Source organism: Glycine soja, chromosome 15, assembly GCF_004193775.1.
Source record: "Glycine soja cultivar W05 chromosome 15, ASM419377v2, whole genome shotgun sequence".
NCBI lineage: Eukaryota > Viridiplantae > Streptophyta > Magnoliopsida > Fabales > Fabaceae > Glycine > Glycine soja.
In genome coordinates, this window is record NC_041016.1 from 50,893,997 (window position 1) to 50,959,756 (window position 65,760).

Below are 65,760 nucleotides of genomic sequence, written 5' to 3' on the forward strand. Positions count from 1 at the left end.
AAACGTCTTGTACTTACAAACATTGTTTGCTTATGGTAATCATTATTTTAATTATATTATTAATTAAGTATTTAAAAAATAATTTGATTTAAAAGAAAACAATATTACTTCTATATAGCATCACATAACACTATCCCAATTTTGTTCATTAAAATGAACAGAACTGACTAGTTGTTGTCCAAAAGTGTGAAGTGAGGTATCTAATTTTTCTATTATCCCTTTGTAAGCTATTATTGTATTGTTTATTCAAAATGACATTGTATTAATATTTAGGATTGTATTTTAATTTTAAAAATTATAAAAATGATATCATTATTTCAAAAGAATATTATAAAAATAATGTAAAAAGAGACAACAGAGAAGTCAAATTGTCGAGAGTGGAAATGCAAGTATAAAGTTGCCAGCTGGAATCTGATCAAAACCTTGCTGTCAAAAGCTGCCACGTGGGGGAAAGCGACGTATCCAGCATTCCACATGGGATTTCATGGTCCTTCATTATGTGGGCTCCATGTTCTTTTTCCATGCTCCGAGGTAGATAGGACCAAAGTTTTTGAAAAGTATACATACACACGACACAACATAAAATAAGAATGTACCCAAGAGAAAACAGTAGAAAGCATAAAAGTAAATAAGTTGTAGTAAATAAATAACGGCACCTCGAATCTCAAAAAGAATTTTGATAACTAAAGGTACTTAAAATTCAAGTTTAAGTTCTGAAAAGGTACTAAATAAAGGCCGTTAGTTTAAGTTTTAAAAAAGAAAGTTTAAAATTGTGTATTTTTTATAATTTGAAAATTTATATAATTTAGAAATTATTTTATATTTAGGCTTAATGGCATGTTTTATCATCAATTATTATAATTTAAATTTTATCACCAATTTTTTTTCTATGTATCTTACCATCATATTTTTAAATTTATTTTATTTTATCAATCCATTAAATCTGTAACGAGTAGTTACGTATCTCTTAAAAATGATGTTTTGACATCATTTGGTGTAAAATGCATAGTATTTTAATGGTAAAATATGTAAAAATTAAGAATATCTTGATGATGATGAAATGCGCAAAAAAATTTGAATAATAAAATTTATGAAAATAAAAAAATATGGTAATATAATGTGAAAAAACTTTAATAATAAAATTCATAAAATAAGGATTACAAAGTGGTAAAATTTTCAATTAATTCTTTTAATTTATTATAAGTACTAAAAAATATTTATTATTCAAAGTGATTTTAAGTTGTTTGAATAGAATAACATTTTTTAGAACATTACAAAGAATATTAAAAATCACTTATATTTTGAAAGAACAAAAAATGAAATACTAGTTTTAACAAATAAAAAATGATATAAAAGTTCTTCGTCTTATCCATTCTTTACTCAGTACAAGTGATTATTTGGAAGAATTACTCCTATTATATTTAAAACAAAAAAAAATGTTTTTAATTTTTCAGAAAATGTTATCTAAACAATTTAAAAGATCTTAAAATTATTTTTTTTTTAATTTTTTGAAAAGTAATCTTTTTAAAGAAGTTGCGTGTTCATAACTCTACAAATCATCATTCTTCTTCTTTACAAATCTACTAATGATTATAATTTAAAAAACAAATTAATTAAAGATCAATTTTTATATTTGCAGTTAGTATAATTTATTATAAAAAACAATTAGAATACGTGTAATTTTTATTAAAAGGCAAACGTGTAATCAATTGCAATCAATAATATAAACTTCAATTAATGGATTGATTGATAGCAAACGTTTGATATCAATAAAAAGAAATAATAAAATGCTTTATAAAGTTCGGTAACATAAAAAATTTGACATGAGTTAATAATTAACGTGTAAATCAATTTTAAAAATCATTTGTTTAGAGTTCTGAAAAAGTGATACGTGTAAAATTTCCTTATAGAAATTACTTTGGTATGTATATATTTTAAACTATAGACTATAGGCTATAAATAAGGTGAAGATTAATTTGGACACACATCTCAATCACACTCAGATTTAAAAATAATTCTACGTACTATAAATTAAAATAAACATCACTATTCTTCTTTCCAACCCATATACTTGCTCATATAGTTTAGAAGCAAAATCAATTTTGCATACCATAATATACGTTTGATGCAACATAAACTAAGATTAATTTAGATACATAATGAATCATATTCAATATTTCAAAATGAATTAAACTAAAACTTAAAATAAATTAGCACTATTACTCATACTCACTTTCACATTACATGATTTATTAAGAAATTTTAATTTAATTAGTTGAGTAGTGTACGTAGATTTGTTATAAAATTTTGATACCGGATCAATTCGTATGGATATAAAGAAAGAACATTGCATGATTTAATGTTAATTAATTATTAGGTATGATCTTTAATTGACAATTTTACTACCAATTAGTTTTAAAATTATGAGTCAACTATTGTTGGCTCAATTAGTAAGGAAAACCATATCAATTATGTTGATCCAAATTTAAATTTTATTAGTTTCAATAGTGGTGAGCCATTCCAGGGATTGGTTGAATGAAGTTTTAGGATTTAGAATCAAGACTTTTGATGTTTTTTTTTTTACAATCACAACCTTAAAAGTTAAATAAAATATTTATATCATTATTTGATTAAATAGAATTATTATCCTTTACATTCTTAATTATCAATTTATTATCACATATATATTATACTAATCCAAAATAATAATAACTCAGTAATTAATTGATCGTGATGTTACTCACGAGAGAAGAGAAGAAGTAGAAAATGATTTAAAGTGGGGATGTGAGAATAATAAGAATGATTAATTATTAAGGGATCGAAGTGAACAAAGCATAGCCAAATGAAGAGGAAGTTCAAGCCAATGAAACAAGGACATCATATTCCAATCTTTGTTACTTGTTAGTGGCTTCGAAAGTGGAAAAATCATAATGACACTGATAAAGACCCCTATGTTTCTTTCTTTCTTCCTTTCAATTTTGTATTGCTTCTATCCAATACCGTCTCATTTACGATACACTCAATCAAACACACTGTGCTGACACACCCCAGCTGTAGAAAGTTCGGCCATTTTCGTTTTCGTGTGGATTTGGATCCAGAGAAATAGAATCAACATTTTGATGGTTCTTATTTTAATGTGTAAAAGAAGGGTAATTTCCTTAGTTGCTTTTCATTCTCCTTGGATGATAAATATATATACAAAAATGAAATATATCAATAATCTTAAATACGGGAAACTATACACATAAAATTTTTTAAGAGAATATTTACATATAATAAATCAATATTTGCCTAGCAAAACTTATGCCAAGAATCAAGGATTGTCAACCAAAATAAGAAAAGAAATCATGTCTACAATCTCAATCTTCAATACCCCCCTCAAGGTGAAGCATGAGGATCCTGAATGCCCAACTTGCAAAGGAGAAAGTCAAATTGTTGTGTTCCCAAAGCCTTTGTAAAGATGTCTGCAAGCTACATAGAAGTATGAACATACTTGGCCTGGATTTCACCATTTTGGATTGCATCACGTACAAAGTGGTAGTCTACTTCAATATGCTTTGTTCGTTCATGAAAAACTGGATTAACAACAATATGCAAAGCTGCTTGACTATCACAATGCAGAAGCACAGGTCCCGAATGCATCACACCAAGAGTAGACAATAAGCCTTTCAACCATTTCAACTCACATGTGGTGCTTGCCATGGACCTATATTCCGCCTCAGCCGAAGACCGAGATACTATTTGTTGCTTCTTGGTCTTCCAAGAGATTGGCGAAGAGCCTAAAAGAACAAAATAACCAGTTAAGGATCGTCGTGTTAAAGGACAACTTCCCAATCGGAGTCATAGTAAGCATACAGTTTCAGGTCGCAATCAGCACGCAACAAAATACCTTGTCCTGGATTTCCCTTCAAATATCGAATGACCCTCAAAGCTGGCTCCCAATGTTCTTATTTCGACTGTTGCATGAACTGTGCAAGTATATGCACACAATAAGACAGTTTGGGCTGAGTAAGCGTCAAGTAAATCAGGCTCCCTACCAAGCATCTATACTGTCCAAGATCATCCCAATCAGTAGTCATAACAAGTGCTAATTTATGATTCTGTTTCAAGAGGAGTCCCAGGTGGCTTAGCTCGTAACAGTCCAGTCTTAGAAATAATGTCCAACGCATATTTACGTTGACACAAGAAGTTACCTTCGAGTTTTGTGCCACTTCAATCCCCAAGAAGTATTTTAGTTTTCCTAAATCCTTCATATGAAAACATTGACTCAAATAATCTTTGAACCTTTGCACAGCCACCCCATCATTGCCAGATATAATCAGATCATCAACATAGACAAGAACGTGGAGTTGAAGATGCCGATTTTTATAAGTAAACAGTGAGTAATCAGAATACGATTGTTGAAATCCATACTTGTTCAGCGCTGCTGCCAACTTGGCAAACCAACATCTGGGTGCCTGTCGCAAACCATATAATGACTTTCGTAATCTGCATACCTTACCTGGTGTTGGGGAAGCAAAACCAGGTGGCAACTTCATATACACCTCTTCATCCAACTCACCATGTAGGAAGGCATTATGCACATCCATTTGATGCAACTCCCATCTTTCTGCAATTACAACAGCAAGAAATGTTCGTACAATGACCATCTTTGTTGTTGGCGCGAAGGTATCATTATAATCTATACCTTCAACTTGTTTGTTTCCAAGAATTACCAAGCGCACCTTGCATCTCTCGATGCTTCCATCAGAATTATATTTAATCTTGTATGCCCATTTGCTTCTGATTGCTTTCTTCCCGAGAGGCAAGTCTTCTATTGTCCATGTTCCATTGTCCTCAAGGGCTTGTATCTCCTTGCACATCGCCTCTCTCCAACATTCATCTTTTACAGCCTCAACATACGTGTTAGGTTCATACCCTATGGTAACAGCTGCTAGAAAAGACTGGTGTTGTACAAAAAATTTATCATAATTCACATAATGTGCTATAGGATAGGGTGTACCTGAGGATTTTGACTGGAACGATGAACTTGCTGAGGGGCTTATTCGAATGGTACGAGTCACAAAGTCCTTCAAATGAACAGAAGGTTGTTTAACCCTTTTTCCTCTACCAAGTAGTTCCTCAGACACCATGGGTCCTTCTATGTTGGTACCCCCTTGTCTACTGCTCTAGTGTTTACATCAATAGGCAGCTCCACATCATTACCAATCTTAACATTCACTTCGTGCTCCACACCTGAGGTTGGAACTTGCTGCTCCTCCATTTCATTTTGTACATATGAGTTCTCATCGTCTGCGGAGTAATCCGTAACCCCATTCTTGGTTACGAAAGAGCTTGCAATATTGGTAGAATATGGAAACTTTGTTTCAATGAAGACAACATCTCTTGAAACAAAATATTCTTCCTTTTCCAAATCATACAACCTCTAGCCTTTCCTTCCAAATGGATACCCAATAAAAATGCACTTTCGACTCCGACTAGCAAATTTATCTTTATCCTGATTATGATCATGGGCATAGCACAAGCACCCAAAAGTTTGAATATGTTTATAGGTAGGCACCTGTCCCTATAGCATCTCATACGGTGTTCTTTCATCCAAAATAACGGATGGTGTTCTGTTAATCAAATATCCTGCTGTAAGAACACACTCACCCCAAAACTCAATAGGTAAGTGTGCTTGAAAGCGCAAGGCTCTTGCTACATTGAGAATATGACGATGTTTTCTTTCGACACACCCGTTCTGTTGGGGTGTCCTGACACAAAAAGTTTGATGCAAAATTCCATGTTCATCAAAATAATCTTTCAAACACATGAACTCAATACTATTATCACTCCTAACAACTTTCACATCCTTTTCAAATTGTCGTTTAACCATTACGATGAAATTTTTAAGAGCACAAGCAACCTCATCTTTTCTAATCAACAAATATATCCACAGTGCACGAGAATAGTCATCAACGATAGTCAAGAAATAAACAACTCCACAAGAAGCAGGAACTCTATAAGCTCCCTACAAATCATAGTGGATCAAGGCAAAACATTCTGCAACTTTATTATCACTAGAAATGAATTCTTCTTTGGTTTTCTTAGCTCTAAAACAAATGTCACAAAACTTATTCTTGACACTATCACTTCTACCAACATTACTAATTTCAGAAATTAAATCTACTATCCTAGAAGAAGGATGTCCCATTCTTCTATGCCAAAGCTCAGAAGATGCAATATTGGTTGTCTTGTAAACACGAGAAGGAGCCATTTCTTTGAGAAAATAAGGCCCCTCGAGCTATTCACCCGCTCCAATCATCATCCTCGATGTACGGTCTTGTATAACACAAATTTTATTAGTGAATTGCACAACAAAATTGGAATCATCAAGCAACTATGACATAGAAATCAGATTGCACTTCAATTTAGGTACAAAAAGAACACGCTGCAATTTCAATTTCTCTCCAAGAGTCACGGTTCCTTCTTTCAAAGCTGTGGTCTCTGCCCCATTTGGCAACCCAATCGGACATGGTGTAATATCGTGCACTTCACTGAAACATTCATATGTACTGGTCATGTGATGCGAGGCCCCTGTGTCAATAATCCATGGCAAAAAATTTTGTTTACCTGTCAACCTCTCATTAACACCTCCCTTGTGTAAGTTTAACATGTTGAGCAGTGTGGCCCATTGTTCGTCATTTAAACTGGTAATTCCTGTTCTATCAAAATTAGACACAACATTTTTCCCACCACCAGCTCCTTGCGCTTGAACTGCGTTGGCACAAGCAGTCCCTCCGCGCCCTTGTCCTTTACTAGTACCCTGCTAGACCCCACGTCCACGTCCACCACTGTGTCCAACTATGGTTGTGCGTGGCCTGTCGCCCCACCATTATGGATAACCAATCCGTTGAAAGCAACTATCAACATTGTGTCATTTCCGCTTGCAATTTGAGCAAACGACATTCTTGTCCTTTCCATCCCCCCTTAAGTTTCGACCACCAACTTGCACCGCAAAACTAATAGGGTTCCCTCTTTCTTCCTTTGTTCGTGTCATGGTCCGTACTCGTTCTTGTTGCACGACCATAGCATATACTCGATTCAGATTTGGCAAAGGGTCAGTGCTCAGGATATTGGAACGTACTGTCCCATATCCATCTTCATCTAATCCCATCAAGAATTGATGAACTCTCTCTTCTTCTCGCTTCTTCTCCAATTGAGTGGTAATGTTACAACTACACCTAATACAACTACATACTGGGATCAAGTCATAATTTTTCAGTTCATCCCAAAGAGACTTGAGTCTACCATAATAGACGACAATGGCCTGCCCTTCCTGCTAGTAGTTTGCAAGGTCTAACCTCAATTGTTGTACACGTGGACCATTCCCAATGGAAAACCGCTATTTGATATCTTTCCAGAGATCCTTCAGGTTCTCCATATAAGATATGGTTGATCGAAGTGCAGGTTCAATGGTGTTAAACACCCGTGAGACAAGCATTGAATTGACATTCCACCAATCTTCAAGCTCTGGTGAATCGTCCCCTGGTTGTTTAATGGATCCATCGACGAAGCCATATTTCTTCTTGGCTCGTAATGCAGTACGCATAACACGCACCCATTCATCATAGTTCTCACCTTTCAACTGAACTTGGGTAATTATATTACCCGGATTGTCATTCGAAGTCAATGCATAGGGGGTCAGTATTTGCTTGTCAGATCTAGAAGTTTTCGGGTTAGAACCGGAACCCCCTCATCTCCTTTCTTCTCATCATCTTCAGCCATGATGGTGCCTGGCTCTTGATACCATGTAAAAGAAGGTTAATTCCCTTCGTTGCTTTTCATTCTCCTGGATGATAAATATATATACAGAGAAGAAATACATCAAGAATCTTAAATACGGGAAACTATACACATAAAATCCTCCAAGAGAATATTTACAGATAATAAATCAATATTTGTCTAGCAAAACTTAAGCCTAGAATCAAGAATTGCCAACCAAAATAAGAAAAGAAATCATGTCTACAATCTCAATCTCCAATATAAAGTCAAAATATTAATCAATACTACTTAAGAATTGCCCTAGAATCCACAGTCCACACCATGCACATTTAATTCCACATGTTGACTAGTCATGTTTGTTTTTGGGTATAAGGTGTTTCATTCAATTGGTTAAATAAAATATTTGAATTATTATAAATCACAAAATCTTTGATTTCTAAATATAAAAACAAAATAAAATTAATTTTATTATAAATTACCTTTCATTATAAATTTCATATTAAAATGTGTAACTATAAAAAGTTAATTTTTATTACAAAACAGATGAAACCTTAGATTTTGCATGCCTTCAAATAGAATTTGGGCGCACGTGAAAGTTTTTCCTTTATATAATTGTTTCGAAAACTGTAATTTTTTTTAACTCAATATTTGGTAAAATTTAAATGAAACATAATATTGGTGACTGCCTTTATATTGAAATTTTTTAATCAACTAACATGATAGAATTGGAAAAGGAATATGCCTGCTTCAAGCTCAGAAATGGTAATTCCTAGGAATGGTTTCCAGACCAACGACATGCATTCTTTCATAATTTGGCTTCGAATGTTCTTGTCGGATAAAAATCTCCCTACAAGACAAAGAGAGAGATCAACTTTGAGTTCTTCAGGTGGTTTAAAGTTTATTTCCAGACTTGCATCTTCATCCATGTGTAGGTTTTCCATATTTTGTGTTTCCATGAAAGGGAAAGGGTTGGACGTGTGCAGAGAAGGTTGAGGGATAAAATCACTCAAGTTAAGGGATAAGATCACTTAGAAAAGATAAAGGATCAATAGCTCACAGGGAAGAGGGCAAAACTCTCATTGGAGAGAAAATAGTATCAGGAAGATTATAAATGTTGGATTTTTAAATAGTGGAAATCAAATTAAAGAAATAGGCTAGTTTTTTTTTTTTTTTTTTTAAATTAAAAATTTGTAAAATGAAATAAGAAGAAAAATAAATAAGAGAAAAGATGAAGAAAAAAAAGAAAAAAAAAATGTGTACCTGGTTCCAATTCTTAGCTTTAGTGTGAATGTGTTAAGATTGACTAATCAGACATCTAAGCACACTATTAAACAACAAAGACAAAAAGAAAAGAAGAAGAATGACAAATTTGAATCATGAGAAAGAAAAGACAAAAAAAAAGAGAAAAGAAGAAAAAATAATATAACCAAAGATAATTATTTGTATATATGTTAATGCTCTTCCTCTCTGATCATCCTGACTCAAATGAAATATTGAGAAAAAATTTCAGAAAAAGTATTACATCACCGCACTTGATCAAACATAACAAAAGCATAATAAAACAAAATCCATTAATAAAGCCAATATTGAACGCAATTTGAATTCAAAAAACAAATACAAAATATGTGAAATAAAAAAATGAAGACATAGATGATATGAGAAGAGAGAATGAAGTCAGGGAAAAATTGTAGCAATGAGTATTGGAAGAGAATGAGGGTACCTTTGTGGAAGAAGAAAAGATTGGAGAGAGACTTCATCATCATGGAGAATTTGCAGTCAATGAGATTGTAAGTGGACAATTACGAATAGAACCAAGTTTTTTTTAAAATAAAATAAAAGGATGAGTCGTTACAATTTGAAAGTAAGTGTAATTTTATTTTGATTCAATTACGATTTAAAAAAAGAAGAGTAAGAAGAAGTCACATGTCAAAAGTAGAATGAGACAAATGATATTTTTTCAAAATTAATTCACAAATTTATAGTATATTAATTGATTGATATTGATAAAACAAATTTTATGATAAAGTTTCAAAATTAATAATAAATTTGTATAACATATTATTTCATTTTTTAAAATCTTAAAATCGATAATAAAATAATTTAAAGTCGATGCTGATGACACTTAAAACTATCAAAATAAGAACTTGTGATATTTGTTTATAATTGCTAGAAAGTTAGCAAAATAGCTTCTATACAGCATTTAGCATTTTCATCACACATAATAGTCCTATTGCCAATCATACATCACAGCCAGGTATCCACTAATGACTAAACCACTGTCTAACATATTTTACATTTGTATTTGTAATTTTGATTGATATAGTAAAAATAAGGAACTTAAGGATTAGGACACATTAAGTATTCAAAAATCACTCTCAAACATTAAAAATATGATTCAAATTTAGACATTCAAGTCAGGTCATGTTTAATTCCCTAGCTTGTGTTTGACTCAAATTTAATTTCTCGACCGATTCTCAACTATTGGTTATTTCTGTTTTTTAAAGACAACACTATTAGCTTTTGACTTTAAACTTTAAATTAGTTAGGTTTCAAATAAATGTGAACTGATTTTTTCATGTTAAAAAGACTTAAAATTTCATTTTATTAGAAATTATATTATATTAGAATTACAATGTTTTTTAAGGAATTTTACAATTACTATTAACACAAAGATTTGCTATGTTCTTTCGAAAGATTATAAACAATCAAACATACATCTTGTGTCTGTATCCTACGAGTAGATGAGTAGTATACTATCATACCTTGGATCATACCTATTATACTATATATACTGAAACCTAAATTATATATTTTAATCCAAAAATAAACTTCAAATAACTTTTGAGTTTGATTAATTGAGTCTGCGCGTATTTCTAAACATTACGTAAGCATTTTGTCCCTATTAATTTCTTATTGTTTTTTTGCATTCATATTTTCTTTAATTTTAAGACGTCATGAGCGTGACAACAGGTTCTGTCGATGTTTTTTTTTTTTTTGGAATTTCAACTTAAATGTTAAAGAATTCAATTAGTCATTATTTTATAGTATCATTCTATAGTAGTTTATAAAATACAAATACAATGTAAATCGATTACTAGAGTAGTTTTGATTAAAAATTGTTTAAATATATACTTTTATTAAAAAAATACCATTTTAATCTCATAAGAAAACATAAAATACGATAATGTTAAGAAATACTTGGAGTAATGTGTACTTTACAAGAATCTTGAGCCTGTGACACTTGCTTCACTCCCTTTACGATATTACAAGACTTCATGACTTATTTACATATTATTTACGTTTTCATTCAATAAAAATAATATTTTACCTACACTAATTGCCGTTTCAATATAAAGAAATCACATGCATATTTATGCATAAAATTTGATTTCAATTATCAAATGCGTGAACAAGCTAGATAGTTGACATGGAAGCATGTGACAACATCTATCATATATATCTTACTCCTAAAATTTTAAAAATATTATAGCACTATATATATCACCACCATATCACATTGATCTCATTAAGCTTGTAACAATCATTAATTAACGGTCACAAACATTTGTTTATTTTATCCCAAGAAACCCAGCCTTATTTTATTGAGACCTGAATCTTCTTAAACTGCATTTACTTTAATCATTTCATTATCAATACTCCCTCCAATTTTTTTATTATAAGGTTGAAATTAAAAATGTGATTTGATCATTTTTATAAGGTTTAATGTAAAATATCTTATATATTAAGTATTTTTTTTATTAAAATGTCCTTTATTAAAATCAGTTTTAGAACTACGCAATAGGAAGAAAAATATAACTCATTAATGTTTGTTAATTTTATTTATAAGAATAATTTTTTTAAAAAAAATAATAATTTAAAATAAATTTAATATTCTCGACTAAATTAATCAATTTTTTATAATTTTAATAAATTAGTTAATTAGACCTTATAATAAACAATAAAGAGAATAGTTGAGATTAGTTAACGTATTTAATTAGTACATATATAAGTACAACATTATCAAAATATGAAATTCATGAAGTTTAATTTCTAGGCTATCAATTTAGTTTTCGATTATGCTAACTTGCTATAACATTAATTTAACAGTTCTACAAAATAGGGGGAAAAAAAGTTTGTCACACTTTTCTTTCTTTTTTCTTGTTACTCCAGTTTTTCCACATTTTCCCCCTGGTTAGCAACTTCTTTGACACGTTCAAATTATAATCCAAGTGATATCGTTTTGTCAAAGAAGTTTCTTTCATGAAAATTTTCTAGCTCATCAAATTAATTATTATACAAGCTAGAAATGTCCAAAAATGTGTAAAAAATTTGAAAATCAAGAATTGATTGTCACTGCTTAACTACAGCAATTGGACTAATGGTTTGGACCTCAAGAATGAGATTATTATATTAGTGACTTATTTGTTTGATTATATGTGATTATTGGCTGGTTGTTCATCGCTTCTAACCACTTAACATTAATAATATTGTCATACTTAGTCGAAAGTGGGTGTATTATTAGTTGTCTATATGTTCACAACTTTATACTTTTGGTTGATGGTTCTAACTACCAGCGCGACGCACATTATATATACCAGTGGAAACATAGGCGTTTGCATATGTATCCGCATTTTTATCGCGCTATCATATTTTATCGTACTAAAATTTATATATTAAAATAATATCTCTTATTATATGTAAATTGATGTGTATATTAATTTTTGTTTAATATATTTTGTAATATATAGATAATATTACTTGTGTCTATTTGTTTATGATAACATGATATTAATATATTATATTTGTAAATACATATCTATTTATACATAATTGATCAAATCATTTGTGATATATATTTAGATATATGTCACTTGTTGAATTTTCTTCTTTTTATTTTGATCTTTAATTATCTTTGTTCTCAGGGTGTATGTATTTTAATTCTAGGAATTTTTTTTTATATATTTCCAAGTAAGATATGTGGTGAAAAGAAAAATAAAAGAAATAGATAAATATATAAAGTAAATATAAAATGTGTAGAAAGTAAAGATTATCCCAACAATTTTTCTAATTGTAATTTCAAAACAAAAAAAAAATCATTGAAGTCATGTTCCCTTTGAGAGTGTTTTTAAGTTTGTTATCATTTTTTAAACATTTATATTCAAAATTAACAAATTATAGAAATATACAATGATATTTATTTTTTTGCTAGCATTTGATAAATAAGAAATTTCTTGGACAGTGAAAATAGTTAATTAATCTTTTTTATTTACTTTTTTAGAAGGAAAAAAATAATTAAGGATAATATCATTTTGAAATCATTATAGGAACACATTAGTTTAAAGATATTAAAATTCATGTTTTTTTTTTGTATCAAAACATTTATGTTTCAATGACTTATATAAATTTATTTTAAATATCTTACAAAAATTCAACAAAACTATTTCCTAACATTATCAACTATTGATTAAACCATTTCTTTATAATTTGATGTTCATGATTCAAATATAAAATTCAGCAAATTTTTTTTATCCAAGTACAAATCCAAAAATCAAATTCAATATAAATTTGTACGACTAAATATTATAAGCATGTCATGATCATAGACAGAAAAGATATATATATATATATATATATATATATATATATATATATATATATATATCATCATATGCTTCACAATTACGTTCCTTTCTTCTTTTTCCTTTTCTATAGGCTCATGACATGTAGACTTCAAATCTTTCAACTATACACAAAAATGAGAGAAAGAAAACCAGAGGAATAAAATACAAAAGGAAATTAATAAAAGAAAAAATTAATTAGAAATGTAAATAAAGTTAACACATAAGACAAATAAAAAATCTATAAAATGTAAAGAGATTTCTAACTTTATCTATCCTATTTCTTCTCTATTCTCTCTTTGTCACATATCAAAAACTTTGTCAACACAGTATCATACATGTTTTTACCATCCTTAAATATTAAAAAATTATTTATTTCCATGACTTCCTGTTCCTAAAGGCATATTCATATTGAGATTTCATTCTTCGACCAAGATATGAAGATTCCATGCATTTAATCCGAACAGAATTTGAAGGAATTGACGGAGTAAACATGCACAATCTTCCACAAACTTCTTCCCTAAACTCTCACAATTTGTTAGTTAGTTTGACCAATCCCAAATAAAACAAATTTTTTTGAAAGTAAAAGACAATAAATAAACAAAGAAAAACATATGCAACATCATGCATATACGGAAGAGAAATAATCATAATGCAGATGCCAAGTATAAGAAAGGAACTAAAAAATGGTGCAAATTCTGAAATCGTCATTATTTCTGCACCATATAACTGCGACCCATTATGGATGAGAATGATTGAATGTTGAGAACAAAAAAATAGTGACAATATGAATGAGACATAAAATTATGACATAATTAAAAAGAGAAAACGATGAAGAAACAAGAATATTTGGAAAGTTGAATGGAAAAATGTTTCCATTAATCTATTTGGGGGAATGGTAAAAAAAGAAAAAAAGCCGGCATTACATTTGTAGTATCAATTTAATATTCTACAACATGATTTTAAAAAGAGTGGACATTCAGTTATAATTTAAAAAATAATAATGTAACTTACTTAAATTTGTGAATAAAAAGTACGTATTGTTGATGCAGTTTAATTACTCCAGCGAAAAACTCTTCATCCTTTAGTCGTCCAAGTGGAAAAACAACTCTGTAGTTTGATAATTAATTGGTGAGTAAATACTTTTTCACAATAGCGTGCGTGAAATAAAGTGTTTCATTTAGCTTATAGACGAAGAAATTTTATAGTGGACCTGACTTTTGGAATATGCTAGAAACTTGCATAATCAAAATCAAATGCCAGAGAAGAGAGTCGTTTAGTTAATCGTCATTATTATAGTTATCTTCATTTTGAAGTTGGAAGATATATATTAGGTTATATGGTTTTTTTTTATATTTATTTTGGGAAAATTTAAAAAATAATTGAAGCAAAAAATGGGTTGAATATACGAAGAGGTAGTTAACTGGTCAAAATCATAAGAGCAATTCATTTAGGAACTATATCAATGAAAAGGGGAATGATTCTATTTTAATAATAGCAATAATTGGGATACTGAAGTTGTGGTTGAAGATTAGTTCACGATCAAATTTGCTTAGGTAGGAAGGGTTAGAGGACATGGTTGAAATACGGCATAACAACTCAAGTTCTTGAAACTTAGCAATTTTTTTATCATTAAAAAAGAAAAGTCACACAAGCAACCGATTGAGCAAGTTTGGATTGAAATATATGTAATGGTTATAGCACTATGGTAAAAATATTTACCCTTCTCTCAAGATAACATAATATGCATGTCGTTGGCTTTGAACTAATATGCTGTACATTATTGTCATAATATTTTCTTTAAGTATAATTCAAGAAAATAATGTGTCATATGTTCTGCAGGAGAACGCACAAACTTCAACCCCTCCAAAACCGATAATAGCAAAAGGAAAAAATAAAATATATTGCACTTGCTCACATGGTCTGCAAATTATAATAAAGAGGTAAAGTAAGAGGATTTTCTTTCCACAGAGATCTACGTGAATTTGTTGAAAATGTTGGGAAGTCAGCCATGTGAATGGATTAGTCCGTTATGTTCTTGATCAGAATAATCTTGCAAAGGTTTGTACCTTTCGAGATTCCCTTGGAAATTAGGTTAAATTAAATAATGTTCATTTGGGTAGGGATAGAATCATGGGAATCCAAGGCACTCTAAATTAATGTGAGGAAAATATGTCGTGTTGGTTTCATTCTATATCATTTAATAGGATATTTGGGTATTACATCATCAAGAAGTTAAACTTATCCAAAACAAAACCATGTGTGATTGTGTGCCCAGCTTGGAGGACAAACAATCAATTGCAAGCTCCTGATCGTACAATTGAAGTTGTGTTCATGAGGAAATGCTAATCATGGAGTTGCCTGTATTATAGGGATAGCTAGAGAAACAACAAAGTGGGTCACGGACCAAGCACTTTTCTACAACATATAAGCCCACTATGTGTGAAATTACTAAGTAACCCATGTGAGTTTGAGCAACTATAAGGAATAAATGATTATTTTAGTCTTGAATGTGTAAGTCTCTAAAAATTTAATTCTTAGAAAATGAAAATGTTGATTTTAGTCCTTGAAGGTGTAAAATGTAACATCATGTTTTTGGTAAAATAAATAAAAATTAATATAATTTTTAGAAATTAAATAAATGAGAGGAAATAATTTTTGTTAATTAAAATAAGGATTTCATAATATTAGAAAATAAATAGAATAAAATGATGTTTTAGAAAATAAAGAAATATTTTAATTGGTTATTTATTTAATAAAAGAGTAAAATATAGTTTCTTTTTATAAAAAATAAAATAAAAAAATAGAGGAAATAATAGTCTCAGAGTTCACTACCTTAGCTATAAATATAGACATATTAGGTCAGCTTTTACCATTACGATACATCTCTATACTCTTTCTTCTTCCCAAATTCATTCTCCCTTTTTCCTCTCCCAAAACTTTTTTTTTCCTCGTATACACCCAAACTTGTTCTAGTAAAACTATAATTTAGGATTCGTTAACCGTTGGATCTTTTTGGAATTTTGTCATCACAATCAAAAATCCGTTTTGCACATTTTCACCGTTGAGATTTTTGAAATAATGTATATAGAGATAGAAATATCCCTTGCATGGAGACAATGAAATTGAAGCTTCAATTCATTTTCCTTCTCTCTAACGCTTAGAAATCCTAGCTAAACAAACAAAGAAAAAGCTTAAAGAATCTTAGGATGAGTTATGGATGAGTTTGCTTAGAAGTAATGGATGAGTTATTCACAGTTGGAAAGTAGTGAGAACATGTGTAGGGATCCTTAAAGAATCAATTGAAATGGGTTTTCGGGTGTTTCTAAAATTTTGATTTTATCTTTACAACTATAATTGTGAATTATATATGTTTGACAGACCAATTGATGTCTCCATGTGAAATTGTAGTGAAATTGATGTGTTCTTGTATTGAGTGTGAACCCTAGAAATTGAGTTTTTTTTCTTCTAATTAGCGTGAATTGATGAAACTGAATGATTAATATGATGTCTTTACTAGTTAATCTGGATTATGAGTGTGTGAGTGTGTGTGTGTGTGAGCATTGAGTTGTAAGCTATGAACTGTACAATCATACAATTGTAAGATCTTTTAAGGGTGACGAGTTAATGCACGACGAGTATTATGACAGGATCCACTGTGGGAACCCGGCGAGTTTAATCACTTTGAGGCTTGACGAGTTAAAATTATTTTGAGAACAATTGAGGAGTTATGTGTTTTGTATAGTTTACAGATAGAGTCTACGTGTTAAAATATTTTCTGGGTTAGACTCGAATCAGGGGGGAGAGGCCGTGACAGACTCTTCAAAGTCTAGGCCTTGGGGGTAAATACACTTGATTTTGGTGCTCCTTTAAGTCCGTGTCGATCCCACATGATTGGAGTATTCTCGCAAAATAGCATGACCTTGATTAGTCTCCCTATGATTTTACCTAGTGAGAATGTCTTGACTTACCAGTGTGTGGTCTGTTTTGTCATGTACTCCTAAGTACCCGATGACATTTTTTACTAACATGGTATCACATTGCATATAGGATTGAGTCTTAGTGTATCTGTTGTATAACGCCTGTGTAATGATCATTATGACTTGTTACATGATGGTGGATAATGAATTATGTGAGTGCGAGATGTTATGTGGTACTTGAAATGTATTGTTCTAAACACGTGATTAACGAGAAGGTGTGGAATATGATGAAATCATTGAGACAAGTGATGTTACGCAATAAGTGGTAACGTGAAGAAAATTGTGCTAAGTTAAGCTTGTTAAACTTATATGTGTGTGTGTGTATGTGATTTCGTTTATCTCTACCTATTTAGGAATGTGATAACTCGCTCTCTATGTGTTGTTTGTGTTTGGATCCTATGATGATCTCGAACCTTATGTTCGTGGGAGTAGATGGTTAGGTGGATGACTTTAAATAATCTCATATTAGAGGACGCTGAGACACAATGCTCTAATAGGATGTGACATTGGAACATGAGTTTCTGTATTCATTGCATAAAGTTCTAAACATGTAGTTTTTATTATTTTTGTTTCACATGCTGAGTCTTTAGTTCATTCTCTAGAGTTTTGAACAACCTTGTTTTGAGTCGAAAATGTTTTCATACCCTTAATTGATAAGTTTTTAATTTGATGATAAACGCGAATGTGTGCATGGACCTTTTATCCATGTGAGCTCCTTTATGTTTATTGAATAAAATCATTTTATGTAATTTTGTATTTTCATGTATTTTATTATATAAATATGTATATCGGGATAGAGAGTGTCACATAAAAGATGCAACAACTATGTTCAGTTATACAACTTAATGGCTCTACAAAAAATTGATGTCAAATTAATCATTGAACATTACAATTTAATAACAAAATAGTTTCACGAAATTTAATGACAAAATATAATTATCGTACTTTTATACATTTAGGGATTAAATCAAAATTTTTATTCTTTCAAAAATTAAATTGTAATCTATTTATACACTTTAGATACTAAAATGATCATTTACCTAATGATAGATAACATATCCCCATTGCTCTTGTACAAGTAATTGAATGGCCCTTGTAGCTTTTATGAGGACAAACAAAGCATATACACAATGGGGTTCTGCAAAGGGTGGCCCATTTGAGGCCATGATTTGGTCATTAGGGGAATAACGCTGGACAATTGGCTTGGCAAAGAGGATACGGAGAAGAGTTGATCAAATGCATTATAAGAAAACAAAGTGGGAATGCTTCGAATTCAACAAGCACAGCAATGAAGGACCATGTTTGTAACATGTGAGGATTGTCCCTCTGCCATGTGCATTTATTGGATCTTTTTAGGCGTTCAGTCACATAAGAAATGCAACTTTCTACAATAAATTTCAACTGCATTTTATATAAAAAGGAGAAAGATAAGAAGAAAATTAAGCAAGAGGAAGTATTATAAACCAAGAAAATTAGTATTATCAAAACTATTATAAAAATATGTATAAACGATAAAACTTCACATATATAGGCAATTTATCTTGTTTTTGAGCTAAAGCATTCAACTTGAGTATGGGGAAAGATGTTCTAACATCGTCAATTTTCGTAAGTACAATTTTTTTTAGAAAGATTTCAATTTTGCATATTCGTATTATATTTTGTATATTTAGATGTGTCTGGTTTAACTTATATAAAATACTCGCTTTTGTTTTTTAAACTTTTAGATTTGAAAAATAAACTAATTATTTCCTCAAAAATAATTTCAACCAAAGATGGGATTCTTTTTTGTGGGTAGATTACCAATCGCATAATTGTACTGCTCAATGCATTAAAAAGATGTGATGTGTGTAGGTTGCAAGTTTTCTCTCGATCGTATTCCCTTAATAAAATCTTTTTTTTACTGTACAAAAGAAAAATACTTGTTCAAAGGCCAAAAATATTGGAGTAAAGGGTGGAGTGTAATTTACAGTCAACCCCAAGATTTATAATTATTTTTACAGTCTCAAAAGTAATAAAATATTATTATTAAGCCTAAAGAAGCTTTGTTAAAGAAAAAAAAAAAAAGCCTTAAGAAGCTGAAGAATGATACTTGAACTAAGTTTCTATTCACACATTATCAATCAAGTGGGTCATTAGGGTAATACTAAGTAGTTGCATGATCCGAACTTACTAAACTAGTCTCTGATTGAAGAATTCAAAACTCGTAGCATGTTTGTTTTAACATTACAAGTACTGAAATGAACGTTGACTTCAAAAACAACTCAGTAATTGTTCACATTTAATTGCTTTGGAACATACACTAACAGGCCTGCCGGATAATTTGGTAACTAGATGGTAATTTGTTTTTAGTGTTGGCCAAGTCAAACCTAGACAACTAAGCTGGTTCTTATTTTAACAAAATATATAGTTTATTTATCCTTTTAATATTACAGGTAAATTGTTTTTTTTATTGAAAAATATAAAATACATTTCATATGGTTTTTTCTTTAATTGTTGCTGGAAATTTTCAATTCAACTGTTTGATCCATAATCAAATAATTGTTCCGGGGAACCAACTTTTTGGCGAAGTCAAATAAACTCTGATGGTGGACCACCAGAACTATAACTTTTGAATGCCAAAGATGAATATAGTCAATCCACCTTATAGTTCATCAAGAGTTTATGTGAATAAAATTTAGACAATTATCATTATTTTACTTTTAAAGAAGATGCATCGACTCATTTATTTGTGCTTTCTAAAACACCTTTTTTAATTGAAATGCATATGAAAATATTACGATAAGGGAATAAGATCTATGAATAAATGATTTTTTTTTATTGTTTTTTAATTAAAAAACATAAAACACGAAAGACAATCTTTTTATCCATAGACATAATCAGACCCCAAATAAGACCCACTATCAATGCATGAGAACATAATATCATTAGTGCTTTTCTCTCTCCCTGTGAGATGTTTTTCTCTTTGTGAGAGTTCCAATTATCCCCATCGATCATCTCTTCCACTACCTCGTTTTCCTAGTGAGTTTTTTTGAGCCTTAAACCTTTGTTAGTTGAGTGTTAGTGTTACGAGCTCCTTAGCTAATGGGCCACAGATGACAACAAGGCCCAAGTCACCTAGACCTCAACGTGAGAAGAGGCCCCCCTTTGGACCAAGGACTTTGTCTAACTTTCAGGCAATTGCTTTGTGCACCCAGCGTTCTTCTAATACACCCAGTTGTAAATTTCAAAAATATTCCTACTAATAAACATATGAATCCTGAAAGGTGGTCCTTGAAACTTTGACAAACATCTGCTGATTCTTAGAGTGATCAAAGAAGGAGAAAGCCCTGCCAGTGTCCCACTATTCAATGTTCCTTATTGAGTCCAAGTTCATGGCTTACCTATTGGTTTTATGTCCCAATCTATTGGCCGAAGTATAGGTAACTACATTGGTGATTTTCTTGAGTATGATGAGAAGAACAACACAAGCTCTTTTCCGCCATTCATACGTCTAAGGGTTCTTTTGGATGTTCGAAAATCATTAAAGATATCCAAAAAAAATAAAAAAATCAAGAAGCCAAAAAGGGTTTCAACTGAAGTTTTTTTTCAAGTACAAGAGGCTTGGTCCTTTTCGCTTCTTTTGTGGTTTGATAGGGCATGCTGATAAACTTTGTGAAAAATTGTTTGCTAATGGTGTTAATGATGGAGTTATCTTGTGGAATGGAGATCTTTGGTTACAAGCACGTGCAAACACCAGCATGAGGCTCCCAACTTAGAGGCTCATAGGTTTCCATGGCATCCCTGATCGTGAGAAAAGTCTGATTCATGGAATATCTTGAGGAGTTTGTATGAGGATTAATCCCTTCCTTGTTGTATTTTTGCTGACTTTAAGGATTTACTGTCTAATGATGAAAAAATTGGTCTCTTAGATCACCCCTCTTGGCTTCTTAATGGTTTTGATAGTGTTGTTTCAAATTCAAATCTCCACGACCTTCCTATGGAGGGCTACTAATACACTTGGGCAAAATGAAGAGGTAAACCTGATGCCGTTAAAGAGAAGCTAGACAGAGCCCTAACAACCCTTTATTGGATCGAACTCTTCCCTCTTTTGAGGCTGATTAATTCAGTGTGCTCTAAATCTGACCACTCCCAATTCTCATCAAATTGCATGGTGTTGGTCTATAAAACCAAGAAGACCTTTTCATTTGAAAATTCATGGCTACTTGAAGACGAGCTTGTTGATGTTGTGAAGCACGGATGGCTGAACTCCTTTGATTATCTAATGGAAGAAAAATCAAATCTTATTCTGCTGAAATGAATGACTGGGGGAAAAAAAGATCAGAACCAGATTTCGTGCAAAAATTGATGGTTTTATTGTTTTTGGTCAGAATAATATTTGTAAGGTTGTCTAGAGTTATTTTGACTCTCTTTTCCATAATAATAAAATTTCCCATGCTAGTTATTTTCTGGTTTTAGAGCATATTCCCTCTTGTATTACTTCAGTTGACTATGATGCTCTCACCGCCCCTTTCTCTATTGATGAATTCAAATGGGCTCTTTTCCAAATGAACTCAGATATATCCCAGGACCTGATGGCCTAAACCCAACTTTCTACAAACGCTTCTGGCATCATTGTGGACCAGAAATTTTCACAGCAGCTACCTCTTGGTTAGAAAATGACACTTTTCCTCCTCAAATAAACAATACAAATATTGTCCTTATCACAAAAAACAATAACCCTTTCTCCATAAAAGACTTCAAGCCCATTTCCCTTTTTAATGTTTTGTACAAAATCATCTCTAAAAGGCTAGTCAATTGCCTTAAACCTCTTCTCTCAAAATGCATTTTTGAGAAGCAATTTGCTTTTGTTGAGGGTCGTTCAATCTGGGATAATGTCATGATTGCTTATGAGATTGTCCATCATATAAGGTGCAACACAAGGAGAAAAAAATATGAGGTTGCTCTTAAAATTGATGTAAAGCCTTTGATAAAGTGGAGTGGAATTATCTTTTCAGTCTTATGTCCAAAATGGGTTTCAATCAAAAGTGGTTGGATTGGATACAACGTTACCTTCAAATAGTTCAATACTTAATCATGATCAATGGAGAATTTGTTGGTCCTATTCTTCCAGCGAGAGGACTTAGACAGTGTGATCCATTATCACCCTATCTTTTAATTCTTTGAATAGAGGGATTATTAGCTCTTCTAAAAAATAGTGAGAGGAGAGGAGAAATTAATGGTGTTAAGGTATGTAAGGAATCACTAGTCCTCTTTTACACCTTTTATTTGTTGATGACTGTTTTCTTTTTTGTAGGGCACAAGACAATGAAACTAAGGCTTTAAAGGATATTCTAGAAACTTATGGCAATGTTTCTCACCAGCAGACTAATTTCCAAAAGTTTTTCCATAATTATTTTTTCAGCGGTAACACTCCACATAACCTGCGAAATCCTATCTCTTCATTCTTTGGAGTCACTAAAGTTCTCGAGAGAGGAAAATATTTGGGTATTCCTTCTTTGATTAGTAAAAAAGAAAGAAAGCAGTATTTGGTTTCCTCAAGGATAAGCTTGTTAACCATTTGACAAGTGTATAAAAAATTTTAAGTAGTAAAAACTTGAAAGTTCGAGTGTCGATTTCCATATGGACTTTGTTTTGTACTTGTGTTGGATAATTTTCAATTTATAACAGAAAAAGATGAGATAAGGTGAAATATGAGCTAAAAGAAACAATAACTGAAATAATAGATATTAACAAGAGACAAAAGATATAATAGGTGAATTTTAAATTTTTCTCTATCAATTAGGTGAATTTTTCCTACTCACATCTATTAGAATACTTGTTCTTGATATTTCACGATGACAAGCCTATCTTACCAATCTATCTTCCAAATGTCTTTGCAAATATTTAATAGATAAAATGCATGAAGTTATAATTTTATATATTTACTTTTATGCATGAGCATAATGCAATGATTGTATATCTAACAATGATTTTATTAAGATATCCCTTCCTTTTATTTCTATTAGAAATTATCCTCTGTTGAGCGACTAATCCCTAAGACAGATGCACGCAAAACCTTTCTTGTATTTCTATTAAGGATTACCCTCTGTCAAACACCTAATCTCCAAAAATGATGCAAGGATGAACGATACATGAAATTAAAATAAGAAAGGATAATAAGAAAGAAAATACATGTTTGCATTGATATATATGAAGCATACAATATATCTTTTGGCTTTTTAGGTTTGTCAGGTCCTAACTAAGGGTTTAGTCTCTCATAACCATAAGGAGTGTTACACTTGAAAAGGGGTATAGAAACTGATGGAGGAGAAGGGATGGAAAAAGGGAATAGAAAATAATGAAAGAGAAGAAAGAATTCCCTAAGAAAAAGTTCTTAGGCTTTAAGTGTGTATTAAAGTGCTTTGAGACTCGATGTGTCTTCTCTCTTTGGTTTAGACTCTCTTTGGCTTGACTTTTTTTTTTTTTTTATATATTTTTGTTATTTTATGTATCTTTTTGGCTTTTAACTCCTCCTTTTTATATCTACAAGTCATGAATAGAAAAAATATCAATTCTTAACAATTAAACATAAATAAATGGTAAATAAATATTTTTAAGATTATTTTCATTATATTTTTATTATAAAAAACAACTTATATTTAGTCGTTATCAAAGCTTTTGGAAAAGGATCAACCAATGGTTAAGGAAATTGCTCTCAAAAGCAAGCAAGGAAATACTTCTTAAATCTGTTACTCAATCCATTCTCTCCCAGTGTGCGAGTATATTTTTTTTATTTCCATTTATTTTAGAGAATGAGCTCCAAAAAATGATAAATTCCTTTTGGTGGAATTCTCAAGATTCTTCATCGATAGGAATTAAATGGTTGAGTTGAGAAAGTATATATGACAATTAAAAAAGAGGATGGTGGAATTGGTGGAATGGGATTTAGAAATATTTATGCTTTCAATTTGACAATGCTAGAGAAGCAAGGTTGGAGACTCTAACCAACCAAAATACTATAATTTCAAAAGTATTCAAGGCAAAAAAATTTCCTCAAGGGAATTTTTTGGTTGATCAATTGGGTATGGCGTAGTATCCAGCTTCATAGGTAATTGTTAAGCAAGGCATGACATGGAAAATCGGTGATGGATCCCTAGCTAATATTTGGAGACAATCTTGGCTGAGATCAAAGCATAATTCCTTTATTTCTTCGCAGCCAATGATTGGGAATGAGCATGCTACTGTCAATGCCCTTATTCACTCAAACTATTCCTCGTGGAAGTATGATTTAATTGTTCAAATTTTTAACCAACGTGATGTGCAGGAGATTCTACCCATTCCTTTACTCAACAAGGATGACACTGATCAAATCATATGGAAACAAAGTCCTAATGGTAGCTACACAGTTCGTTTAGCATATCACCCTACTCATGGATTCAATTGTAGATATCTCGAGTTTGAAGGTCCCTGGAAACTGGAAGCTCATCTGGAATTTAAATATTCATCCCAAGATCAACCACTTCATTTGGCGTTATCCTTTGGAGCATTTGGAACTCAAGGAACGACAAAGTATGGCAAGAAAATGACAATCCAGCTCAAGTGGTGGTATCTAACAGTTTGCAATTCTTCAATGATTGGAAGGATTCAAGTGCAATGTCGAAGCGACTCTTTTCAAAGAAGATCTTTCTTTTGGCGTTGGTATGATTATCCGCGATCATCAAGGTAATTTCGTTAAAGCTCAAACTCTTGCACAAATGGTTTGCCTGAGCCTAAAGAAGCTGAATCATGCGGCCTTCTCCAAGCTGCAATCTGGATTTCCTCTCTTAATATGCACAAGGTCACCTTTGAGTTTGACTGCAAATCAGTCATGGATACGATCAACACAGCAACTCAAGGAATTTCAGAAACAAATGTCATCCTATCTTCATGTACTCAATTTCTTCTTAATTCTCCAAATTGGGTGATGAGTTGATCATGTGTTCATAGTCTAGTTAGAGCGTCAAGATTATATGCTAGCAACTAAATGTTTGATTGTATTCCTTAACATATTTACCCAACTCTTATGAATGATATAAAATAAACATATTTCTCTTAAAAATAATAAAACATGAAAATTGAGTGTTTTTCTTAAAAATAAACAACATGAAATTACCTATAGAGAATTGCTATTCTCACTCTCATTTTTTTATTCACACCCTATATGCATTAAAACAAAATACTCTAAAAATACCCTTTTAACATAATCATGTTTTTGTTATATAAAATATATAACAGATACGTGTTTTAATTGTTTAAGAGGGGCTGACAACAAAATATATAATCAAAATATGTTTTTATTATATACTTTTTCTTTTCATGGAAAACCGATTTTGTTGACAAAATAAATAACATAATCACGTTTCTATTGTGTATTTTATCAACAAATTGTGAAAAAAAAATTGGAATAATTTTTTAAACCATATGGGGATTGTATATAGTAATTCCACTACTTGTTTACAAAATATTTTGGGCCTCCCTATATGTAGTTTTGAATGAGTAAGCACAAGAAGAGATTAAATACAAGACACCTTGGTTGTGGTGCCACTGAAAGGGTACAATTCATTTTTTGTATTTTTAACCATTTTTATTTTTCAGTTATAAGTATTGTTTTCATTTTACTTTTCATTTTCATTATTATTGGTTAGCACACCATGCCTTTATCTATTTTTTTTTTTGAAAAAGATAATAGAAGTTAAATGATAGTTAATGGTTTGCAAGATGTAACTCTTAGTATAAACTGTTTAAAAAGTTTTATCAACCAAGAGAAAGATATATTGTTGTTGGGTACAAGGGGTACCCCATGTACAAAAGGAAATGATCATGTCAATAAAGGTTGATCAAGTTGGTAAGCAGTTATGTCGCATAAGGACGTGAATTCAAATCCCGTTGTCAATACAAAGATTTTGTTTGTAGGCAATCTATAAATATTTTTATAAGCGCTTAGTAAGTCTTGAGGTATGTCGTGACCCTAATCACATCCTCTGACCCAACTCACCTAAAAAAAATTCATAAAAGAAAGGAAAGGACCACAATATTGTATGAAGTGATTCCTAGGCTCCAACATTTTGTATTCCTAACCAATTGTGTATAAGTGAACTTGACATCACACATTAACGCAAAACTTTTTCTTCACTTATATGATGTTCAACCTTCTCATCCCTATACGATGAGAGACTTTACCTGACCCTTGTACTCTAACAAAGAGTGTAGTTACAAAGATTAAAATAAAAAGATATTTGTGAATGCAATTATAAGAGTAAAATGGGATTAATTTTTTTTTCCATACCAAACTTATATATACTTTTATAGATGATAATATGAAGCCCCACCCTCTGTTACACCCTGATTTTTCCTTTTTAATTATATATATATATATATATATATACTATTATTAAATATTCTATTTTTGTTGATTTTAATTAAATAAATATTTTGAGAATATTTTTAGAGTTTGAAATTGAGAAAATGAGTTTTTAGAAAATAAAAGAATTTTATAAGCTAAAATGTATTTCTCTAAAAATTCTCTAAAATGCATTTCTCACTTTTTTTTCTCATTGAGAATTTCGTCATCATAATTGCGAATAAAAAGAGTGAAGGAAAAATCATGAGGAACCACCATTGCTCTTGCTCTCTTGTCGTGGAACCGAATCTTTTTAGGTAAGGGAAGTGGACACCTAGGATGCACCAAAACAGGGATAGGGACGGGGACATATATGGGTATGGAAACGGAGACGGGAAACGAAAAATCTAAAAATCCCAAGATATGGGTACAGTTAGGAAACGACAAATTATTTTAATATTTTTATTACTTTAAAAATTGAAAAATAAAAAAAATATGAGAAATAAGTAACAACACTAGCATATTATAAACATAGATAATTCAATGGTCTGCCAAAATAAAACGTTAAGATACAAAGTGCAAAATTAACATTAAAAAATACTACAAATAACTTAATTCAATGTGTAAAACAAAAAATAAAATAACATCAAGCATTATTAACATAATATATTTCACAACACAATTTTTTTCCCTAAAATATGGGGTATATTAACATACTATTATCTTTTTCAAAGTTATAAGTTTTGTTTTCATTTTACTTTTCATTTTCATTATTATTGGTTAGCACACCATGTCTCTATCTATTTTTTTTTTTGAAAAAGATAATAGAAGTTAAATGATAGTTAATGGTTTGCAAGATGTAACTCTTAGTATAAGTTGTTTAAAAAGTTTTATCAACCAGGAGAAAGATATATTGTTGTTGGGTACAAGGGGTACCCATTGTACAAAAGGAAATGATCATGTCAATAAAGGTTGATCAAGTTGGCAAGCAGTTATGTCGCATAAGGACGTGAATTCAAATCCCGCTGTCAATACAAATATTTTGTTTGTAGGCAATCTATAAATATTTTTATAAGCACTTAGTAAATCTTGAGGTATGTCGTGACTCTAATCACATCCTGTGACCTAACTCACCTAAAATTTTCTTTCATAAAAGAAAGGAAAGGACCACAATATTGTATGAAGTGATTCCTAAGCTCCAACATTTTGTATTCCCAATCAATTGTGTATAAGTGAACTTGACACCACATATTAACACAAAACATTTTCTTCACTTATATGATGTTCAACCTTCTCATTCCTATACAATGAGAAACTTCACTTCACGCTTGTACTCCAACAAAGACTGTAATTACAAAGATTAAAATAAAAAAAATATTTGTGAAGGCAATTAAAAGAGTAAAATGGGATTAATTTCTTTTTTATAGCAAACTTATATATACTTATAGATGATAATATGAAGTCCCCACCCTGTGTTACACCCTTAGGCCTAAGGGCCAGCCCACTCGACCCTGCATAATGGCCTAATAGGGCCTTAACCCCATTAATAAGAGTCCCTACAGGGCCCAAACCACACAACCCAACTTAATATGGGGCTAGGGCCAAGGCTAGCCCACAGGTCAAGCTATTTTAAAAATGGTTTTTTTAACTGTTCCAAAAATATATTTTTAAATCAGTCGACTAGGATTAATTTTAGTCAACCTCGATTAGGGTTATTTGCAGTCGACCTCGACCAAGACTTTTTTTGGATGATCTCAATGGAGAGTTTTTTCCTTACCTCAGATAGATTGTTTTGTTGACCTTAGCCAGAGCATTTCTGATCGAACTTTGTCAAGGTAGTTTTTGGTTGACCTTGCTTGGACTATTTTTGGTCAACCTTGGTTGGGACTATTTTTTTATCAACCTCGGTCGGGACCATTTTAGGTTAACCTTGGCCAAGGTTGTTTTTGACTGACCATGGTCAAGGCTGTTTTCAGCCAATCTCGACCATGACTATTTTCAACCTACCTCAGTCAGGGTAGTTTTTGGCTGACCTCAAATAGGGTTATGTTTGACCAACATTAGCTAGGTTATTTTTTTACCAACTTCGACCAAGCTTGTTTTCTTTCGACTTTGACCAAGGCTGTTTTTGGGTAAATTTGTTCAGATCTATTTTCGGCCAATCTCGACCATGACTATTTTCAACCTACCTCGGTCGAGGTAGTTTTTTGGTGACCTTGATAAGGGTTATGCTCAACCATTATTAGCGAGGATGATTTTTTACCAATTTTTGCTAGAGTTGTTTTCTTTCAACCTCGGATAAAGTTATGTTCTATATCAACCTCGGCCAAGTCTATTTTTGGCTGACCTTAGTCGAGGTTGTTTTCAGTTAACCTCGAAAGAGCTTTTTTCGCTTGACCTCATTCAAGGTTGTTTTTGGTTGACCTTGACAATGTTCTTTTTGGTTGACCGAACTAAGGTTAATTGCGACCAACATTGGCTAGGATTATTTTTGGTCGACCTCGGCTAAGACTATTTTCTACCAATCTTGACTAGCGTTAATTTTGGTTGATCTCACCCAAGGCTATTTTCAGCCGACCTCATCTACAATTAATTTTAGTCTCAATTAGAATTATCTTTTGCTTATCCTGGCCAAAGTTATTTTTAGCCAACCTTAACTAGGATCAATTTTGGTTGGGATTATTTTTGGCCAACTTTGACCAGGGGTAATTTTTTCCAATTTTGGTCAACCTCTTTTATACAATTTTTTTACATACTATTTTATACAAATATAAAAAAATATTATAATAAAATATATATTTGAATTATGAGAATTAAAAAAAGTTTTAACTTTTTAGCCCATGGGCCGACCTTAACCCACAAGACTTTATGGGCTTTTTGGTCTTATGGACCATTTATATATGTGGCACATTTGTCCCTTTGGTCCATATTTGTCCTAACCCACATGGGTCAGGACCAAATGGGTTAAGATTGACCAACTTGATAAGTAAATTTGACACTACACTTTAACTCAAAATCTTAAGATATTAGGTTTATTGGTCTTTTCACATATATATTATTCAACTTGCTTATTTCTATCAAATATTACACTGCACATTCACACTTGTATTACAATAATTGGCAGGCTAATAGAGGCTCAAATTCATTATTTTTGTTTTACGGGTTTGATAGAGTATTCTTCCAGGCGAGTTTGCTAAGTAGGATCATTGGACCAAAATAAACGAGAATAAGGTAAATATTAAATTATAGTAGATGAATAACAACCATTTTACCCCATTCTAAGTTTGGATTGTTTAGTTAAGAGACGCTATCATGTTGCTAAACAAATATCATGTGAAGTGAGAAGATCAATGGGCTCCTCTTCATAATTAAGGCACCCCATATAAGATTAGACATTTCCTAGGGAAGGTCTTGCATAATGCTTTTTCGATCATAACAAAAAATTTTGCTATGAAGCATGGCTGCGCCTATGTACTGTATTTGTTGTCCCATCTGGTGCAAGAGAAGGATCAACATATATATTACTCTATCCCTAAACCTAACTATTTTTATTTTATGTGTCAAAGATTAATGAAGTACATTCTATAATGTCCCTTACGTTGTGGTACTGGTGTATTTCAAAAGCAAGAAACAAATTCATCAATCAAAAAAATTACTCCCAATCTTACCATTTAGTTTACATTTAATCAATGCAATAATTAAAATGATATAGTCTATGAAAAAAATTTTTATTATTGAAAAATCAATATAATGTGAGAACACAACAAAATTAACCACTGTTGGATAATCAACGCTCCCTCAAACAAAATTAACCACACCTACATAGGATTGTGAGAACACAACAAAGATGATTACACCGTAGGAAAAATAATAATGAATACAAGAATTTAGTGGAGTTCGACACCTCTTGCCTACGTCCACGGAACCGTCTCAAAAGTATTTCACTATCATAAAAATGATTACAAGATTGTAACTCTCCCTAAATTGTGTATCACTCTACAAACCCAAGTACCTGACTCAATGATTATAAGAAATGATAACACTTTCACACAAAGACACTTTTCTCTCAGCAAAGTGGCTTTGTTTCACAATCTCTCTTCTCACACATCCTCTTTTCATGTGTATCTTTTCCACTAATTTTCTTCTCTATTTATAGTGAAGATTGCAACCAATTATAATAAATAAGTTATGTTGAAAATTGAAACAAAAACAAGTATTGATGCATCCATTCAAATAGGTTTCATCTAGTAAAATGTAATCTTTGGTTTTGCATTTAAATCATTTAAACCTTAATGGTAAGAATTCAATTTTCATTATACATTAAATGAACCTTATCTTTTTACTTAAAACTCTAGATTATGCGCTCTCTCCCGTGAATTTGGAGCAGTTATTTTATGTTTTTGGTGACTTGGTTTGCAGGGGTAGATATACATTTTGAATACATCTACATCATTGGATCTTACTCCTAGCGTTGCTTTAGTTGTCTAGGTTTCAAATTCTTCACTCATAATTTTATCCATAGATCCCCATTAATGAAATCAAACCCCCCAGTTGTTCAATTAATATTCACTCACTTATGAGTATCTATATATTTAAGATGTGATGTAATTCAAATGTTACGGTTTATATATATCATAAGAAGGAACCCAAGCATCCTTTCCTTCCAGAAATTCCACGAGGGAAAGTGTACAGTCAATAAGGTCATTAGGAGAAAATCATTACACTGAAGTTATTATACTTTACAGACCAGACGTGGAAAATTCATAATACGTGCATTTGTAGATTGGCGCGTCTGTAAATTGGAATTAGGTATGCACTAAGGTTTCGTATATATGTGAATTGGAATCCGTTGTGCACTAAGGTTTCAAATTGAATTATTTGATATATACACTTCGCTGATTGGGAATTAAAAAAAGATGAGAATTTAAATTTTAATTTATATTTTTTTTTAATAATTACAGATAATTACCCTATATTAATTAGTTTAATTAAGTAATAACCTATTATGTGTATATAAACGTCTAAGTATATCTTTTTTTATTTCACGTTCTTTTCAGTTTTCACTACTTTTATATGATGAAGTGATAAACTTCAGTCTCCTAGCATGCATTTGCTATATCTCCTTATTCTTTAAAATTTTAATATCAATTAACAATATGTAACTGAATATCATAAATCAATTTTTAATATTTATCATCAAAATTGAAATGTGTCCCAACTGAACAATGTAACTCATCTCTTTTAATATATCATTTTCAACCCTTTAGTTATAACTTGAATTTAATTTTTAAAAAAAAGAAATTATCAATAATTAAAAATAATATTATATTACAACATAAATTATTTTTCATAAATAAATATAATTTATGTATTAAAAAATTATTTATTAAAAAATTTAATTATAATATAATTTATATATGAAGAAATATTTATTTATTATAAATTTTAGTTGTATAAAATAAAACATGCAGTGTAAAAGCTAAAATACTAATAAACAATCTAATTATCTTAATTTGAAAGAATTGTACAAAGCAATCATTTAGAAGAAACAATGAACTTAATGAACTTTAAGTATGACTAAGTCACAAATCAAGAATTAGTCTTATAGTTGACCTAAAAAATCAAAGCTTGTAAAAATATTTTGAAATCCTACAAGAAAGCCAAAGACCTTTAACTATGATGGCTATAAAAAAATTTCATTACCTTTATCAAAATATTTATCCTTCACTGTTTAATTAATTCACATTTAAATCATAACATATACCGATCTTATTTATCATAATTAATTCACATTCAAAATTCTATATAACAATTACAAGTATAATTATCTTAATTTATATATTTAAAAAATATTTATTTATTATAAATTTTAATTACAATATGCTTCTTTATACATTTATTAGTAATTATTTATTAAAAAAATTAGTTTTATAAAATAAACATTTATTTAGGCTAAAATACTAGTCGAAATAACAAAACAACACATCATTTTTATGAGTTTTGAAGTTAAAAAAAGTAGATGCAATGGAATTCATACCTGATAGTTTCCTGTGTCAAATATTTCACATGATTTACGCACCTTCCCATTTTATCAGTCATCTCTCACAACATGATCAATCAATTGCTTATTGCTTCTGAAGGAAGATACTTGCAAGAAACCATGGAAATGGGAAACAACAACAACATGTTTTGTCCTCAAAACATTTTTGGCAAAGAAGGATCCACTCCCCATAGTATGGGTCGCCACTCGCCCCCGAGCCAACTCAAAATATGCCAGTACACCCCCACCAACGTCCCCTCTACCATTTATAAGTAAACACGGTGAGATTGCGATTTCGATTCCTCCTGCCAATAAAAAAAACTAACAAATTAACAATTAACATTTACTGAAAAAAAAACACCACATCGTTTCTTCAATCCCAAACAAGCTTCAAGCCATTGTTTTCTTCTTAATTATTATTATTTCTTTGTTTCTGGTGTTGTTTATAGCGGATCATAGTCCTCATGAATCCACCCTTTAGCACATTGAGAGCTTCGCCGCCACACAGTCTGTTTGGTGTTGTTTGGATATACTCGAAGAAGGTAGAATATGAGTGCAAAGACCTTTTCGTTGTTCTCCCCAGAGCGGCACGAGGGCCAGTTCAGTCAATCAATATGCATGTGTTTCTTGATTTCAGAAGTTGTCATCATAAAAAAGGGGGAGATTGTGGAAGCAAAGCTTCATGATGAATCAACAATGATTCAAAGGTGTTTTGATGATAACAATGATGACAACAAAAGATGATGACAAAGGTGATGAACAAAAAGCTCAAAAGATCAAAGAACAACTCAAGTGAATCAAAGAACATCTCAAGTGAATCAAGAACAAGTCAAGAGTTCAAGAATCAAGAAGAATTCAAGACTCAAGAAGAAAGCCTACAATCAAGAATCAAGTTTCAAGATTCAAGATCTTAAGAATAAAGATCAAGATTCAAGACTCAAGATTCAAGAATGAAGAAAAGACTCAATCAAGATAAGTATTAAAAAGTTTTTTTCAAAACTTTGAATAGCACATGAGTTTTTAACAAAACCTTTACCAAAGAGTTTTTACTCTCTAGTAATCGATTACCATATTGTTGTAATCGATTACCAGTAGCAAAATAAGTTTGAAAAAGTTTTCAAACGGAATTTACAACGTTCCAAATATTTTCAAAAGGCTGTAATCGATTACAATGTTTTGGTAATCGATTACCAGTGTCCTTGAACGTTGAAATTCAAATTTAAATGTGAAGAGTCACATTGTTTCACTCAAAAGCTTTGTGTAATCGATTACACTTATTTGGTAATCGATTACCAGTGTTTGTTTCTGAAAAATCTAAAGATGTAACTCTTCAAAAAGGTTTTGACTCTTTCAAATGCGTTTTAAGTTTTTCTAAAAGTTATAACTCTTCTGAATGACCTTCTTGACCAGACATGAAGAGTCTATAAAAGCAAGGCTTTGTTTTGCATTTTCAATCAATCTCATACAATCCTTTACAAGCCTTGAATCTCTTTGAACTTCTTCTTCTTCTTTGTACCAAAAGCTTTATGAAGTTTTTTGGTTTTCTAAACCTTGAAAACTTGTGCTATTCATCCTTTTTATTCTCTTCTCCCTTTGCCAAAAAGAATTCACCAAGGACTAACCGCCTGAATTCTTTTTGTGTCTCTCTTCTCTCTTTTCCAAAAGAACAAGGGACTAACCGCCTGAATTCTTTTGTGTCTCTCTTTTCCCTTGTCAAAGAATTCAAAACGACACAGTTTGAGAATTCTTTTGATTCTTTCCATTCCCTAATACAAAAGCGTTCAAAGGTTTAACTGCCTTAGAATTCTTTTGTATCCCCATTCACAAAGTATCAAAGGTTTAACAGTCTGAGATCTTTGTCTTAACACATTGGAGGGTACATCCTTTGTGGTACAAGTAGAGGGTACATTTACTTGGGTTTGACTGAGAACAAGAGAGGGTACATCTCTTGTGGATCAATTCTAGTGGAGGGTACATCCACTAGGGTTTCAAAGAGAACAAGGGAGGGTACATCCCTTGTGGATCTTTGCTTGTAAAAGGATTTTTACAAGGTTGAAAGAAATCTCAAGGACCGCAGGTCGCTTGGGGACTGGAGGTAGGCACGGGTTGTTGCCGAACCAGTATAAAAACTCTTGTGTGTTTGTTTCCTTCTTCCCTACTCTTTTACTTTCCGCTGTGCATTTAATTTTCGCTTTTACTTTCTGTTAAGTTTCTCTTCTACTCCATATTCTCTTAACAACAAAATAAAAGCCTTAAAAGAGTAATTTTTAATTGGTAAAGTTTTAGGAATAATTAATTCAACCCCCTCTTCTTAATTATTCTGAGGCCACTCGATCCAACACCTACCAATCCTTGAACCATCTTTATGTTGGGTAATCAACGCTCCCCCAAACAAAATTATCCACACCCATAAAGGATCGTGAGAACACAACAAAGATTACATTGTAGAAAAAATAGTAATGAACACAAGAATTTAGCATGGTTTGACACCTGTTGCCTATGTCCATAAAATCGTCTCAAAAGTATTTCACTATCACAAAAATGATTACAAGATTGTAACCCTTCCTAAATTGTGTATCACTCTACAAACCCGAGTTTCCTACTCAATGGTTACAAGAAATGATAACACTCTCACACAAAGACACTTTTCTCTCAATAAAGTGACTTTGTTTCGCAATTTCTCTTCTCACACACTCTTTTTTCATGTGTATCTTCTCCACTAATTCTTTTCTCTATTTATAATGAAGATTACCACCAACTATAATAAATAAGTTCTCTTGGAAATTGAAACAAAAACAAGTATCAATGCATCCATTCAAATAGGTTCCATCTAGTAAAATGCAATCTTCCACTTTGCATTTAAACCACCTAAATCTTAATGGCAAAAATTCAATTCCCTCTATGCATTAAATGTATCTTATTTTTTAGCTTGGAACTCTACAATTCTCCCCCTCAAGCCAAAAGAGAAATATCATTCGATCAATTTGAAAGTGAACAAACTCCTTCTCCAACGGAAGTATCTCCCAATACTTCTACAACATTAGAAAACTTCATTTTCTTCTTCATTTTGCTATTATGGTTCCTCTTCAAGGTCTGCCCATCCAAATAGCAAAAGCTACCTTTATTTTTTTTGTCCCCGCAACGCCAAGTGTCTTCCCTTGTACACCTTGCATCCCCACTTTGAACCAACATACTTGTACCTCTGTGATGTCATCTCCCCTATAGAAATGATATTGACAACAACAGAAGGTACAAACCTCACATTTGAGAAAGTTCGAATAGCACCATCATGGAGCTTCATCCTCATGCTCCCTATGCCTTCAACCTTCATTTTTTCATTATTCCCTAACTTGAAATGACCGAATTCTTCATCTATTTTCAAAGTGTCAAACATCTCTCAATCTCTACGAATATGCTTTGAGGCAGCATAATCTATCACCTATTTTGTTTTAGTGACCTCATCATTTTCATTTTCAACACTTTTTACTACATTAGCTTGGGAGTTGGCACCATTTTTGTTTATATCTCTTAACTTCTTCAAGTCCTCCTTCATTTGTTTGCACCTAACTTGCACATGACCATTCTCCCCACAATAATAACATTGCATTGTTACTCATACCTCGTTGCAGATGTGATTGCGATTTTGATCTTCCTCTTGGCTCATCATGTCTCCTTGGATGATTCCTCCCTCGCTTAGACTCCACCACAACTAGTGCATGGTGTTCATTATCAACATTTTCAGTTCTTATCATTCTCTCATTTTCTCTAAGAATGACAGTCACCTCATCCAACTTCAAAGTTGATCTTCCCATAAGCAACATTTGAACCAAAACTTTGAAGGACCTTGGTAGTGAGGCCAACAACAACATTGCTTGCTCCTCATCAGAGAGTTAATCATTTGCATTCAACAATTGACTTACTAACTGATTGAACTTGTTGATGGAGATCTCCTCCCATCTCCATTTTGAGTTGATACAACTCCATCTTCAAACAAAGGCGATTGGTTAACGACTTTGATGCATAAATATTATCGACCTTCTCTCACAAGGCCTTTGGTGTTGTCTCCTTTAACATGTTGTGTTTTATCTCGGGAGCAAAAGCTAACCGAATCGTGCTCACAACCTTCCTTTGGATCTTAGTCCACTTAATTTCATTTATAGAAGTCGGTCTTTCATCTTCTAATGCCTGATCAAGACCTTACTGCACCAAAAGGTCTTGAATAGTACTCTGCCAAATCATAAAATTTATTCTTCCATCAAACAACATCTCAAACCTTTGTATGCTCTCGGCCATAGCTCTGATACTATTGTTGGGTAATCAATGCTTCCTCAAACAAAATTAACCACACTCACATAGGATCGTGAGAACACAACAAAGATGATTGCACCATAGGAAAAATAATAATGAACACAAGAATTTAGTGTAGTTCGACACCTCTTGCCTACGTCCACGAAACAGTCTCAAAAGTATTTCACTATCATAAAAATGATTACAAGATTGTAACTCTCCCTAAATTGTGTATCACTCTACAAACCTGAGTACCCCACTCAATGGTTATAAGAAATGATAACACTCTCACACAAAGACACTTTTCTCTCAACAAAGTGACTTTGTTTCACAATCTCTCTTCTCACACATTCTCTTTTCATGTGAATCTTCTCCACTAATTTTCTTCTCTATTTATAGTGAAGATTGCAATTAATTATAATAAATAAGTTATGTTGGAAATTGAAACAAAAACAAGTATTGATGCATCCATTCAAATAGGTTTCATCTACTAAAATGTAATCTTTGGTTTTGCATTTAAATCATTTAAACCTTAATGGTAAAAATTCAATTTTCACTATACATTAAATGAACCTTATCTTTTTACTTAAAACTCTAGATTATGCGCTCTCTCCCGTGAATTTGGAGCAGTTATTTTATGTTTTTGGTGACTTGGTTTGCAGGGGTAGATATACATTTTGAATACATCTACATCATTGGATCTTACTCCTAGCGTTGCTTTAGTTGTCTAGGTTTCAAATTCTTCACTCATAATTTTATCCATAGATCCCCATTAATGAAATCAAACCCCCCAGTTGTTCAATTAATATTCACTCACTTATGAGTATCTATATATTTAAGATGTGATGTAATTCAAATGTTACGGTTTATATATATCATAAGAAGGAACCCAAGCATCCTTTCCTTCCAGAAATTCCACGAGGGAAAGTGTACAGTCAATAAGGTCATTAGGAGAAAATCATTACACTGAAGTTATTATACTTTACAGACCAGACGTGGAAAATTCATAATACGTGCATTTGTAGATTGGCGCGTCTGTAAATTGGAATTAGGTATGCACTAAGGTTTCGTATATATGTGAATTGGAATCCGTTGTGCACTGAGTTTGTTTTCCTTTTAGAAATTCTTAAAAAATAGTTTGTTTTAAAGGTTTTAAAAAACTATTTCTCTTATCATCACTTCTTTTTTAAATTTTCTTTCATTATTTTTTTCTTCCATCTTCTGATCCTTATGTTTGTGTTGCTGGAGTGATTTTTTTCTTTTTGAAAAAAAAAAATCAAATCAACGAACTCTAGAATTTATTACCGAGTCAACCAATTAGCAAGTTAATTAAAAAAAATTAAACCAAAATGTAAGTCATTTTCATCTTAATAATATTAAACCCTTGTTCTCTAATAATATCAAACTCTGGATGAGAACTACTATAACATTTACAAGTTAATTGAAAATTGATTGTCTGATGTATTATTACTAGACTTGCTTATTTAGATATTTTGAACTTTATGATTTATTGTTTTGTTTTATTATATTGTTGAAATATTTAATTAATATGTTATTTATATATTTTTTGTTATTATTTTTATAAAAAATAGATTCTTAGGAGTCTAGTCTATAGATATTTTGTTATTATTATATTGTTATTATTTTTAGAACTCTCAGAGTTTTTGGGTAAACTCTAGAGGTTGGTAACCTTGAAATCAAGGATATATTTGTTTCTCATTTTTTAAAATTTGTTTTCATTTCAGAAATTTTTTAAAATTTTTGTTTTAAAAGTTATTTTTCTTATCATCACCTGTTTGTAGTTTGTTACAACGAATTTCCTATCATCCAGTAAATTTGTTTTCAACTTATTGAAAAAGTAGTCTTTTCAAACAACTGTTTTTAAACATTTTTTCTCTGTTTTAAAAAAAACTAAAGAAGCGTAACAAATTTTATACTTATTGTGTTTCCATTTACTGAGATTTAAAACTGCCCATTTTTTTTAATTTTAAAATATACCAATTTAATTTAGTATTAAAAGCAATGGATTTTTTTTTTGTAAGAGCAATCGATTAAATTTATGTTTAAAATGTTTTTTTAAACTTAAAAAATAATTTAATGTTTTTTCAAAAATCAAAATTGTAGTTTCAATTTTTTTTTTAAATTTTACTATAATTTGTTTTTTCAAAGCTTACCCAAATGCTCCTTATTTTCATAATATATAATGATAATGATAGGATTTTTTTTTTAACCAGAATGATAGGATAGTTAAGAAAAAAATGCCTAATTAGTTTTAAAATTTGAATTAGCATAACACTTTAAGAAAATGGACATTTGTTAATTATTATGGCGGGAAGTTGATATAGGATATAAACAAACTTTTTGATTAGATCCGACTAACTAGGAACTAAACACTACTCATTCAGGTTTCGATCAAGAGTTTTTAGTTTCAGCGAAATCATAACCAGACACCATTCTTCTCATAAGAGAGTTATTAGTTTATTATGGGGAAGTTATCAATCAAATTGCACGATAAGTGCAAGAACCGCAAGGAATCATCATCATGGCCATTAACAAAGTGTTTTCACCATGGTAGTGGAAGAGATTATGCAATTGGAATTACACAAGAATGGGGTATTGACTTTTCTAATCTCTTCATTGGGCACAAGTTTTCTCAAGGTGCTCATAGTCAAATTTACCATGGTATATACAAAAAGGAACATGCTGCTGTTAAATTCGTCAAGGTTCGATATAATGATCAAAAGGGAATCCCAAAATCCCTTTTAGAGGCTCAATTTTTAAGAGAAGTCACACATCTACCTCGTCTCCACCATCAAAATGTTGTGAAGTTCATAGGTGCATACAAAGACACTGATTTTTATTGCATTCTCACGGAGTATCAGCAAAAGGGGTCTTTAAGGGTGTATTTGAACAAGTTAGAGTCCAAGCCAATTTCTCTGAAGAGGGTGATAGATTTTGCTTTGGATATTGCTCGTGGAATGGAGTATATACATGCACAAGGGATCATTCATAGAGACCTTAAACCGGAGAATGTACTTGTTGATGGGGAAATTCGCCTCAAAATTGCTGATTTTGGCATTGCTTGTGAGGCTTCGAAGTGTGACTCCTTGAGGGGTACGTACCGTTGGATGGCGCCAGAGATGATCAAAGGCAAACGCTATGGGAGAAAGGTTGATGTGTACAGTTTTGGGCTTATCTTGTGGGAGTTGGTGAGTGGAACAGTACCATTTGAGGGCTTGAGTCCAATCCAGGTTGCTGTTGCTGTTGCAGATAGGAATTCAAGGCCAATTATTCCTTCACATTGCCCACATGTTTTGAGTGATTTGATAAAGCAGTGTTGGGAATTGAAACCAGAGAAGAGGCCTGAGTTCTGCCAGATTGTTCGAGTTTTGGAGCAATTAGATCAAGGCTGCAGCTTCTTGCCCCCCAAGAAACTCAAGCAACACCCTCTTTCATTACGAAAATGGTAATCAAGAGTGTACTTTTACATTCTGAATTACCCTTTCGGTAATGAAAGGGGGTCGTTGACATTGAAGGAACCCAAAACATGGTGCAAAGGTGTAGTAGCCGGGATCATTATCATCTTTAGAATGAGTTTCCTCTTAGTATTCATAAAATTGGTCATGTGCATTAAGTAGTGGCCTGATTTTTGTAACTTGGTAGTTCAACCATTCCTTTGTTTTTAGAAAGGAAGAGTTAGTTGTTTTAGATATTTATCATCATGTCAACTATTTCATTTTGTTTGAATTCTGGAGTCAATTGTTCATTAGAAAAGAAGACATGAATTGATGGTCTATGTACAAAAGGTTTATATATATTATACAGTACAAAATCAAAAGCTAATGGATGGTGTGAGTGAGCACTTTATTTTGCTCACTTTTATTCAGTTAATTTCAATCTTTATTTCTTTCTCTATTTATATTCTTTCATCTTTGTTTATAATTCACTATACTCTCTTTTCAAATGTTTGCTTGCTTAAGCAAATGCTGATTGAGTGGAAGTAGAAAACTGATAATTTATTACTTATATACTCAGTTACTCTTGTTCAACATTTTCTATTGCAAGCTTTGTAGTTGTTCATTTTGATATCCATTCATTTGATCAAAGATTTGTTGATCCCATTCTTGCCCTCCAGCTGGTGGAACATATCATTTTGTAGGATTTCTTCTTCTTCTGTTGTTGTGTCACGTTGTGTATGTGTCATGAATCATGATTGGATTATAATTTGAAAGATGTGGTTAATACTAACTATGCTAGAAAATTGCTAGTTATACACGTTTTCCTTTTATCCCTTTTTATAGTCGTGTATGAACATATCCTTTTTATAGCCTTCCCATGGTGAGAAGTTGGTATTATGATTTATGACATATTCTGAATTGCAGTTGGTTTTAATTTCGTATACAGCTGGCCTTGGTGCTGTTTGAATTCTAATTCATTGTTTTCACCTTATGAGATCCTTTGCACTCATTCTGTTTGTGATGTTGAACCTTACAGTAAGAGTAACAATGTTTAATAACATGAGAAGAAGCCAACAGCACTAGTATACTTTTCTACCATACTGAAATCAATATCAGAATTAGATATATGGTGGCACAACCCACAAACAATCTAAACAAGACAGTTGCTTGCTGCTGTATATTTCCAGGATTAATGGACTTCACTCATTACTGGATTCTCAATCAATGGACAAGGAAGAGATTCCTTCTTCTTGTTCAAAGAGATGTTATGCACCCAAATTAAGCCCAATTGTTTTGCCTTTGCTAGTGTCATTAGTGCCTGTGTGGGGAAAAATGGGGCACTTCAACATTGTTCAACTCTTCATGCTCATGTCATCAAGTGGGGCTATGATACTAACAATTTTGTAGTCAGCTCATTAATTGATTGTTACGTAAATTGGGGACAAATTGATGATGCTGTATTGTTATTTGATGAAACTAGTGAGAAGGATACTGTTGTATACAATTCTATGATCTCTGGATATTCTCAAAATCTGTACAGTGAAGATGCATTGAAACTATTTGTAGAAATGAGGGAAAAAAAAATTGAGTCCTACTGATCATACTTTATGCACCATTTTAAATGCTTGCAGCAGCCTTGCAGTTCTCCTTCAAGGAAGACAAGTGCAGTCTGTTGTTATTAAAATGGGTTCAGAAAGGAATGTGTTTGTGGCCAGTGCTTTGATTGATATGTATTCAAAGGGTGGTGATATTGACGAGGCTCAATGTGTGTTAGATCAGACTTCTAAGAAGAATAATGTGTTGTGGACATCCATGATCATGGGTTATGCTCAATGTGGGGGAAGTTCAGAGGCTGTGAAACTTTTTGGTTGTCTATTGACCAAGCAAGAGTTTATTCCTGATCATAATATCTGCTTTACTGCTGTCTTAACAACTTGTAATCATGCAGGATTTCTTGACAAAGGGGTGGAATACTTCAACAAAATGACAACAAATTATGGCCTGTCTCCTGATATAGATCAATATGCTTGCTTGATCTTTATGCAAGAAACGGAAATTTAAGTAAGGCAAGGGATTTGATGGAAGAAATGCCTTATGATCCAAATTATGTAATTTGGAGTTCTTTCTTGAGTTCTTGTAAGATTTATGGAGATGTAGAACTCGGGAGGGAGGCTGCTGATCAACTTATTAAGATGGAACCCGGTAGCGCAGCACCATATTTAACACTAGCACATATCTATGCAAGAAAAGCTTTATGGAATGAAGTTGCTGAAGTCAGAAGGCTTATGCAACAAAGGAGAATAACAGAACCCGCAGGATGGAGTTGGGTAGATGATAGCACCATATTTGTGCGCACCTTGAAGTCAGATGTCGATGTGGTTAATGTTTTGATAACTCTGTATGTGAAATGTGGGGATGCCAACACTGCTAGATTGGTATTTGACAAAATGCCCCAACATCATCCTGTATCATTTCATGATTCTGCATTTCCTACACTGGCCTTTCACCTCGACCACACATGAAACCAGGATGGTTTTCAACCGAATCAAGAGATTCATCTTCTTCCTTTACTCTCATTGAAACCTGAGGACACTTCTTTAGAATTCAACTCCAGGGACTTGTTGTTTTGTTTGAAGGATGCCATATTTTTGCCTCCTTTTGTGGCAATACCAGTTCGTCCAAGACCTGGTGTTTGGGAATATGTCCATAATAATGTCTCTGACCTCAGCGTGGAGCAATTAAGCATTTCTGAATATCTTTGCTTCAAGGAAGAACTTGTAGATGGAAAGATTAATGACAATTTGTATTGGAGCTTGACTTTGAGCCATTTAATGCCACATTTCCTCGCCCATTCCACTTCGCATACATTGGCAATGGTGTCCAATTTCTTAATCGCCACCTTTCACCAATTATGTTTCGCAACAAAGATTCCTTGCGGCCCTTGCTTGATTTCCTCCGAGCTCACAAATACAAGGGCCATACTCTGATGACAAATGATAGAGTACAAACCTTTTCCAATCTTTAGTCTGCATTAGCCATGGCCGAGGATTATCTTTCTAAGCTTGCTAGTGATACACTCTATTCAGAGTTTGAATATGTATTACAAGGAATGGATTTTGAGAGAGGTTGGGGTGATATTGCTGAACGGGTATTGGAAATGATGCATATGCTCCTAGTCCCTAAATATTCTTCAGGCTCCTGATCATAATACACTAGAGACTTTTCTTGGGAGAGAGCCAATGGTATTCAATGTTGATATATTATCTCCTCATGGCTACTTTGGACAAGCCAATGTCTTGGGTTTGCCTGACATTGGTGGGCAAGTTGTTTATATACTAGGTCAAGTGTGTGCCCTTGAAAATGAGATGCTCCTTCAGATCAAGAAACAAGGACTTGATTTCACTCCTAGAATTCTAATTGTTACCAGGTTAATAGCTGATGCAAAGGGGACAACATGTAACCAGCGGTTAGAAAGAGTCAATGGTACTGACCATACTCATATTTTGCAAGTTCCATTCAGATCAGAGTTAGGAACTCTCAGTAAATGGATCTCAAGGTTTGATGTGTGGACTTAGACTTATGTAGAAGCTGTTGCAAGTGAAATTGTTGTTGAGTTACAAGGGCATCCTGCTTCCATCATTGGAAATTACAGTGATGGGAATCTTGTTGCATCTTTATCGGCTTATAAAATGGGAGTTACCCAATGCACAATCATGTATGCACTTGAGAAGACAAAATATCCAGATTCAGATTTATATTGGAAGAAATTTGAGGATATATCCCACTTTTCATGCCAATTTTCTGCTAACCTAATAGCCAGATATAATGTTGATTTTATCATCACCAGTACATACTAGGAGATTACAGGAACAAAAAATACTGTCGGCTAGTATGAGAGCCACACTGGTTTTACTCTTTCCGGGCTCTATAGGGTTGTCTATGGCATTGATGTTTTTAATCCCAAGTTCAATATTGTCTCTCCTGGAGCTGATATGTTAACATATTTTCCCTACTATGAAAAGCATACTAGGCTTACATCCCTGCATAGTTCAATTGAAAAGCTGTTATTTGATCTTGAGCAGACCAATGAATACATTGGTTCATTGAAAGACAAGTCAAAGCCCATAATTTTCTCCATGGTAAGGTTAGACAGTGAAAAACATAACTGGATTGGTAGAATGCTTTGGTAAGAACAACATATTGAGGGAACTGGTCAACCTTGTTGTAGTAGCTGGTTATATTAATGTAAAGAAGTCCAGTGATAGAGCAGAAATTGTAGAAATTGAGAAGATGCATAAGCTCATGAAAAAGTATCATTTAAATGGTAATTTTCGTTGGGTTGCTGCCTAAACAAATAAGGTATGTAATGAGGAGCTGTATCGCTTCATAGCAGACACACTTGCAATCCTTTACAACCTTGAGGACATGGTTGATTTTCCAAACGTGGGTAATGATAGCAATACCAGCAGCACCTACCAGGCCCAAAAGGAATGTTTCTGTTAGAAATTTGGCTTTTCTGCCTCTTCTCTCCATTCATCTCTATATATAATACATAGCATTTATAACTACTTTAATGACAATTGATCCTAATTCCTGATTTGTACAATCTAAATTAAGAATCCTAAATAAATCTAATTAATAGGCTGAATACTATTACTAATTTATAATAGGAAATAAATATACATATAACAGAGCAGCTGATTTTTAAGAAGATAATAATGGTCCAGCGAATTCCTTTTCTAACATTACCCCTCAAATTGATGCGGGTGGTCAAGGAGCATCAATTTGTTATTGAGAAACTGATGCCGAAGATGAGGAACAACCTTGGTAAATATATGTGCAAGCTGAAGTTGCAAGGTAATGTGGGGAAGAGAGACAATACGATTATCAAGAGCCTCACGAATGGAATGACAATTCACTTCAATATGTTTGGTGCATTCATGGAAGACTGAATTGGCAACAATTTGAATGGCGCTAGTATTTTCAGCATAGAGAGGTGTAGCCTCGGTTTGAGGGAAACCAAGCTCAGCTAAAAGACCATGAAGCCAAATAATTTCAGAATAGACTAGAGACATAGCCCGATATTCAGACTCAGTGGAAGACTTAGAGACTCGAGCTTGCTTTTTGTTTTTCCAAGAAATAAGTGTAGAACCAAGAAACATGCACCAACCTGTGACAGATCTTCGAGTATCTGGACAACCTGCCTAATCAGCATCACTATAACCCACCAAATTAAGAGACGTCCCAATAGGAAAGAATAGCCCCCTATGAGAAATACCTTTCAAGTAACGAATGATATGTCGGACAACAGCTAGGTGAATGTGGAATCGAGGCTACACCTCTCTATGCAGACAATATTAGCGCCATTCAGATTGTTGTCAATCCAGTCTTTCATGAACGCACCAAATAATTTCAAAACAGACTAGAAACATAGCCCGATATTCAGACTCAGTGGAAGACTTAGAGACCCGGGCTTGCATTTTGCTTTTACAAGAAATAAGTGCAGAACCAAGAAACATGCACCAACCAAGTGCATTTCCTTTTCTCGAGTCACCAAAATATGTGATGCAGAAAAATGGACCCGGCATATTTTGTTGACAAACTCTGCCTTCAAAAAACTGGAAATTGAATTTAGTTGAAGTTAGTTTCTCATGACATGATAAATTGGTTCAAATGCTTATTGAAAGAGATGCTTATATTTTTAATGTTAGATTGTATTTTGAGAAAAATTACATTGCTTGGTTTAAGTGTTCATTTTTTTATTTTTTGAAAATAATTTTTTTTTAATTTTAAGATTTAGAAAACATGTCTCTGGAAAAAAAAATTAATTTAAGGTGTCATTGCGTTTTTACTCATTCAAAAAATACTGAAAACATTGATTTGTTTTTTTTTTAAAAAAATTTTTGGTCAGTCTTTCTGAAAATATTTTCCAAATTTTAAATAAATGTATTTTCAATCTTATGTTCTGTTTTCTTTAAAAATGAAAATAGAAAACACTCATCAAATCAAATTTCACCTAACTTTGTGGTTAATCTTTATTGAAATACCTACTACTTGTATTTTTTAATATTACCTATTGCTTTAGTTTTCAATGAGATATTAAAACTTTTTTCCCCAAAATTACTCCAAATAAATTATACAAATTTTTAAGCACAATCATTAATCACTTAATAATTACAATGTATAAATAATGCATTTATATTTTTTAAAATATTATAGTAAATTTTGTTTTTAATCTTTAAAGAAAAACTTCACACATTACTAGCTTATCAAGAGGAAGTAGGTATTAAAAAAAAAAAGCATAAATACTCCCAACCACACTAGATAATTTCTTAGTTGTTTTTTTTGGGTGTTTTTGCTTCATTGCACTCTCATTCCTTGGTTTGGCTTCGCACCTCCCTTCAAAATCTCAAAACCTCTCTCTCTCTCTCTCTCTCTCGTGAACACACCAAGAGAACCAAACTCCTCCATTGCCTCTCTCTATCGCCTCCTCTAGCCACTTCATCCTCCTACCGAAGCAGTCCCTCAACCAATCCCTAACGGACACAACTTTCTCTCTTCATCCCCTCTTTTCAACCTCTATCGAAATCCATCCGCCAATTAGGTTTTGATCGACGTTTCACGGGTATACTACTTCTCTTTCAATTCATCTCTTGCGTTCCTCCTCATTCACTTTCTCTTTCTAATTCCTCTCCGTTAGCTATTTATTTCTATGCATGCTTTGATCTTGTTCAAACTCCTCGCAAATTAGGGTTTTTGCCTTAGGAGAGAAGCCGAAGTGTCCCGAGGAGGACCACATAGGAATAATGTTAAACTTAAATTTGATGTCATATTTGATTTGGCTTTGTTATGACTTGTGATATTTTTAAAAGAAGTTTAATTTTAAATATTATGAAAGTTGTAAATATTATGTAATTTTTAAATTTGGTATTATTTTGTATACTATAATAAAAACATTATTTTATTATTATCGATTCAATCATGGTTAGACCATTATACCTCGAACCAATGCTTTCATGGGTTCTCAACTTGTCTATTTCTATTCAATGTGAGATTTCACCTTCACACTTGTATTCCAACAATTATTGTGCATCGCTCATATTCTATGGGTGGACAGATGATGGAATGTAGTGGAGCTAAACACAATAGAGCATATGCCCTTTGGACTTGGGTCACTTGTTGTTGGGTTACAATCTGGGTTGAGGGTGCGGGGGTAAAGCCTCACGGTACGGTACAAGGGTGATTTGGTAATAATGAATCATAGATTTATTATCATACAAATGAAGTTATCCTATTATGGATTAAAAAGAAAAGAAACTATTGCTCTGCTCTTGAGGATGTGAACACATTTATCGAACCTCATTAAATTGTTATTTACGTGTGTGTGTGGGTGCACGCGTGTGATTTTATCTTTAATATTTCGGTTGTCGTTGTTAACAATCCCATTCAAATAGTCATGTTGATAATCTTTCTTTTAATAATAGTGCCTACTATTTTTAAAGACTTATGTATAAATTTTGGACGATCTCAATGGAGAGTTTTTTCCTCTACATCTGCTAGATTGTTTTTTGTTGACCTTAGCGAGAGCATTTCTGATCGACCTTTGTCAACATAGTTTTTGGTTGACCTTGCTTGGTTATTTTTGGTCAACCTCGGTTGGGACTATTTTTGGTCAACCTCAGTCGGGACTATTTTAGGTCAACCTTGACCAAGTATGTTTTTCACTGACCTTTATCAAAGTTGTTTTCAGCCAACCTTGGCCATGACTATTTTCAGCCTACCACGGTGAGGGTAGTTTTTGGTTGACCTCGACTGGGGTTATGTTTGACCAACATTAGCTAGGTTATTTTTTACCAACTTCGACCAAGCTTGTTTTCTTTCGACTTCGACCAAGGCTGTTTTTGGCTAAACTTATTCAGATCTATTTTCGGCCAATCTCGACCATGACTATTTTCAACCTACCTCGGCCGGGATAGTTTTTGGATGAACTTGATAAGGTTTATGTTCGACCATTATTAGCCAGGATTATTTTTTTACCAATTTCGGCTAAAGTTGTTTTCTTTCAACCTCAGACAAGGTTATGTTCTATATCAACCTCGTCCAAGTCTATTTTTGGTTGACCTTAGTCGAGGTTGTTTTTGGTCGACCTCGGTAGGGCTTTTTTCGCCTGACCTCATTCAAGGATGTTTTTGGTCGACTTTGACAAGGTTCTTTTTGGTTGACCGAACTAAGGTCAATTGCGACCAACATTGGCTAGGATTATTTTTTGTCGACCTTAGCTAAGACTATTTTCTATCAATCTTGACTAGCATTAATTTTGGTTGATCTCGCCTAAGGCTATTTTTAGCCGACCTTGTCTGCAGTTAATTTTGGTTAACCTCGATTAGAGTTATCTTTTGCCGATTCTGGCTAAAGTTATTTTCAACCAACCTTAACTAGGATTAATTTTGGTTGGGATTATTTTTGGTCAACCTTGACCAGGGTTAATTTTTTCCAATTTCGATCAACCTCTTTTATACAATTATTTTTACACACTCTTTCATACAAAAATAAAAAATATTATAATAAAATATATATTTGAATGATGAGAATTAAAAAAAGGTCTAACTTTTTTAGCGCATAGAACGACCCTAGCCCACAAGACTTTGTGGCCTTTTCGGCCTTATGGGCCATTTATATATGTGGCCCATTTGTCCCTTTGGATCATATTTGCCCTAACCCACAAGGGCCAAAGCCAAATGGGTTAAGATTGGCCAACTTGATAAGTAAATTTGACACCACACTTTAACTCAAAACCTTAAGACATTAGGTTTATTGGTCTTTTCACATATATGTAATTCAACTTCCCTATTTCTATCAAATATTAGACTTCACATTCACTCTTGTATTGCAATAATTGGAAGGCTACTAGAGACTCAAATTCATTATTTTTGTTTTACGGGTTTGATAGAGTATTCTTCAAGGCAAGGAGTTTGCTAAGTAGGATCATTGGACCATAATAAACGAGAATAAGCTAAATATTAAATTATAGTAGATGAATAACAACCATTTTATCCCATTCTAAGTTTGGATTGTTTAGTTAAGAGACACTATCATGTTGCTAAACAAATATCATGTGAAATGAGAAGATCAATGAGCTCCTCTTCACAATTAAGGCACCCCATATAAGATTAGACATTTCCTAGGGAAGGTCTTCCATAATGCTTTTTCGATCATAACAAACATTTTTGCTATGAAGCATGGCTGCGCCTATGTACTATGTATGTTGTCCCATCTGGTGCAAGAGACAAATCAACATACTCTATTACTCTATCCCTAAACCTAACTAGTTTGATTTAGGACACAAATACAATGCTATTTTTATTTTATGTGTCAAAGATTAATGAAGTACATTCTATAATGTCCCTTACGTTGTGGTACTGGTGTATTTGGAAAGCAAGAAACAAATTCATCAATCAAAAAAATTACTCCCAATCCTACCATTTAGTTTACATTTAATCAATGCAATAATTAAAACGATATAGTCTATGAAAACTTTTTTATTATTGAAAAATCAATATAATGTATATGATAAACAAAACTATTATAAAAGCTTGAGTTATATGTCACAACACGGATTGGAGTTTTTTCATCCTTTTCTTCGATAATGTCAAGAATGTGCCACTTGATATTGCACGTACATGGCATGCTAATAAAGAAACACCAAATTCATCAACTACAACCATCTTAATTGGTTCTTTAGAGTGCTACAACAGCTAATAATAAGTCTTAAGGGCTCAAAGAAAAGGCGTTAAAAAATCTAATCCTATATATCAGCTCACACGAATTATAGGAGAATAAAAAAGGTAAAACGAATTCAATTGAATGAGACACGTACTAGATGCAGCAACACCAATATGCCCTCACGACCCCCATGACCACGATGACAGCTTCAACGGTAAGAGAGCGATGGTGCAGGAAACACTACGGCGGTGGCACTGAGAGGCGCAAAGAGATCAAGGCGGAATGAGCTAGATGGAGTGAGGAGGGCTATGGTGCAAGTCCAAATCAAAAACAAAAAATTAGTCATCGTCTTTGAATACTGAATTTTCATGATAATTTTCCTAAAAATCATTGTCATTTTACGATTTCAATGACGTTTTCGCAAAAGTCGTCGTTAAAATGTTACTTGTATTTAGAAAAATGTCACCACTTTAAAAGCAACATCAATTTTAGGAGAACCGATGTTGAACTAGCATTGTTAAAAGTAATTTCTTTATTAATGACTAGAAATGATTGAATAAAAGAAGCATTCATAACTTGTGATTTGTACTTAAAAAAAAAACCCAACAATTATGATATCTCATAAAGCAAAAGAACTCATCATTAATATAAGTCATGCATACTTTACATGCAAAGAACAAGTTGTGACTATAATGATACTATTATGTATGCTATATGGTATGCAATTTCTTGACCCTTCTTCCCATTTCTTGTGTATGCGCAAGGATATTCTTAATATTAAGTAAAAGTTGCAATAATCCATTTGCAAAGGCGAAGTTAACTGTTTACTTCTAACTTAAAACTTTAACTTAAAACCTTAAGATATCAGATTTATGGAGTTTTCTAAATATATATTATTCAACTTACCTATTTTTATCTAATGTGAGATTTTACCTTCAAACTTGTATTTCAACAATTATTGTGCATGACTTGTATTTTATGGGTGGACAGATGATGGAGTGCAGTGGAGCCGAACACAATAGAGCATATGCCCTTTGGACTTGGGTCACTTGTTGGGTTACAATGTGGGTTGAGGGTGCTGGGTAAAGCATCACCCTACGATACAAGGATGATTTGGTAATAATGTATCATAAATTTGTTATTATACAAACTAACTAATCTTATTATGGATTTAGAAAAAGAAAATATGGCTTTGCTAATGATTTTATGTGCATGTGTGTGATTTTATCTTTAATATTTCGGTTGCCGTTGTTAAAGATCTCATTCAAATAGTCATGTTTATAATCTTTCTTTTAATAATAGTGCCTATTATTTTTAAAGGCTTACTTATAAAAATATCAATATTAAAAAGCAGGAATGTAATTCCAACATACACTTGCCGAAGGTCGTTATATTAAATCATTGTTTGCATGTGTGTGGTTTTATCTTCAGTGTTCCGGTTGGTCGTTGCTAACAATCCATTCAATATTAAAAAGAAGGAATTTAATCCCATCGAATATTCTAAATAACACATTAATCTAATATTCTTTATGCACATTGGTGTAGAAAAAATATAGGGATAATTTTTTTAAATTATTAAATATATAATAGCATTGATGCAACAACTCGAACACATTGTTGAAAAGATAATTTATTCCATTCTCTGGCATGCCATTATTTATTTGATATCAACGATGACTTGATTACATTGATCGAATCGAAGAGCAAGTGATACACACTGCATGTCTGTGATATCCAGGAAACAAACAAGAAGAAAAACTGGGCATGCATGCCAAAGGAACAATAGATTTCGATCACTTGAGAAGGAATTTTTTCAGCCAAAACGCAGAGGACTTAGGGTATCTACTCAAATTGTTCTTGTAATCCACATATATGATGCCAAATCGAGCTGTGTAACCAGCATCCCATTCAAAGCTATCTGAAAATGACCATATATAGTAGCCCTTCACATTAACTCTATCTCTGCAAGATAAAGAAGGAATAACCAAAAATCATCAACATATTATATATTTAATTATGCTTAAATTAATTTTCTATTAAACCAGAGAGAAACCCTTTTACTTGATCGCATGAAGCAGGGATTTGAGATGGCCATCATGGTATCTAATTCGAATACCATCCTTTCGGGCTTCATTGATTGCAAGTGAGTCATTCTTTGATTCCGCAACGCCTGAGAACAAAATAATAATAATAATGTTATGTTAAGTAGAAAATATAGTAAAATGTTTCATATATGTAAGGATTGTTTTAATATAATTTTTCCCTCTCTATTAACATAAAAAAAAAAATAGTATATACCATTTTCGGTAATGTACACCGGTGGATTATTGTAGTTGTCCCTTATGTATGTCATGAGCTTATAAAGTCCCTCCGGATAGATAAAGAGCCAGCTCAGAGGAGTCTGCACAACAAAAAGATTTTGCTTCATTAATTTGAGTAGAATATTGCAAAAATGTTTTTTTTAACATAGATAAAAAATTATGTGCTACGTACATGATCAATGGTGTACAATGGCTAGACTAAAAATTAAAAAAATAAAGCACGATAGGAAGCATGGAGAAACAATTATACCGGTGTGCCAATGGGTACACCTTTCCTGGTCGCTGCAATGAAGAGAAAATTGATTATTCATAATGTTAAAATCCAATATATTAATCACAGAAGATTTTAATTAATTGAGTGTTTCCATATGAACTTACAAGAAAGTTTGGCTAGCATATCAGTGAAATAGGTCTTGTTAGTGGCGGTTGGTGGAGCATATTCCGCGAAATTTGAGGTGTAATAATTTATACCAAGAAAATCATATGAACCTTTGAGACTTTCAGATTGAGCTTTGGTGAATGTGGGGAGTCTAGAACCAACTAAAGATCTCATACTCTCAGGATAGTCACCATATGTAATGGGATTAGCAAACCTGAAAAAATAAATATATAATTAAGTTCAACCATCAATTGCTTATGAATTAAAATTTATTGGATAATCCAATAGATCAAAGTTCCATCTTTAATTAATAGGAGAAATACATACCAGCCAAACATAAAGTCCAGAGCTCGCCTTGCTGCCTTGCGATCAGCATCACTATTAGATTTTGGTTCAAAGAAGAAAGTCACTATGGTGACTCCAATTTGTCCTTTCTGATGAGCCTATATATATATATGGTACATTTAATATACAACAAATAAAGCAAATATTTTACAAAACTTGTGTGATGTTAAAATAATAATGTTTAGTAATGAATAAGAAATTTAATTGGTTAATTAGTATATGCATGACCTGGTATTTGTTCTTGTAGCAATTGACTGCTGCTCCATGAGCAAGTATTAAGTGATGGTTAACAATGTAGGGCTCGGTGGAAGAATCACCAGCAGGGCATTTTCCAACGTAGTTAGAACATCTACCTGGTGCAAAACTTCCACCACTGTAGCCATTCACGCTGTAGCCATATGGTTCATTTAGGGTTACCCAGTGCTTCACCCGATCACCAAATGTCTTGAAGCAAAAGTCAGCATAGTTACGGAAGTCCTCCCTATTTTTATTTTTCCATAAACAATTACTATATTTTCTTTTTCATTATTTAAAAATACTATAGTGAATCATATATAATTGAGTATTTATTTACACTATTTCAGGTTTGAGAAATCCCCCATATTCATCTTCAAGAGCTTGTGGGAGGTCCCAATGAAACAGCGTGACAAATGGTTTTAAGCCTGCCCCAAATAAAATCCAAAACAAAGTTATCAACGAAAAGGTTGAAAATAAATGAATGCATGGGTAACTCAAATATCAATTCATGTTTACCATTTGCTATAATCTCATTAATGAGATCGTTGTAGAACTTGACCCCCAAGGTGTTAACTGCTCCCTTGCCCTCTGCACCAAATAATTGAATGCTTAAATATCGTTTTTAACATGACTTAATATTTACTTTGGGCAATTAAACATAGGATTATCTTACTGGGGAATATTCTGGACCATGAGATGGAAAATCTGTATGAATCCAACCCAACTTCTTTCACCATCTTTATGTCGCTCTATGAAATTGTATGGGCATGCAGTTTAATTCTCTAATTCGACATATATAGAGGACTAATAATTAATTAATCTTGCCAGTAAGTTTACCTTGTACCGGTGATAAAAATCAATTGCTAGACTTCCATCACTATGATCCCAAATCTTCCCTGCTCAATACACAAGAAAAACCTTGTTAGAAGGGTATGGTAGCTATCCAGTGACATTTTTCATGGATGAGATCCTACCCACTAAAAAAATATTATTATAATATGTTTTTAGTATAAAGTAGAGTTAAAAAAATATAAGTTGAAAACCATCACAGTTGGCAACAACAATATAACACTTAGCCATAGTATATTTTTAATTCAGACAGTGCTTTGGCACCATTCAATCCATTTCTTGTAACAAAAAAAAAAGAAGGTAGATTTAGGCTAATATAGTGTCCAATTATTGATTAAGTAATGATGTATTAAATATATTAGGGATAAGAAGAATTTTGGACAAAAAAACCAACCAACTCTTTTGTTTAGTCAAGAGAGTTAACCTGGTTGTTGTTTAGTGTAGGTGTCTCATATACTTGGTCCTCTGCCGTCTATTGCTGCTGCTCCTTCTATCTGAGAATTAACAATTGCTTCTTACAGATCAGTAAGTTAAGAGAAGAGATCTCAACAGTTTGTAAGAAAATTAATTTATAAGTTAAATCCCTGATATGTACTAACCAAAGAAACCACAAAAGAATTAATATACAATTTGATTGATCATTAGAAGTACAACTAACCATAACTTTAGAATTACACCTTTGAAACTTGAAAGATGAAGTTATTACAAGTTGACAAGTAGAAAGGATCAAATTGTTAGCAAGTTGAAACTTTCATACCGAACTTTATAATGATCATTTTAAGGGACCAAAACAACAAAATTTGTCACACACCGAAATGTATATTATATTTATTAACAGAATGCATTGTTGTGTGGTGACTAGAACCTGGTAAGCTGCAGAGCCTATTCCAAATAGAAAACCAGAAGGAAAAACACTCCTATTGAATGGTGCAGCATAATGGCTTGGCTTCACGCTTGCTGGTGCACTTTCAATGCTACCAGCCAAAAGGGCCACAAGAGTTATAAGGCAGAGGAAGGAGGGACTTATTGCTTTCATTGCTGCTTTTGGTATCCAAAAATCTCAGGCCAATGCGATCTATTTATACACCAAGGAGGACTACTGCCACACCTAATTTCCCTATCCTGCATTTCACACGTTCTATTTTTCTGATATCTTTACTAATAACCTATATTCATCTTTATTAATGATAAAGTAAATATCCATTTTTGGTGTACAGAATTTTTAAACAATTTATTATTACGTCAGTTTTTGAACTTTCATTATTTTCTTCTTTTCTTCAGATAGAGAACAACATGACTCTCTTGGGAATTCAAGCTTAATTCGTCTAAGCACAATAAATGTTACCATATATTAATGCTTCGAGGTTCCAAAAGCAATTGGAGTGGCGAGATAAAGTGCTTAAGACAAGAAAAGGAGAAGACATGAGAGTTAAAAATAAAAGCATCTCTAAAATAGATAGTCAATTACCTAGAATCCTTATTGAGATCATGTATATATCATTCCTTTTGGTTTCATGTTTTTTTTAGCATAGATTTGCTTGCTTGGAAGAGGATTAGTATAATTTTGTACTCCCAATGTATGAGAGTTAGTTTATGTTCATGGAAGGCACAGAAGTATCAAAAAAATTTGTTTAAGTTTTATTCATGTTATGCATCATTAAGTTTTAATTTCTACATAGTTATGTATGATATTCTTATATTTTAACTTTTCAAAATTTAGTATTATAAGCCGATAAAATGTAATATTTTTTAGGGTGTTACAATTAATGATTTATTCAAAAATATATTAATATCTAAATTATTATCATAAAATCAATTTTTTTTATTATAATAAGTTTCATTGAAATTTACTTTTTATGGTTTTCTTTTTCCTGACTTAAATAATGTATTGAATGTTTTATTTCACAAACATAAAAAGTATATAAAAAAAAATAACACGGGGTGAATGATAAGTTGTTATTCTGGCTTTTTTCTAATTTTAATAATTGACTCCTGTATATAATCAATACATATCTTATCATCTTTGTCTCAGTCTTCTAAAACAGCAACAACATGGGTCCTACCTACACTCTTGCACTCCGTTTCAAATCACAACAATTATATGTAAGATTTTTTGAATAATCAATACATATCAACGGAAAAAGTATAAAAAAAATAACACTGCGGGGGGTTGAATGATAAGTTGTTGAAATTGGAAGCAGATCCTTCTTCTTTAAATGGTCAATCACATAATGTTGAAAAACTTCATGAAGAAATTGACATTTTAAAGAAGCATATGTTCAAATTTGTTGGAGGATATGAGAACTTAGATAAACTTCTAAGATATCATATAAATCCTAATGACAATGATGAGTGTGTAGATGTTTGTTAATTTTGAGGAAAACTTGGACATGTAAGTCTAAATGCACACACTTACCTAAAAGAGGATTGTCCAATACCTCTTGCTCTAACAAATGTGGAAAGAGTCACATTGTTCCTGTTGCAGACATGTTTGACAACATGAAGGATACTTCAATCATGGTATCTAGAGAGTGTTTTCTCAAGATCGACACATGGCATGAAGATCTATGTTGTTATTAAATTGATTCTACAACGAATTTTATGTCTATATTATGTTTATAGCACTTTTCTTGGGATAAAGTAAATCAATTTAATTTTGACATATTGATGTAATATTTTCAAAATGATAATCTATTTATTGTGGATAAAAAAATCATGATTAATTTTATATCTATATTATGGTTTTCAAAATGATAATTTATTTATTGTGGATGGAGGAGAATTCTACCAAAGATAATCAGTCAAGTTTTTTTTATGAAAATTAATTATTGATAAAGTTCAAAAATACTCGTACTAATAACATGATAATAAAAAATATTAAATTTAATTTTTAAAATAATTTTTATAAAATTAAGAATTTTAAGGGAGAATTTGTTTCACAGAAAATGTTTTTAGTTCCCAAGAATATTATTTTTGGGAATAAGATATGAAAATATCATTATACAAATGTGTTTGATTAACTATTAAAAATAGCCAAAAATATTTTTCATACGCCTAAAAATAATTAAAATATGTGTTTGTTTGACATTTTTTCTAGGAATATATATATAATAGTTACTAAAATATCTTTATAGCACACTTGGTATATATAGAAACTTTCCTAAATTGCACTTGACAGATGTAATAAGGGAAAAAACAATTATAAGAAACTGGATTTGCTTTTCTCAAAATAGACATGATTATCCATTCCACAACATAGACAAGTTAACGTGGCTGTAAGCTTTTCCTATTATAATTGAGCGAGGGAAAAGACTTGTCAGACCCGCTCATGCAGTAATCAATGCCAAAAGACAATGATCCAAATTTCATTATTGACAAGATTTTCCAATTGTACAGTTATCATACCTTTTTATTTGTTTTGTGCAAAGATGTTGAATGTTGATGCCCCACATTAATTCCTGGTTTGGATTCTTAACACTACATACATCTAGTCAGGTGGGTCATCAACAAAATTAAGATTTACATGAAACTTCCTTCAAATTAAAATACAAACACAATCAAATAATTTTTATGTAAATTAAAAGCTAGTTAATTTCAATTAATTAAAAGATAATTTTAGAATAATTTCATTAAATATGCTTTAATTAATCTACTATCTAATATATATATATATATATATATATATATATATATATATATATATATATGTATGTATGTATAAAGAAGATTTTGTAATATGAGATGATATTACATGTCCAATATTTATTTCCTTCAAAATAATAAATGTAATTAGTATCATTTTTGTTTTCTAATGATTAATAATAGTTATTTTTAAAATAATTTCCTTAATTATAATACATTTGTTTCGGCCGAATTAATAGAAATTAATAAAAAAATACTTTGCAATTTAGCTTTTGCACTAACTATTTTATGAATTTTATTTTCTTATATAAGTTTTATTTGATGTATTTTTTAGTTCAACAATGATATGATAAATGATTGTATCCTTTACAATGATTATTATAAAATAATTATGCAAAATAATTTAATAATAGTTTTTTGCATATTATACTAAAATTTAGACCTGCAAATTAAAATGTATACGTACGATTTTACTATTGATTAAAATATATCTCTCCGGTCCATGAATATTTGGTTCAAATATAATTATAGAAAAATATTTATTTATCTTAAAAAGTTTCATTTCTTCTGACATTTATTCACGAAAAATATTTAATAAATTATTATAAAATGATTATACAAAATTATTTAATAATATTTTTTATCATAGTAAAATTTAGACCTTGCAAATAAAGATCAGACAATATTTTATTATTGATGAAAACATATCCGTTCGAGAATATTTGACTAAAAATTAATTATGAAAAAAATACTTATTTCTTTATTTTAATAAAATTTCATTTCTTATGATATTTATTCATGAAAAATATTTAATGAACAAGTTACTTTTTAAACAAATTTAATTTAAAATATAATTAAACATAGTAAAACTAAAAATAAAATTTATGTAGGTAAATGAATTAATATATTTTTAAAAATAATTTAATTTGAAATTAATCAAATTTTAAAGTATTAATTCAAATAATTAACATTAATATAATTTAATTTTTATTTCAATTCCTGCCGAAACTACATGACGTCTTTTTAATAACATATTTATATGACATTTAAAGCTTTACAAAATAAATTATATTGTAATTAAATAATTTCACTATTTCTTTTATCCCAAAGCAAGTACGCAAATCACACAAAAAATTAACTAAATTAACTTTTTTAAAAGAAAATAAAAAATGAGCATGCAAGACATCATCAAAATGAAGGAGGTCTTACTTAGGACAATACTTTCAACAATAACATTTTTGGAACATGTGTGTATATAAAAATATATTGACATATTTACTAACATATATTTATTAAAATTTAAATTAAATAATTAATAGTATATGAAAATTTTAAAATACTAAGAAAACTACTCTTATAAATTAAAAAATATGAATTTAATGTCCGTGTAAAACACACAACACTAAGTTATTTTTATTTATATATATTTAAGTCGAAGAGGATCAAATTACATCCATGTAATATATGTAATTATTACACTATGTAATAAATTGATATAGAATGAATTTTATTGATCTAATCATTGAATTATATTTATATATTACCAAGATAGTTATGTGACAATTTTTTTAAAATTGAACAACAATAAAAAAATAATTAAATGGTTCATATTTTAATATAGACTTAATTACTCATTTAGTCCTTATAGTTTCCAAACTTATCTCTTAGTCTCTAAGTGAATCTTTTAGTTCCTAAGTTTAATAAGTGAAATTCTTAGGTTCTAAAATTTACATTTTAATTATCAAAAGATTTTTACCGTTAATTTTTTTTAACTATGCTAGTTAAAAGAATTTTAATGGACCTTTTGAGAATTAAGATATAAACTTTAGGATTAAAAAATCTATTTATTAATTATAGAGACCAACAAGAATAAGTCTGAAAATTATTGAGACTAAATAAGTGAGATAATATATATATGATCCGGATGAAAGCAACCCAACATGTAGCAAAGATACTATAATAATAATAATAATAGCAATAATTAATATGGATATCATACATAATATTAAACTAATTAAATAAATATATTCTCAGAAAAGTACTATAGGAGGAAAGATGGACAAGCCTCCAAAGTCGGATGGAGAGGATATAGAGCAAGGCAAAGATACGGAGAATATACTCCTCTGAGTACTTAACGGGGACGGATCCCAAATGAAATCTTAAATGTGGAACAAACGGAAGAAGACTTGGATGTTATCAAACCATTGAAAGGAAAAAGCCAAGTATTGCAGATATCACGAAGTAGCAGGATATGTTGCTGAGGATGCATGATTGCTTCCAACTATAAAATGCTACACTTATGAGACTCTGCTATTTTTTATTATTGATCAAAATAGAGAGCACTTGAATTTTTGTCTTAAATTTTTGGTGGAGTTTGCTGATATATATGGCCTAATGCACACTAACTAGGTTGAATATTAACAATTCTTTTTAAATTATAATTCAAATAAGATAGGAATTAAATTAGAATTGAATAATGTAAAAATTAGAAATAACTTTATAATAATGAGATTTGACAGTAAAAGAGATTTTTTTGCTGTTTTTTTTTTTCTTGAGTGAGCGGTAAAAGAGATAACACACTAGGGCGGTCTACAACAAAGTGAATAAACAAATTAGGCGATTAACAAAAAGTGATAAATCATTTATTCAATATTTATATTTTTTCCTTACAATTTTGAAAGCGAATAATTGCACTTGTAATAGCCTAAAACTCAAACAAAAAAGTAAACATAAATGAAATGGACATGGGTAGAAAGTAGAAAGAAAAGGCATCTTGGTCACCTACTGTGAGAAGGAAAATTAATTAAACCCCTTCTGACTAAATGGCGATTGGAATAATTAACTAAATGAAAAGTAAGAAGAAGAACAACTAAAGAAATGCATATGAAATGATAAGATAAACTAATAATTGTACCTACTATTTTTCAAAATGGATACAGACAAACGAAATAATGCATGGAGTGTATTCCGAGAAAAGCCAATTTTGCTCACATGTTAAACGGGAAAAGATGCTAGAGTTTCAAAGAGACATATTTTGAATTGGTGCTTAATCAGAAGAAGAAAAAATCCCAGATCTCTATTAGAGATTATCTTAAAGTATCTCCCATACATGACCTCTTTTTGAATTCTTAAGCATTACTTCCTTTTAGCCTTTTCAATTTAAGAATCTCAATAATTCAACACTAAATCTCTTCAATCCAACAAAGATATTGGTCATCAATAAATGTCATAAGTAAAGCTTATTGAAACTCTGCAATGTTTCACAATGATCCAAAAATTAATCAAAAACAACACTTCTACAAAATTAACCAGGAAAATGCTAAAAAGTATTCTAAAACACTTTTAAAAAACTTAAAATAGAAAGACTTTTTATTGAAATGCACAAAATTTATATTTTTTACGTTCTCCTATATTTTTATATTAAATATGTTTTCCTTTTAATTCCTTAACGAAAGTTCTTAGGACACAAAACAATACCCAATTAATTAAATGAGTTTGATTAATAATTTCACATCTTTATATTTCATGTAGTATAATTTATTTATTAAGTTATAATTATTATTATTTTGGAGAAAGTTGATACTATAAAATATCACAACCCCGAGTCTGGCGAAAAAGAATGAATGATTTGATTAAGGTATGGTTTGATTGAGTGTAAGAGAGGAGAATGATATAAAATTGAGAAGAAGTATTTGTATTAATTAAAATAGAAAAAACAAGTGTGAGATCCATATTAAATAGTAATTTTTTCCCCTCAATTTCTCTTCTTTTCCTAGCGACGAAACCATGGATAAGGTGTTCATCCGTTCACCGTGGAATGCAGATGAAACCTTCGTGAAGTTATTTTTCTTTTCTTTTCTTTTGGTAGCATTGAAAGTGTCTTTTTCAAATAAAAAATTTGGTAGCATTGAAAGTGTCTTTTTCAAAAATTGAAAAGAAAAGAAAGATAAATAATTGATCTATGTAGTGCGAGTGGAGATTTGAACCGGGGCGGGAGGGTATAGGACCATGCTGTTTTAAAAGACTTAAGACCAAAATATGTATGATTATATACATGAGTCAATCATTAAAAATAAAAAATAAAAAGTCAGAATAATCAAGTTGGTGGCATATTATTTATTTTGATCCAAAAAAGTATGTGATGTTAACATATTTATTTTTGAAAAAAATAATAAAATTAAATTAAATTTCAAAATACACAAAAGTGTAACATATTTATCCTGTACTATTAACCAAGCCTAGATGACACTTATGATGATGATATGATAGTTGATTATTATAATATGTGTTATCTATATAATTATCACATGCAGGTTATACATATAATATCATGTGTTTAAAAATTAATTTATTAATTTAATTTATGAATTTAATCACTTAATCCCTTAATCCCTTAATCCCTTAATGATATTTTGATTCTTAAACATAACCACGTACTAATATTTTGATTCTTAAAATATTTTCAAATTTTGTATTAAGTCTCACAGTATGTAAATTATTAACATATATATAGATATAGACAGAACTCTTATTTGATACACCGTTAAGTACCTATGAGTAAGTATTAGATACACTCCAAAATCATTTTTTAAAAAACAAATAGATACTTATTTTGGGTTAATATGAAAACTATTTAGTATCCAATAGCTGAAACAGACTCAATTCAAAAAAATGTTCAATGTTTAGGATTTATATACCAATCTTCTTCTTCTCTAATTAAAGTAACAGCAAAACATGTAAGATATTGGTAGAGATGGACAAGATCTATTTAAAGGGGTTGTTGTTCTTGAAATTATATTTAGAGGTGATATTTTTTTCTAATAATAATAAAAAATGATGACATTGAAATTGATAAAAGTGTAATATTACAATTATGCTTAAAAATTTAAGTATTACAGTTTTTATGGTGAGATAATTTTTATTATATTAAAGCTTTTAATATTCTTATATGTTGTAAATTATGTTTTATGCTTTTATAAAAACAAATAATCACGTATATCTTGCCCGATATTGGTTTATACCTATATGTAATAAAAGTCATACAATCATACACGTAGTATTTTTTGACCTAGCACTTAATAAAAATATTTCTAAAACTTTTTGACGCATTTAAAAAATATTCCCAAATATAAATAAATGTCATTAATATTTTTTCATATTATTTTATCAAATATTATATATAATCCATGTCACTAATATTAAACAAAATTTATTTTGGTACCATAGGGTAATCAGAAAGGACAAATTGGAGTCACCTTAGTGACATTCTACTTTGAACCAAAATCTAATAGTGATGCCAATCGCAAGGCAGCAAGGCGAGCTCTGGACTTTATGTTTGGGTTGTATGTGACAGCTTGATATATTGGAGATCATAGTTTTCTTATAACATATTAATCTAATAGAGTTTCCAATATCCCTTAATGGGTTAACACTACATATGCTCATTTTAGTTCATATCATCTTATCTGATTGTCTAACGGGTTCATTTAATTTGATTACATAAAATAAACCTCACTAATGATAAATAACTAATATAATTGTTTTATAATATTAGCACACATTAATTATTAATTATTGGAATAGAAAATTTCAACAGTCTCCCACTTGGGCTACATATTGTAACAATTATGTAAAAAACCCTTAAGCGTGCATTTGTATGCTATTTACCTTTAGACTTTCACCTTAACAACCTGGTGCATCTTATGTATTAATAATGGAATTATTGCATCTTTCGTCACTACAACAAATGTAACTAGACCTTAATGACCACCACATGAATACACTTAATTACATAGGTTAATATGGATAAGCAACATGGAAATTACATGTAATGTGATCTTAGTCATGTCTATTTTCTACTGATCCAAATTTTATTCTTTATAGAGATCTATTCAAACACAACATAAATATTGCAAACAAAACAAGCTGATAATGAAATGATAAACTTTAACTTTATTTCTACAAAAAATCCAAACAATAAAATATTTGTAAACCATAAGATATAGAACATAAGTAAGACTCCCACTAAACTAAGGTACTATAAGGAATTACAATGAGCAGTGTGCTCATGAAAAACTTTAAGTGTCATACCTTTAGTAAGTGGATCAGCTAACATTGAATGAGTCTCTATATATTTTATATAAATTTGTATTGTATTTTTTGGATTCTTTATTTAACAACCAAATTTTTTATGTCAACATAATTTTTACTTGGTTGAATCCTTAATAATACTACCAAGATATTGTCCCAATAAACACCCGGTGACCGCTTAATGTTAGCGACAACAAGCAAGTTAGTTACAATAATTTAAGAATCATAAATTTTGTATGATGTCTCATAGCAAAATATTAACTCCACCAACACATTTAAATGTGGATCCTTATATGGAGTGATTGCTATTAAAACATTCTCAAAAAATCAAGTCAGAATACCCAATGATCTCTAAACTTCGAGACTTTCAATATGAAAATATTTAGTTTCTTGTTCTCTTCAATTAATGCATAATGCGCTTTACTACATTTTAGTGTTGCATACCAAGATTACTCATATATCACATTAGGACTCCCACAAAAAATTATTTTATACATGCATATTTGGGATTTAAATAAAATGAGTAATTTAAACCATACTAGTAACAACAACAACAATTAAAGAAGAGAAAATAAGCATACAATGCAAAAATAATATTTATGGTAAATTTCAAGACCCAAACAAGATACCTAACACATCATTAATCCTCAATATTTGGATTGAAAAATACTAACTCCAAGTGATACTCTCAACACATTGATCAAACATTGGTGATAAGTCCTATAAAATAAAGGTTGTCTTTAGACACTTCATTGTTCACATGGAAAACTTATATGATGATTACTCTAGTCAAATAATGATTGTCTTTGAACATTTCATTATTCACAAGGAAAATCACACTATTTATAATCACCACATGTTTACCATTGTAAGCATGTAATTATTCTGCAAAATTATTTCTTCCTTTGAGCTGAGCACAATTTGCATGAATAATTTCATGCAACATCCATGTAAATTCAATCAAATCAACTTATGCAACAAAGATTACTTTGTCAACATGTTGTTTCAATCAATTTAACCAAAATATACAAGACAATTTAATATAATAAATGAGAGATATTAAAATTACACAACTTTCACATATAATTTAATTATATAAAAATATATATAACAGAACATGCACATATTTTGTGGAACAAACTCATTACAAGATATCCAACACAATATTAATTCATAGAGAAATTAATTTGTAATGGGTACTCTTAACGCAATGATCAAATATTAACAATAAATTCTATCATATAATAGCCTTTCGTTGGATTGACTATTATTCCCATGAAAATACCTTTATAATTGTTACACATTTATCATCACATGTATAAAATATTATTTAACCAAATTACGTCTTCCGTTGGGCCGAACACAATTCGCATAAATAATTTTATACAAAAATCTATGTAATTTTAATCAAATCAATTTTCACAATAGGGATTACTTTGACAATATATCATGTCAATCAATTTAATTAAAAAAATCACTAGATATGCAAATAAACGGGAAGGATCTGTTATTGCTAAATTAACTTCAAAACAAACAAAACTAAATATTTACCTTTCTTTACACGTAACTTGGACATTCTTTCTTTTGTTTCTTTTGCTGAGAGCATCCTTAGTTTTCCCTTATTTTATTTTATTTTGAGAGGTCAAGCTTAAATGAGCATTTTCAGATA

General features: G+C 31.3%; 1 protein-coding gene and 3 pseudogenes across 2 annotated transcripts; 3 read left to right on the forward strand and 1 right to left on the reverse strand.

Annotated features, from left to right (window-relative positions):
- The first annotated feature begins 39,530 nt into the window (after positions 1-39,530).
- LOC114386274 (serine/threonine/tyrosine-protein kinase HT1-like) lies at positions 39,531-40,517 on the forward strand. The gene has a single exon (XM_028346237.1). The coding sequence runs from the start codon at positions 39,531-39,533 to the stop codon at positions 40,515-40,517; it is 987 nt and encodes a 328-aa protein (XP_028202038.1).
- A 1,565-nt stretch (positions 40,518-42,082) lies between these two features.
- Positions 42,083-43,027, forward strand: LOC114386275 (annotated as a pseudogene).
- Positions 43,024-44,411, forward strand: LOC114386277 (annotated as a pseudogene).
- A 7,431-nt stretch (positions 44,412-51,842) lies between these two features.
- On the reverse strand, positions 51,843-55,410 carry LOC114386780 (annotated as a pseudogene). The gene is made up of 13 exons (XR_003661183.1): positions 55,225-55,410; positions 54,784-54,853; positions 54,348-54,406; positions 54,184-54,259; positions 54,027-54,098; positions 53,848-53,935; positions 53,502-53,754; positions 53,256-53,371; positions 52,928-53,142; positions 52,800-52,831; positions 52,527-52,629; positions 52,290-52,398; positions 51,843-52,190 (listed from the first exon to the last, which is right to left on the reverse strand). The product of XR_003661183.1 is annotated as a vicianin hydrolase-like (transcript).
- Positions 55,411-65,760: the final 10,350 nt, after the last annotated feature.

What these genes read in the sequence shown, in the direction of transcription:
- LOC114386274 (XM_028346237.1), top strand. Translation starts at nt 39,531, where the DNA reads ATGGGGAAGTTATCAATCAAATTGCACGATAAGTGCAAGAACCGCAAG.